This window comes from Tubulanus polymorphus, chromosome 4 (assembly GCF_964204645.1).
Source record: "Tubulanus polymorphus chromosome 4, tnTubPoly1.2, whole genome shotgun sequence".
In the NCBI taxonomy this organism is placed as follows: Eukaryota; Metazoa; Nemertea; class Palaeonemertea; order Tubulaniformes; family Tubulanidae; genus Tubulanus; species Tubulanus polymorphus.
The window spans coordinates 3,745,174-3,816,475 of record NC_134028.1 but is presented as its reverse complement, the minus strand read 5'-3'; the positions used below and the strand labels follow the sequence as shown (position 1 = coordinate 3,816,475).

General features: G+C 39.1%; 7 protein-coding genes across 9 annotated transcripts; 3 read left to right on the top strand and 4 right to left on the bottom strand.

Annotated features, from left to right (window-relative positions):
• Positions 1 to 9,972: 9,972 nt before the first annotated feature.
• Positions 9,973 to 22,655, top strand: LOC141904533 (dexamethasone-induced Ras-related protein 1-like). Its single transcript, XM_074793125.1, has 2 exons — positions 9,973 to 10,231; positions 21,670 to 22,655. The coding sequence occupies exons 1-2, from the start codon at positions 9,973 to 9,975 to the stop codon at positions 22,215 to 22,217; spliced, it is 807 nt and encodes a 268-aa protein (XP_074649226.1). The 3' UTR covers positions 22,218 to 22,655.
• A 2,414-nt stretch (positions 22,656 to 25,069) lies between these two features.
• Positions 25,070 to 36,455, bottom strand: LOC141903399 (uncharacterized). The gene is made up of 18 exons (XM_074791509.1): positions 36,039 to 36,455; positions 34,872 to 34,951; positions 34,370 to 34,487; positions 33,751 to 33,825; positions 33,412 to 33,500; positions 33,163 to 33,236; positions 33,001 to 33,077; positions 32,310 to 32,393; positions 32,148 to 32,218; positions 31,971 to 32,048; positions 31,810 to 31,870; positions 30,607 to 30,694; positions 30,191 to 30,300; positions 29,834 to 30,064; positions 29,298 to 29,397; positions 28,925 to 29,178; positions 26,339 to 26,473; positions 25,070 to 25,645 (listed from the first exon to the last, which is right to left on the bottom strand). Exons 1-18 carry the CDS (start codon positions 36,453 to 36,455, stop codon positions 25,466 to 25,468), a joined length of 2,322 nt encoding a protein of 773 aa, XP_074647610.1. The 3' UTR covers positions 25,070 to 25,465.
• Positions 36,456 to 39,142: 2,687 nt separating this feature from the next.
• Positions 39,143 to 40,884, bottom strand: LOC141903396 (uncharacterized). The gene is made up of 3 exons (XM_074791506.1): positions 40,871 to 40,884; positions 40,524 to 40,714; positions 39,143 to 40,434 (listed from the first exon to the last, which is right to left on the bottom strand). Exons 1-3 carry the CDS (start codon positions 40,882 to 40,884, stop codon positions 39,617 to 39,619), a joined length of 1,023 nt encoding a protein of 340 aa, XP_074647607.1. The 3' UTR covers positions 39,143 to 39,616.
• Positions 40,885 to 42,120: 1,236 nt separating this feature from the next.
• LOC141903394 (QRFP-like peptide receptor) lies at positions 42,121 to 43,930 on the top strand. The gene is made up of 2 exons (XM_074791505.1): positions 42,121 to 42,506; positions 43,249 to 43,930. The coding sequence occupies exons 1-2, from the start codon at positions 42,121 to 42,123 to the stop codon at positions 43,928 to 43,930; spliced, it is 1,068 nt and encodes a 355-aa protein (XP_074647606.1).
• Positions 43,931 to 45,873: 1,943 nt separating this feature from the next.
• Positions 45,874 to 49,359, bottom strand: LOC141903946 (uncharacterized). Its single transcript, XM_074792350.1, has 4 exons — positions 49,274 to 49,359; positions 47,957 to 48,100; positions 47,289 to 47,456; positions 45,874 to 47,211 (listed from the first exon to the last, which is right to left on the bottom strand). The coding sequence occupies exons 1-4, from the start codon at positions 49,338 to 49,340 to the stop codon at positions 47,054 to 47,056; spliced, it is 537 nt and encodes a 178-aa protein (XP_074648451.1). The 5' UTR covers positions 49,341 to 49,359; the 3' UTR covers positions 45,874 to 47,053.
• A 537-nt stretch (positions 49,360 to 49,896) lies between these two features.
• On the top strand, positions 49,897 to 53,714 carry LOC141903607 (uncharacterized). Of its 3 annotated transcripts, XM_074791799.1 has the most exons (9): positions 49,898 to 50,080; positions 50,240 to 50,361; positions 50,576 to 50,746; positions 50,922 to 51,085; positions 51,222 to 51,323; positions 51,705 to 51,950; positions 52,318 to 52,524; positions 52,974 to 53,121; positions 53,203 to 53,709. In XM_074791799.1, exons 1-9 carry the CDS (start codon positions 50,046 to 50,048, stop codon positions 53,364 to 53,366), a joined length of 1,359 nt encoding a protein of 452 aa, XP_074647900.1. In that variant the 5' UTR covers positions 49,898 to 50,045; the 3' UTR covers positions 53,367 to 53,709. The 3 variants fall into 3 exon arrangements, with proteins under 3 accessions (XP_074647901.1, XP_074647900.1, XP_074647903.1); XM_074791800.1 differs by lacking the exon at positions 52,318 to 52,524 and having other exon boundaries at positions 49,897 to 50,080; positions 53,203 to 53,714; XM_074791802.1 differs by lacking the exon at positions 51,705 to 51,950.
• Positions 53,715 to 54,958: 1,244 nt separating this feature from the next.
• Positions 54,959 to 58,774, bottom strand: LOC141904257 (outer dynein arm-docking complex subunit 3-like). Its single transcript, XM_074792826.1, has 3 exons — positions 58,464 to 58,774; positions 55,949 to 58,320; positions 54,959 to 55,853 (listed from the first exon to the last, which is right to left on the bottom strand). Exons 2-3 carry the CDS (start codon positions 56,915 to 56,917, stop codon positions 55,167 to 55,169), a joined length of 1,656 nt encoding a protein of 551 aa, XP_074648927.1. The 5' UTR covers positions 56,918 to 58,320; positions 58,464 to 58,774; the 3' UTR covers positions 54,959 to 55,166.
• Between the last annotated feature and the right edge of the window lie 12,528 nt (positions 58,775 to 71,302).

Below are 71,302 nucleotides of genomic sequence, written 5' to 3'. Positions count from 1 at the left end.
TCGACTATTGCGGTATCGATCTGTCACAATGTGAAACCCGGAGGGAAATATCTAAGGATATATATCATTATACTGCCGATAAAATCTTTTTTTTGGATATTGATACATAGCACGATCAATGTATTGTTAACAAATAGATCTAACTTTCGTTGCTTGATTATAAATGATTAGAAGAGCTTTGATTCGTGGTTCTTCCTGAGATTAACTCATTACACCCACCATCTATACCATATGTAGCAGAAGTAAATACTTAACTGATTGAAAATGCCAAATATAGCAGGAAGGTCAAGAAATTTTTGAATCAGTTTATTATAATTCAATCCCCCATATCGAGTGAATCAACTAAAGCCAATAATATCAAGATATATAGATTTTAATTATATCGATGGACAGCAATATAAAACTTCCGTCGATAACTTGATTTTCTTTAGACATTTCTAACAAGTATCAGCGAGAAATAAACACACCCGCCGTATACATAAACCTTCGAACTACGAGTAATTAACTAAGAGACGCGTAAATAGATCCAAGTCGAATATAAACGAGTGTTTCATTGAGGTTGAAGATGTCGTCGCTCGGGACCTGAACGCGGGATAAAAGATAAGGAGAAAAAGAAATACGTTTCGTTTGAATGTTGTGTACGAATCACGTCAAAGATGAATGTAGTTAGTAAAGAAAAGACCGCGGTGTCCGTTCTTGCAGAACCTGCGAGTCTTTAGAAAAACGTCGTATATGCGCATTGGTACAACAAAACGGTCGAATGGCATCAAAAGCGTAACGAGATGACGTCATCGTCGAAATAAATTGCAAACTGTTGTAAACATGACAAACGCTAATACAGCATCGGTCGCTTACAGATGAGCTTCGATGAAAACCGTGTCGTCGTCGTCGTCGTCGTCGTCGTGAAAATGTCGATATCGACGATGCACCTAAATCGGTTATGAGAACCTCAGAAAATCATAACTCAGCCGCCAATATATCGAGAACTGCTCCAACAATTCCTATCGGTATCGTAAATTTTTAGTAGACGTCTTACGAATAATTGATTGGCGGTAAAAATGCGCGCAACCATCTGCACCAAACAGGACGCAATTTCCAAGCGATTTCGCTTGTCGTATCTACTAATATAACCTGTATCTAAATTTCGAGCTTGACGACATAAGTAGTTAGGGAACCCCTAACGCCCACCGAATCATTTTCAAAAAATCAACTGAAGATGCATTTTTGATAGAACACGTATCACGAAACAGTTGAATACCTGATGATGGTTGTTAGTCAACAGCCGAAACGTTGTGGTTTCGTAATAATAAATTTGATAGTATAATTTCAAATTCGAAGTGTGGGATTTCTTCATTTATTTAGTTGAATACCTGTGCCCAATGTTACATGTTCTATCAAATATATCATCTGACATATGACATTGATTCAGATACATTTGCACTTCTTTCCAAGAAAAAAGCGATCAATTCGTCGAATCATTCTTGTTGCGACATGTAGCTATTCGGTAATTAGATTTCCATTTTTCAATCATTTTTGGTGATCTAAAAACCGCCGTCGAATAGAACTCCTCGATACTGGGCGAAGTTCGAGACAGATTCGATTTTCGTTTCGATCGTGATGAATGTTCTCGATTGGCGCGCGATCGGTGTCCCCTCACTGTCGCCGATATTGACAGTAATTGTCGGTTTAACTACCTTCGACACCGTTCGATCTCAATCGAAAACGTATCGGTTTCGATTCGTCCATTTTTCGGCATCTTGCACCGTTTTTGTCACGGGATGAATGCGAAGACGATTAATAAAACACGGCGAGCTTCGATTAACAGCTATTCGCTCAGGCTAAGTTCCGTGTAATTCGCAGTTTACCCAACCGAACTGATTTCATTAGGGACAACCACTGACAATCTCACACCACTGATTAATACGCGAATGATATGAAGTGGTAAATTACATTCGGCCATAAAAATCTGCCTTTACTCGGCAATATTTCACGCTTGTAACCGAATTAGATAAAGCCACGTCTTACGTCTATTAAATTAGTAAGTTATACCTCGCTGTAATAATAACAAGCGTGCGCTCACATACACAATTATATTACAGGATACTAACTTTCCAGAGTTTCCAGTTTTACGAATGATATACTGAACTACGAATTCCACAACAAAACACTCCAAAAAACTGAGTGATATTTAAACTTACTAATGACTTCATCAGAGATTTTAATTCAATATACTGAAAGAGTGTTTGGTATGCATTTTCTCGGAGGGCCAGTTGCACAGTGATGGCTAAGATTTAAGACCACTATTAGACCATCTTAGTTCTGTAGTCAATCAAGCAACTTATATTTAAGAATTGAAGTTACGACTCTGCAACTGGGCCCTTGTGTTTAGTAAACCTAGAATATTCAAGTTAGGATCTGAGAATTGTAATTATTCGTCTGCAACTCGGAGATTATCTTATGTTTGACGTGTGATATCTGCTCCAAGGTTAAAAGAAGATACCGTTTCCATCGCTTAATCCTTACAAATGTCTTCAAGCCGCGAGTTATTTGAACGAGGAATTAAGCAAGCGACGAGATAAGTCAGTTTGTCTCGTGTGCGTCAGATTCAACCGCGTATCGAAGTCATGTTCCATCGCGATTCGATAAGCGCAATAATACACGGACACCGACGAAACGTGTTTTACCAGAGAAAATCAAATCAAGCAAACACAAAAGACAATCCTTCCCTGAATGGCACCTGGATATACGGGCTGATTGATTTGCATCTTATCGCTGGTTCACTATTGCCGTAAATATTCCCATGTTGATTGTCGTAGCTCGCATTAACTAATAATAAATCATTCAATCAGTAACGGACAGCAATAAAGTAACGACCACAGAAACTGTCGCAGGAATTATCATATTCATTGAAGGGTGTGTTGATTGACGCGTGTTTGATGAAGTTTCAACTTTCGGCGCCAGCCAATGCGGGTCCAGGCTCGCGCCTCGCTGGGCCGTAAAATACGACACCGTCGGAATTTCCTGGCCAAAACGGGGGTATAAAGGAGGCAGGCGTGTTCGTGGTCGTTACAGTTTCTGTCGGTTTTACCTGCTGCAGGCTGCCTCACGCTGTTTAGATGTTGCCGTCTGCTCGATTGGATGCGTCGTCTCGCGCACGTTGTCTGGTGACAACAAACGTATACGACGGAACAACATCAAGGCGACAATCGATGCAGCTTCTCGCAGAGCACGAATGCAACACCAACTTCACGTGGAACTACTACGATAGGAGTCGTCTACCGGTACTGCTGGTGTTGACCGAATACTTCATTTCGGGTCAGCAACTTCAGCCGCTGGATATTTCGTGAGAAAAGAACAGGTAAGTTGAGAGACGCGGGTGTCGTAGTGTTGATAAGTCATTGAAGGACACGAAACTAGAGTATTTTATCTTAGATGTCAAAATTTTCAAAAATCTCAAAATTCAACAATCCATCGAATGTTTATGACTTTGAGTAAGTGCTTAGTTTAAATCAACATGTACTACTTCTACATTTCAAAAATATGCATACAAAAGATATGTGAGGTGATATTTCATCCGATGATGCATTTAGATAAGAAAAACGATTACGACATTTAATTATCGACTTTGATCTGCCTATCCCAAATTCTACCGATCGATTAGTACTGGGTGACCCCCTCGTGACACTATAACTTACCGTACGTTATGATAAACTATCAACCATCACAGAGATGATGAACGCTTGGCATTGTTCCTGTTCGGCAAATTACACGAAATACGTAAACAGTTGCATCGATTTATTTACTGGGTTCCATTTGTGACACGAGATACTTGCCTAAAGCGTTCTAGTCGCTTTATATAGATATTTGTAGTACCTTATATTTCCTGCGAAAGATTTAGATGGAAGTTTATTGTAGTAATATGTATAGCTAGAGGTAGTGCATTGGTTTCCGTTTCAACAGGCCTTCCAATATAGCATGCATAGTTCAATCAAGTAAAGCTAGTGTTAACCGAATTCACACGTCAAAATTTTATCTGCATTCAACCAAATTTGAATTACGATACACTAGAATGGATGGTTCTTCCGAAGTACGTTTAGGTGACGAGATGATGATGGCTAACAGTTGTTAGCCGAAACGTCGCTCTTCAATACAATCATTCTGATATAGAATTTTTCAATCTTGGCTTCGTTATTGTGGGATTTCTCTCGTCATCATCATACACGGATATATTGTGTATCTTCTCGTCTACGTTTAGGTGTTCTTCGGCTTGTCTCATGGAGGAATCTCCTGGAGGTTCTGGAGATACGAATAGCACTGCTCAATATGTCAATGAAAGCTTCAAAAAGCGAATGTTTTAAAGCGCACTGATAAATGTAAACTGTACTATATCTACCTTTTGCTTCGAAATAATCACCGAAGCCGTTGAAGAAATTGATGAGTCTCGATACTCGACAAACGTGCGGCTTCAGTTATAAGTGCCATCAAGGCCATCAGAAATCATTAGCACAGCGATCGATGCCTGCCATAAACGAAATAGAGCTACGGATTAGAGCCGACTGTGAAAGTAAGCTCTTTAAATGTTATATTTGAAAAAAAAGAAAATGATATACCGGTGTGAGACCGATAGACCCAATAGATCGATGGTCGATCAGTATGTCGTGCACGAAAGCCGGAAGAGTAGCGATGAAAGCAGATTCTGACAAATATTTGATCGGTTTTAATGGTCGATATTCACAGTCTCTCGATAACTGGATCAAACGCGCTGGGAGAACGCATTATTGATTACCATCAGATTTCGAGGCGTACGACTTTTAAATCAAAGATAACATGTTTTTCTATCATAATCGTTCGCTTGTATATTGCACTCATCTAAAGCGATGGCTAGAGAGTGTTTCGATGTAAGAAGTGCATAAGAAGTACGGGGAAAATAGGCGCAAGGGTTCAATAGCGAAGGAGGAGTATTCCTCGGGTAACGCAGCCACACGCAGGCTTTAGAGGATTTCTAAAGAAATATCTGCGATCTGTAATTTGTAGAAATTAAGTGTGTAAAATCAAGAGTGTAAAATTTGCAGGTTTTGTCAGTTACGACGATCCCTGCCTTGAAAGGAACCTCAATAGAGACCCTGCCCTTACTAGATCTCGAGGAAGCCCTGAACATTCCAAAACCTAATGAATATCGATCTCCTAATATGATACAAACATAATTAGGATAAAGATGAATTTATTTCGAATTTCTTTTCATCGTATCATCTATCTTACTGTATCTGAATTGTAAACAATATTCAAGCGATGATATTCGATAATTCCCTTCCTTATCAATTGCCCACTCGCCTCTTAACTCAATTCCGGTGTTGACTATATTTATACGCGATTTCGTATAGACGCCTCGTCGATATTTAACGCCTTTATCCTTCGTGTATATATATTTCTTTTTCCATCTTTTCTGTTCAATGTATAATTCAGGATCGTTTGTCTGAAATAGGACTCGCGAAACGGTTATGAATATTTCCAGCCGCGCATAATATACGAACGATACATTTTATCTATATTTCATCTGAGACTTATTCGATATTTCACGAACACAAATGAAAAATAGGTACGCGTACGTCTGATAATGGCTATTCGTCTATAGCCGAAACGTTGCTCAAATATATAGGGCGGATGAAAAGGGACGCGTCTCTGGAAGAAATTTAGGGTATTTTTTCTGAAAAATGTCGCAATTTCGTTGTTTACATAGACGATGATGGTTTAGATCTTCTAGAGTTTGTAAAACAGCTAATCAATCGCCAAAATTTTGGTATTTTTCAGTTGTTCAACCTTGATTTTGACCTTTCTTCAGAATACATTCAGTCCGGAATATTTGAGGATGGAATTTTAAGGGACCTCAACATTTTAGGCGTGGGGGGGGGGTGTCCGGACGCCCACGAGCACCCCTGGATCCGCCACTGACTCTTTGGCCGAAATAATTGTGGAATTTCTTTCGTACACGTATATAAATCTTATGCCCGATTAGTCCGTCGTATTACCATTAAAGCGCTCTGCTGGTCTGACTATTGATCGCACTTGTCGATCGACGGAACGAACACCGCTATTTTTTCCCCTTAAAAACGCGCAGAATTAATTACACGTTGACGCCGCGGTTTAAACTAATTATCGAACGAAACCGACGTAGCTCGCAGCGATTGTTTAGCGTAACGATTCTGTCGCGTTCTCGATTAAAAGGAAATGTAAAAAGAGGTGGTGTAAATATCAATTAATTGAAACAAGATGCCGAACAATGAACAGTATAAGCGATCATTGCGGTTATTTAATCTTTTTACCATTCAGGAGAATGTCCTAGGATAGGCAGCCTCTATGCAATATTGCACTTCACGTTTTCATATTGCTGTGTCTGAATAGACCTAACGTATTCCGTGTTTAATACATTAGATTCAATTTCACATGGGGCTTTCGAGTGATTTGATGATTTTCAATTTCACTAATGACTCGCATTAATGAATTACATGACTAATAACTATGACTATGACCACGGACCATTGCCTCATATGGTCTGACCATCGACTAACATCTCAGTTTTCGATTTGAAATCGATATGGTTATTATGATCTGCCATTTCCGGGTATCATTAACACTTATCGACGAGTCGATATTGTAAGGATACGTTATAATACTCGACTCGTGTAAACCAATTTGTTATTAATCCTTCTATAATTGTCACCGCACCATTCATCATAACCGCATACATGGAATATGTTATTGTAACATGATATTCTTTCGATTTGCCTTGGCTATATGTAATACCCGCAACTTATCCACCCTGGTGCCGTTTAAAACTTATTGTCGCGTTGAAGTACCCGTCGTTTGTAGGTCTTGAAGAACTTGAGCGAAATTTTGTAAACAAAAGAAACATATTTCGGTTAAATGGCTCGAATTACGTTTAATCATTACTTATCATTAGACTTCTTAAGGGACCCGAACCTCCAAGTTATCGTAAGCCTTTATGGCTCTATCATCAAATTTGATGATTATATCGTGTTCCATTTTAATCGATGAAGGAACAAATATTATTATTATTATTATTATTATTATTATTATTATTATTATCATTATTATTATTATTATTATTATTATTATTATTATTATTATCATTATTATTATTATTATTATTATTATTATTATTATTATTATTATTATTATATCACGACGTGTTGAAACAGTTTTGGTGTAATGAATACTTTGCACGCACATTACTTTACAAAATACTCATTGGTCGCGCAAGATTTGGGTTTTATTGCCTTTTACTTCGGGCTGCACCGTAATAAATCAGCCGCCTGTCCCTGTCATTAATCAGCACAAGTCAGTTCAGGTAGTCGTGTCCACGCGGAGTCGTTCTCTCACACACGAGCGCCTTAAAGCACAAGCATAGTACGGATCCTTGCTTCTTTGGATTCTTCAATAATTGGACGCTGCCAACTCAGATCTGCCGCTACACTGAAAATAAGCCACGGTGGTTGGCCACATTGGCGTGATTGTTTTCTGGCATGACTTGTTTCGGTTTATATCTCACGGCGATACAGCGTCAGTCATTGCTGCTGCAGCGTATTTCATTGGCAACGTAATTATCAGAGATTCCTTTTACGAATAGCGCGAAGTATTTCTAACGTTACCTTTTAGAGAAAAATTCCTACAAAGACAGACAACATGCCCGGAGGGTGAGATAGAAAACCTAAATAGTCTCAGGGGTTTTGATATTTTTTTGCTTGCATTGGCAGTAATGGTTCCGTAGAACGAAACATCGACGTCGTTGATTTCGTTCGAGGTTTCCATCACCGCATCGATATAAGATCATCGATGGAATAAAGATATGACGTCAGATATATTACAAGAAGATAACGTAAGAAGCATTTATCGATCAGGTTCGAGTCCTGAAAATATAACCGTATATACATTATATATATTCACAGGATTGCTGAAAATTAGTTCAGTACTCTCAAACAATGTGGTATTATACTAAGTGTAAGGTGCGGTTATAAACTAGTTGTTGCCAGCGCAACTGTTGATTCACCTGGAATACTGGTCGATTTTCGTAATTATCTTTTTTTCACTTTGAACACAAACTCGTGCACGACATTCGACTGTCACCGGCTTCCGAGCTCTATTTGCCTTTTGATCATGCAAACAAGAATCCATCGATGTGCCTCCCTTTTCCGCAAACATGTTACAAAAGGTGTTTCGGCCAAGGCCTTCATAACGGCTATCGACAAATTACATAAGCTTTAAACAATCAATTTAAAACACAAACTTGCAACTAAAAACAATGCTACTCAAGCTAGCTAGCATTGCATCGATCCCTTCGATTTGAATGTTAGTTATTTCTACAAAATTATGCTTCCATAAACCCCGAGACTTGCAATGAAGTATGAAGCTGACCTCGCCTGATTTGCTGATAATGCACCAGATAGATAGATCTACGCATAATTTTACGCGAATCACCGCGGCATGATTCTTCTGCCAGATTTACGACGACGAGAAGTGAAGAAACCCGTCGCACGTCGCATTCACCTCGAGAATTAATGATGGCGGATATGAGGTTTTTGTAGCCATTTTATTTGACAAATAGGCGAGACTACGAACGCAGGGGCAGCTCGTTATTAAATCGTAGGAAATAATGGTCGCATTAAATACACGCCCATGAAACAAGTGAAAGTGCAAATCATTTCAAGCAACCGGCAATTGATTTAACACGCGTTAATGAGAATCTGTTTTATTGCTACCGAATCGAAAATTCATAGATCGTCACCGCGAAAAACTGTTAATCTTTCGTGAATGATAAGTACTCTTGACTGCATCAGCGTTGACAATCATCACGGCGTAACTGCAATTAATGAACGGATAAACATAGGTTTTTGTGTGCTATACGCGGAAATGTTGTTCAGCATCACTCAAAACTATAGCGGTGCATTGAATTGAATTCTACCGGTTGTTGAGATGGTCGTGTGACGGAAAGGAAATGTCAGTTGTCTTGTCGTGCCAACGTTCTCCTCGCTCCAGTATGTACATATTAAATCAACTGGAACGAAAAGAACGCTGATTCGATTCACAACGCATCGTCGAATTCTCTCGAAATGAGGACCGGGGGAGGGGTAGAAACCGCACCGAAAAACACCGCAGCCATTTTGAAAAACGAGTTAAACCGTCTGAACGTGAACTTGATAAAATTTCGAGTTTGATAGTTCCGCTGAACGAATCATTGGGAAACGTGAGGAAATCTTTAAAGCGAATCTTACATTCTGAGAATTAACCTTAACCAAATCGTCGACAACGAATACAAATATATTATACATGTTATCTTTAGAGTTACATTTGACGCGCGATCTAAGATCAGTCACGACTTTAATATTTGTAACGTGAATGGCACATTTTGTATCGATAATAGTATATTTAATATCGAAGATGTCGTTATGTGATTAGCCTCAAGAAGTTGCGAGAGACGTCAATTTTAGCCAAGGGCTTTTTTCTATTACTATTGTCAGCTATAGATCACGATTCGGAAAAGTGTTACGTGGGAGTCCGCAAATGGTATTTCATTCGCCTACTAACTGACTTGGCTGCGGTACAAATCTATGATAAAATCTGTCTATGTCTAATTTGCCGAGCGGATTTGAACAGACTACAGGTGGGTAGTTACTGAAGAGATGGGAAAGCTTTTCTCGCAGTCACACGGAGGCGTCCGATACAATGAGCTATTTTTTTCGTGTTTCCAGCGGTAATGATCCGTACTCCGCGGGGGATTTCATGAGTCGGAGAGTACGATCGTCATTTTACATGGTAGCAATTCATGAAAAAAAAGTTAATCACCATCTTTATTCTACTTTTTCAGGGATGATATGAAGTTGAACGTGTCATAACTGGTATAAACATCCAGTCGCTTTATCACGCGTGAATCCCACATAAACCAACCAGATGGGAAAGATGGCACTTGTGAACGAAGCCGAAAATGCCCCGCCAAAAAACTGTCACAGACTGGTAATCGTCGGCTCGGCAAAGGTCGGTAAAACGTCGATCGTTCAGCGCTTTTTGTACAACCGATACGACGAGAAATACACGCCAACAATCGAAGACTTCCACCGTAAGGTTTATCGTATTCGAGGGGAACCGTACCGACTTGACATTCTGGATACATCCGGAAACCATCCATTCCCGGCTATGCGTCGATTGTCATTGCTAACTGGTAAGTGTTTACGGGTATGTGAACTGCGACAACTTGAAATGTAAACTGCAGGCTTAAAGTTTGAAACTTGAGAGTGGGTATACATTGATACCGCTCGAGAATAACATTTTCCACGCAACGTCATCTAATGAAGAATTTCTTGATTAGTCGCATCGTAGTTACCTTGAAGACCATTTTACTGAACTCTGGTCTTTTAGACGTCTGGAAAAATGAGAATAGATTGAAACACAGGTTTAAAGTAAAGCCTCGACGTTTACTCTGTGCGCATCTCAAAGAAATGAGCTTCAGGCACTACAACTAATTCTGGCAATGAAAGCGATTATCTAAAGGCTTGGTTTTTTATCATTCTTAATTTCTACATGCCTGGTAGACTTGCATACGTCATTCGTATACGGTAATAGGTGCATTTACTGAAGTACGGTATACAAGTCAGTTTTTGCCGAAAGCCCAACCTGAACTCGCCAGTTGTTTGTCTGCAAAGAAAAGGTGACGACCTTCGTATTTATAAAAGGGATACGGGGTCAGCTGATTCTGACACCCAATTTACGTTCGTTCTATTGAAAATGTCTGGTGATAAAATTGCCTGAGATAACTAGTCAATGATATACCAATTACGAATCTAAGATAGTCGTTTTGACATTTCGTGACCTTTTCGTCGTCTATCCGATGATGATATACGCCGAGAGAAAACGTATCTTATGTTCATGTCAGCATCTCGACTGTAGAACTATGCACATTTAAAACCTGGTTCACAGTCATAGACAAAATGTATGGACAAAAATGGCTGTTTTTTACGAGCGGTTTTCAGCTAGTTTTCTCTTGACGCCTCGTTTGCCTGCTCGGAGTAGACATTTTGGCGTTTTTGAGGGCGGTATCCTATGAGAGCAGGAAAAATCTGGCCGGCGACCACTCGCAAAAACCAGCCTTAACATCCCCATTATATCGCGTAAACCTGCTTTAGTAGCACATCGGAAATTGTAAAAATGCCTTGGCGAAGTGGCCATGAGAACGTACACCATCGATCAGAGTGCGCAAAAATCTGCACGTAAGGATGATCAATTATTACGACGATCTCTGCGTATAGTTATCGATCATTGTAAATCGGTCTGATAATTATTGGAAACGTATATGACTAGCATCGTACTAAATGCTTATAGGGGATGGTCGGGTATCGGGCGTAATCCTATCGCGGTATAGTTATAAATCGGAACGCCCATTTATACCGGTGAACATCTCTTCGAAATCCGATTCGGAAAATAAGATATTCAAAACATTTTCAAATACTGTCGGCCCTGGAGACAGGTAACCCGTAGGTGACCGTAATTACTTCATCTATATACAGTGCCATGACTGCAAAATATTCACGCTCTGAGTCAATGTTCGGTCAGAATGAAACATATTTCCGCCAAGGAACGATTCCAAAGTCTTCTAATGACATCAATCAGCGCGTAAAAATTTTTTCAGACACCTTCAATCCATAAGATAGTACAGTATTGTCAAACAGTCAATTACTTGCCCTTTAAGGTAATTTCATTAATGGAGATAATGTTTTTACGTCGAAGTACTCGGTTCTTATTAGTTTTCTTCATTACCACGATAGAAATCAAAATAAATCATACGAAATCCTTCTGAGTCTTCTTCATTTATTTAAAGAAATAACTTAACACTTTCCTCAGTATGCCTATAAGCATAATGTTAATTGAAATGGCGTGAAATGTGCCGAATAATGTCATAGTTTTCACCCAGCGAGTGACCTGTCAATTCTAGGAATTACCCTGGGAATGAAAATGTTAATGACGGAAGCCATTGAGGTTGTCTTTCATCATGGAAATTGAGCGCTGACTTCGTGACCATACCGATCGCTTATAATGACATTTCGCTGACGAGTATAATTGGAATTATTTTCATCGTGAAATATGAGCCTTTCAAACGTGCCATACGTAATCGGTGGAAGGCAAATCTTAAAAGTAAAACGATAGGCATCTACATGCGACTGATTTCCATCCACTGCGTCGTACGGAAATTCGAGAAGACGAACACATAATTTCGTCGAAGATAAGACACTCGTGATTCTAATCCGATCATTAGAGTACTTGCGAACTGTAACAATTCTGTGGGAAAATCAACGTTTCATTACCAGACATCGACTTCAACGTGATACGTGATTTGGATACGAGTTCAATTTCAACGGATTAAATCGATTAGGAGATTCGAAAGTAAAGCTCATCGCTTATCGATAGTGTAAACCTAACCATATCCTAGTCGTTACGGTATTTTAACCCAACTCGTATATCACAGAACGGAGTTTGTGGGTTTTAATGTTGGTATTAGGTCGCAATTCCCACACCAATGCGATCGTGAAAATGGATCGCCTCGAATACAAATGATCAATCACTGAAATTTATGTTTTCAGGCATGCAATCTCTCCGCAACCGAACGAATATCCCAGTTGAATATCCCTCGTTTCAACCGATCGTGTTTAACCGTTATTAAACTGAATGAACTTTTGATGAATTTTAAATGATCAATGATATATCATTTTCTTTGCGCGAGTCATTTTTCAAATAGCGCTAGCGTTTTACGATATACACACAACTTCTCACTGCGTCTGGTATGACGTCACGAGTAACTGGTCGCATATTTAGTCGTTATGCTCACAGCGGGGCGTTTGGCTGAGCGTTTAGGGTCTTCGGCTTTTCTTTGGTTGGGTCAGGTTAGGTTTCGCATCCCGGGTACACGCACGCGCGCGCATCTATACAAATATCAATCAACAAACCGCATCGCTCAGCATTTTTTCTAACATTTTTTTTTCATATGAATATTTTCATTTTTCGTCAATATAAATTAATTCATCTTTCTTGTTTTCTTTTTGTTGTCAACCCATTACGCTTCGGTAATGTTGTGTGTTTGTTCACTAAGCTTCAGTGTCACGCAATGGTCTTCTCTATACAGTAGGAAACGTTCACTCTCTCAACAAAAGATACTAGATGATTTCTTGATTTTGGTGATCTATCATGTCAGGGTGATGGATGTGAATGGTTACGGGTTATGGATTTCTTCCACCTCCCTGGCCATGTAAAACCCTCATTTTAGATGGAACCGAGCACAGTCGAGCTACACGGCTACATGAACTCTGGTTCACGTCCATACACAAGGTGCTTAAAAGTACCAATATTAATCGCACCCGAAGTTTCTGATCCCTGCAATGAAAGCCAATCAATAGTTTCCTGACTGTTTATGTTATCAGCACACAGGTAGGCCCGTATATCTACATAGAAGTTGTTGATCCTTAAACACTGCTGTGCGTTATATGATTAATTACATGACGTGACGTACGTCTGGTCTCCAGATTAATTAAACCAAGACGAATATTAACGTGTAAACTCGGTTGATGTCGTCGTGTCTCGTGACACACGAAGCAGAAATTCGGCCGGAAATAACGACGTTTACTGAAATACTATATAGCCGTATATAGATCGAACGTGTTCACGTATAGTCTAAACGTGTCATTCCTGATACCACGGCAGCCGAGTACCACTTCGACACGCCGATGCAAAGCTCCGACAGCTCAGGTTCCATTGCTGGTTACATTTAATCTCAAATCACAATTACTGATGGAGAATCATACGCGATGTTTTCGATATGAACTAAGTAGACAAGAGGTTAAAGTCAGTCGATGTAGGATTTTCTCTTCCTTGGGATTTATGACGACCGTGGAGCAAAATGACATTCTATCGATTTCTATCGGTTTGGCCATGACTTTTGGCACGAAGCCGGATGTGTTCGCTTCCTAATAGCGCAACATAGGAAGAAAAAGCCCCGTTAAGGTAAAAACCAGTACCAAAGCAACAACACGACTTGTTTGTTTTCCCGGTACTTAAGCATTCTCCGTATATGTTTCGGTTTGATGCGATAAGTAGGTTTGGCAAGTCTTACCCATTCCGACATTTGTTTTATTCATTGCGCATTGGTTACCGCCGAGCTTCTTTTTACAGCGATAAAAAGTGACAGAAAAACAACGTCCTTCTAATCAAGTAGTCGAGCCGTTCTTCGACGAAATTAGTTTAGTCGTTATCTTTATCAAAAACAACTCATTCGATCAGCGGTCGCAACGGAAACACAGCTGCACCTGACATAACCGTTACACGTTTGCGCTCAGTCATTGACCATCGTTACGAAATATCAACCTTGTATAATTCCCTCTGATTACGTCGACTAAATGATAGTAATTAGGCGTGTTCGTTCTGGTTTAGAGTTCACCGAGCTGGTATAGACCTACACATCGTAGATGGATAATAGAGGTTTCAGCGTATAGAAGGAATGATTCGCTATGATGACTATAATCCTCTTTAGTTTTGTTGGATTTTCAAGTCCAACTGAGACTTCGTAATGAGCTTACCTCGTCGCCTCTTACCACGTGGTGAGATGATTTTCGGGTACAATGTTTCGTTTTCAAATTTTCGACGCGTTGAAGGAGGAATTTGACGTCGAAAATGACGTAAGCGTTCGAATTTACAACGATTCCGAGAAGCGTTGACGAATAGCCTCTTGATATTCACGATATTGACGTCTTCGTAAAGGTCAATTAGTGATTTCGCATCAGCTAAAAGAGTTTCATTTATACCCGTTAATAGTTTTCATCCGACGGAAGTAACTTGTAATGAGGGTTCCACTATTTAAGCGCATAACATTTAAAAGCAGTAAGATCTACGGATTCGTAGACGAAAGTGCACTGTCTGCATTAAGCGAAATGTCATTAACAGTAGACATTCTCTGATTGCATATCGCTTCGTTCATCAGCAAGGGGCGAACATTCCATAATTATGTTTACACCGCGAAATATTTGTCATTTCCAGTACGCACGTCATAATGTGTTTCCGCACGCTATTTCGAAAACAAAATAGTTTTTTATAGTGTATACAAACAAATCCACGCCGATTCTTCTACCGGCCTATATCCAGGACTGTAGTCGCCATTTCAAATCAATGACCTCCCTACCTAACCTCTTACTACGGTCCTCTAACTCGTAAGCGAATATCGTACAAAAGTATTATAAAACATCATCATTTTAATTCATTACTTCTAGGTAGAGTTGTATAATATGTATAATCTAACTGACATCTTCCTTTCTAATAATTGTAACTCAAAATCCGACAAACTGTAGCCGGTCACAAAACATCGAGACTGTCCCCGCTACAGAGAAAACAGGAGATGCAGATAACAGTAATTATGTGTTATTATATTGCATGTGTTTCTTGTATCCCCCGATCGTATGAAATGCATGATCTCTTCCACTTCTGTTGAATATATTTTCGAGATTCGTAGCTCGTCATTGCAGCTAGCTATGATGGAAGAAAAAAAAATTGCGAACCGCAGCCTGGGTAAATGATCTAGTGGCACAATCTCGTGGTATGATACCAGTCCTAGTAATTAGCTTATCAGATAACCAGACTTTTCCTAGAATACGTCAGGTTATTTCTTTTATGCCGAGAATCGATGGGTTTCGTTAATACGGTGTCGGGATGGAGCTTATTGCGTCCGTTTTATTGCATTTCATACCAGCACCTGAGTCCACCACTGCGCTGGACGCGGTACTCGGTTTTGGTATTGCGCATTATTTCGAAATCATTCCCATTAGTAGCGACGAAATCATCACACGGAATATGGCTCTCGGGTCTTCGTGTCGTCGGTACTAAACTAACGACATGGTAGTTATATAGGAATTGCCGACGTATCCGCGGTGAAACAGGCAAGCATACGAATCAACACTGGTTCACTAGTAACTGCTGCTGCTATCGCAAAAATCATCATTTCAATCCGCAATGAAAATATTATGACGCGGGAAACATTTGTTTGTTACGTTGGTTATATCGGACCAGGCTTCATTATTTGAGTGTATCGTAACACGCAAGCTACGTGGTCTTAAAATACGGTAAACCAGTGTATTACGCGGCCATCATTTATTCACGAACAGCCTAATGAGAAACGATGGCCATTGTCTAGACATTTATGCCGTTTTCCAGAAGATATTCGACCATTGCGTGTGACGAAACGATGAAGTCGTGTTCGTTTATATCGGTGGAAAAGAAATACGAAAAACGCGTTGCTTTAGAGGCCTTCAGTTGAAGTCTGTCGCGTGTATGTATCCCCGAAAACCAGTAACCACAAGAAAACCTGGTTAGATTCGTTCATTCATTCAATCGTTTATTGAAATTTGAGTTGCCGTATTTTTAGTCCACGTGTATTTTCTTCCGAGCAAATCATCAAAAATAGGATTGATTTATATTTTCACACTTACGAGTAGAGATGTTATTTTAGATTACGATAAGATTGCAGCCATTAATAAATGAACTATTCAGCCCCCGTATCCATTGTATGTATCATATTTGTCTATTTTTTCTGACATCATCTACTTAGTCTGACGTAGAAAGCTCACCCCCGCTGCAACATGGCCGTACCTTTTGTAATTTCCTGTCCATATAAGGTGGTGACATTGAGAAAAAAATACCATTCGTCACAACAGAAAAAAAAATGGTTTTAAAATCAATGTCACCTGAATCACTACAAACGCCCACTGTCGAAGTGTGAAGCGGAAATCAAAAGAGTGAATGCAGGGGGCGCTTTATGACATTGTCGTTGTTACGATGGGTCCAATGGGTACTCTAATGACTGACGATATCGTTTCATCCTGATAGGTTTGAAGCGTAAATCTGTTCGTTGGCAGCTTGCTGGCGTGGGAGTGATACAATACAGAGGTTTTACTGATCCATCGACGTTCTCCGGTGATAGGGGAATAACTTTCCAAGATATTGACGTCGTTATGTTTCATCGTTGTTGTATCGAGGTTTTCTACATGGCGAAATCCCTTAATGGTATAATATGATGCCAATAGGCAAACATATTCCAGATTACCAGATCATACTTAAGCCCTGCGGGTAAGGTGGTCTAACAAGACGAAATCAAACGAACCGATCTATATTCAAATACATAAATATATCGACTAAACGCTTATCAAATTAAGCGAAATTTCAATTTTCGGCGAATGCTCAGACGTTCAATATGCACAGTATACAAAAGAGGTCGGAAAAACAAAAACAAAAATACATGTAGTTGGTATTCTTTTTTAAACTGTAGATGATTACATCATATTTTCTTATATATTTTGTGGACAAAGAAATCTAATTTAAAGTTCAATAGAATATGCGTTCAATACTTTCTGAGCAACCATCAAAGATATCTATATACCAGTTCAATACCAAGCTTCAAAGCACTGTTTCTATCGAAATGGGCATCGACTTAATTTGTTCAGACTATTATCGAGCCTACCCCGATGCACGCTAACGTTTCTAAATAGATATGATAACGATTTTAAAGTCATTTTCTGCACATCTAACTAGTCTTTATCGAACACCTTCGACTCCATATATGGGATCGGATTAGATGTGTTTACGTGTGTGAGTGTATCGCCAAGATACATTCGATTCAATTCGTCATTAGTGCAACATTACACCGTATCAGTCTATCGGTGAAATGCCTGCAGGTATAATAATGGTGAATCCTAGTTTTCTGATGATGTCCATATCAACAAGTACAGCTCACCTTCACATTAATTACGATCACTTGTACAAACACACGTGATCGCTTTGCATTTCGTACTTTTCTGGATTCCTCGATAAAATCTGGTCACGTGTCATTATTAGTGGCGAGTAAAAGGAATATTCCGACTTGTAAGATAAACAAAACAGTCTTCTTTCCGTATTGTAACGAAGATCACACCACTTATATGAAAAAAGAATCCGAAAATGTTTTTTTCAGCTAGAATTTGTATTATCTCTAGTTTGAATATATCATAAACCTATGAGTCTCTGTTATGGATTGTGTATATATAGATTTGATTATTATGTTGTAACTTCGTAGTGTTGCTGAAGGTGACTATTAGTCAAAATATCGAATAAAACATTTGCCAAAGGAAACTTTTCGGGCTCATATTTCTTCCGTATTGGAGGATTTTATCTTATAGATTCCGGCTATTGTGCGCCCGGTAAACTATAAAGTCACTCTACGATCGTGTTTTTCCGTCACGTAAAGCCAATACGACTTTGAATGCTGCAGTAGATGACGTGAACCATTCGAGTTTCCTTTCACGTCCAATATATCAATTCATCGCCTTTGATTTATATCCCTCGAACAATTGGCGACATTCCGAGAATTGGCCGTGAAAGAAAATACTATATCGGAGCTGCTGGCGCGCTGGTACTGCGACAGGGTCGTGGCAAGCAAATAAAACGAGAACGTGTCGCAATGCGATATTCCTTCGTTCGCACCGAATGATTTGGGTAAATAAATCAGAATTATGGAATTTATTTGGGCTACATATTGAAGTTTGCTTTGTCATGTGGAAAATCAGCTAATTTGTTGATTGCCGTGATTAATATCCGGTGATATCGTAGCGCCATATATAACACTTAGATCGGATTTCATGGCGTTAATAACGGGTAATAAACGAAGAAGACATTGTCATATATTTGCTCGTTTTTCGACCGGCAAATACCGATGAAATAAGTAATAAATGTAATAACTGCTAATGACTGATGATTTAGAATAGAAATTAAAAAATCCCAACGTTTCTGTAAAATGCTAAAATGGCGATGCCTGTCGACTTGTACTGAAATCAGTAACACCTACAAAAAATTTGGCATTGATGAGATGGACTTTCATCATATTGTGTTTTTACTTATTCTTCCAGAGATTAATAGTTATCAGCGAAAGAATCTTGTATTATGATATGGTTTATTTATGCCGAGGGAATAATTTCGTAAGGGTGATAGTGAACGAGTCTTTTCATACGAGAGAAAATTGGCAGTATCCTGTGAGTGTAGAATTGAAATAGTCGGGGTACGCGGTCGTCAAAGGAGCCGAAACGATGGAACTATAATTATAACCTCCGGTGAATCAAGGGTTTGAAATTCATGGCATAAAATCAAACAGCGTCTCTGTCGACTCCACGTTTCTACACGGCACTCCTTTCATTTGAAAAGTCAGTATATGATAAGAAATTTCGATTAGATAATAACTGCTGGTACGTTACATTCAGTCGAGTTTCATTCGTCTCCTGAGTGGAATAAAGTTACTTTTCTATTATCTAAATCGCAGTTGAATGCTGTTAATCCCCGAGAACCTGCTGTTTCTGGATTTTAGGGGATACGATCAGCCTCGCCAAAGCAATATTTGCATAATCTACTGCCCAAAGGAAGTGCGAATACATCTAGAGACAAGGTCAAGACTGAACGGATGTCTGAGGCGATAAACAACTTCTTGCTTCCGTTTGGCGAGAAATTTCCCTTTTCCCCGATGTGAACTCGGTGTCAATGTTTGCCATCGTTATCACTCATAAATCTGGTGTTTCGTTGTTCTAAGGGAAACTCAGACCACAGCGTTTTTATCCCTGTGTGTACGCGGGTTGCAGTCCTAAACCAGGAATTCATCATTTATCAGACATTACTGAAAATATGGTCGAATATGGTATCTCGATGGATCTACAAGCGATTTCTACGTAATGTTACTCACAGTGTAACGTTGAGCTATCGCATCAGCGACAAAACAAGCCCTCTACGCATTCATGCAGGCATGCAATATTGTTACTGATGCCAAGCCGTTGACAAACACCGACTGATCCGCTTTACCGGATCCACGATTCGTTGTCTTTATTGCTATCGATAAAAATTAAGTGGCGTTTACTGCTGGCGATTGATTTAGGAGTCCATTTTCTCGTCTGCGATCATAGGCCACGTATCTTCATGTCTGAATACAAAGCCCTCGCAAAAAGGTTTTATGTCGTCGTAAATATCAAAGATGTCTGTGGTGCTGATTTACGCGATTCTGGCTCGAGACATGTGACATTTTCAGAGTGATGACATTGCGGCTAAATGGCGACCAGGTCGTGTTTATATAACGCAATTATTAGAGATTTATTAACACTCATGTGTGAACTTTAAGATCAACAAACGGGCGATTAGATAACATTCAACAATTACCATTCCTGAAATGGCTATTTGAATATAGTCGAAACGTCGAATAAACTACTAGCTCAAGGAAACATTATTTTCGGACTTTATTTGTTTGTTATTCTTGATATCTTTGTTTGATATCTTATCATTATTTTTCAGCTCTCTTCACAGAGCTTTTCAAGAGTACGATAACGCCATATTTGGATGCATGTAACTTACTAAAAGTCACAGATTATCAAAGGCGAATATTGTGACCAACACAACGGAGAATTTGAAATTTTTGAAATCTATCAAAGTTTTTCTTCAACATTAGAATATTGAAATTATTCGTTTGGAAATCAAATTCGGGGGACTTTTACCATGGGGCATTCTTGCTGCCATGTGGGATTTTTAGCGGGGGGATTATTACCTGTTACCTCCTAGTCAGGCCCGCGTATAACACGATTCCTTTTTCCCTCTCATTTGAATGCAGCTTCATTGCGAGGGAGAGAGAGCTTTCACTTTGAAAATAACTCACGTTTTCGTGACCAGTCAAGGGTTGTACGGTCCGCTGCAGCGTCACGGCGCTACCAGGCTATCTACTGAATAGCTGATTCCAATTAGCATCAACTGCAATTTCCGTGACTAGAAAGTTTTTTGATCGCTTTTTATTCCGTTCGAAACGTTAATGGTAGAAGTGGTGCATTGCTTTGGTCCGTCGATTTCAATCTCCGAAGCTGTCGCGCCGCAATCAATTAGCCACATTCAATTTATCATGCCATATAACCAGGGCGAACGATTTTATCTGGAAAACATATCATTAGCAACGAAATCGAAGGTGACGCATCAGTTATCGATTTCCACAATCGTTGTGTCTTTTGAACAAGATTATTGAGCTATATTCTTGACATTTATCCGATCAAACTGAAATGGTTAAAAACATGGTCGGTCACGAACCTCCAAACGCAATTAGTTCAAACATTACGCTCTACTAAAAGTGATTTCAATGAATATTGCGCTGCAGGCTCACTATATATGCGCCTGATATGACTACGTCTCATATCGGACGATGATAAGTTTAAAACTCACTGTATGCAAAGTTTAAGAGAATAAAAGCAAATTTTATTTTTAAAAAATTCAGAAATCACCTCTCGTTTCATGTTATTCCATTACACCTGACGATGATCCCTATTGAGTTCGCTGCCAGTCCTTTACACCTTGTTAAAAGTGGGTTTTATCGAAGTTATTCAAGTCGGGGTTTCTCGTTAATTATCTAAGCTATGTGCTCCTGTACGATATATCAGATGGAAATTACTTTACATTTTATCGCTGTTCTGTACCGTTATCTCGGTATTATATATGCATCTAGTAGCGTTCATTCTTTTCACGCCGACGTCAACCTGAAAATGATGTCTCACGATCGTATTACACGCATTCCCTTTATCTTTTCAGGTGATCTTTTTATCCTGGTGTTTGCCGTCGACAGCCAAGAGAGCTACGAAGAGGTTCTACGTCTCCGGGAGCAAATCTGTGAAAGCAAAGGACAAACACAAGTGGGCAAGGTAAAAGGCGAGAAGAAAAAAGTGCCGATGGTTATCGTCGGCAACAAAATGGACAAAGATCGCGACAAGGTCGTCGACACCGAGGAGGTGCAAACGATCGCCGAGAGCGACCCCTGTTGTGCCTTTTTGGAAACATCGGCGAAAAAGAATGTAAACATCAATGAAATATTCGTGAAACTGTTCATGTTGGCGAGTTTACCGACGGAGATGAGCCCGTCGCTTCATCGTAAAGTACAGCCGAATTACGTGTCTAGTAGCGGCTCGTCCGGTTCGACGAGACGCGTAACGATCAGACGGCGTTTGAGTGACGCATGCGGCGCCGTCGCGCCTAACGTCAGACGTCCCAGTATACGAACAGATCTGAAATCGTTGGAAGATAAAGATAACATTTCACAAACGAGTGAAATTAAAAGTGATTCGAGATGTGTGATTCAATAGTCAGCTAGCTGCTAAAAGTTAGTGTATTTGATGTTATATTATGATATTTCATCGTTGATATGAGTGGAACAAGTCTTATGAACGACGTAATGACGCGTTGTAAAGTGACGGACGTTCTAAAGCCTGATATATTAAAACCTAATACACGAAAAAGCACCACGGAAAATGCCTGCCAATTTGTGTCGACGTAGAACGATTTATAGGGCTTATTTCAGGCCTGCGAGTGAGTAAGTAAGCCTAGGCTTTTTCCCTCACGTACCCGAGTTTGTTGAAAATTGTTCTTCGGAAACAGTTGATAATTCTCAAACATTACGAGAATCGATTATTTACGTATTATACATAATACCAAAATGTGATCGCTCCCGACATCGATATTCCAAATATACGAACCATTCCTAGTACCACGGATCATGGTGTGCGCGTGTGCGTGTGTTTAAGTAGCCCCTCAATCGCGAACGTTGTAAGATAGATTTCAAGATGGTTATCTCGTGTGCAGTGTGTCTACGTCACAACCTAATAGATTTGTATATAATACCGCGTGAGAATAATGTACATACGCGCAATTTTGATAGTTTGACGTCGTCGTTAGAACAATAGAGAACGAATAGGAGTTTTCCGTAGATTTATTATTTAGAACTCCCGATCTTTTATTACTCGAGAAAAAGAAAAGTAAGTGAAATACGGAAGAAATCGATTATAGCGCGTACTAGCGAAACTGGCGGATGCCTCCACGAGCTTCAAGTCTTCGATTGCCAGAGTTCCGTTCATACCAGAGCCTAAATCGCTTTTGGTGGCGTATACGAAAATAATCAATATCCCAAAAACGAATTTGCTCGTTTGAGCAAATCGGTTCAGAAGCAGGACTATTAAACGAATTTGGTTTTTCAGTAAACTTATTCGGACTAAACAATTGCACCGAGGTGTTGATTCCCTGTCGCCATCCACAAGGTGGTGAATCATCTCGATAGATGGCGTTGTTATTATAGTTAACGCATCATCGAAACATATCGAGGTATCGCTGTTGACTAAACGAATCGTTTAATGTTTCTTTTGAAAGCTCGATGCTCTGTTTAATTGGGTAAAAAATTCTCCCTTAAAGCAATTAGCGCCTCTTTGATGGGATCCGGAATCTTTTTCCGTTCAATTAACGCTGAGAACTTAATATTTTTCGAAATTTCCACTAATATATCGCACTACGAAGTGCCTTCATAAAACAGATCAATGTTGCCAACGGTAGATTTAGATTTTCAGTAAAGCATGATTAACTAAAACCTTTTTGATGTTTATTGCCAGATTTTAAGAGAAATTATATGGTGGCGTTGAATTTTGATAATGGTTCTTTTATTCGAAATATGTCGATTTTAGTTTAGTACGATATCGGTGATATATATCTACACCCTCCTAGAACTAAAATTTTCACGAACTCTTTGGCGTAATTATCATCTTAGCTATTTGAACAATCATTCGTAGAAATCAGCATTAAATGAACTTTATACTTAAGTTCAACTCAAATAATGCGAATAACTGCATAGTGCAAGCCTCACCAAGTAGAATTAGTTCGCACAAATTTATACACGATCTCAGGTTAATGTGAATCACGGAAAGCAGGAAACTCGACGTGCATTAGTTAAAATTATTAGTCAGGTCAATATCACCCGGAGTTCGAGGTTGTAGTGTCTCTCATTTCCTAGAATAATTTAACTATTTATAGGTCCTGGATTGGTTTGTTTTGAAAACGCTGTGACCAAATGTATCCTGCTGGTTCATGTATATGTCAATAGAAACTAGGCATGTGCTTATTATAGTAGCCTAAACCATAGGAGGAGTATCGATAATCGAAGAAGTCCCACAATTAAAATTTTTATATGATATAATTTATTGAAACGGTTGTTGACTAACAGCCATCATCAGTTGGAATGAAAGAGTTTTGTGAAGGTTATATATAAGGGCTGAATGACAAACGGGTTTCCTGCCGGCCGCTTACAGTGTGAGTGCGGGCAACACTTCAAAATACCTTCTTGGGAAACCAAGATCTAAACGACGTGAAGCAAGATAAACGATTGAAAATAAAGTGTCCAATATATCGGAGGAAAACCTATCGCTTATACAATACTACATAGGACCAAGAATGTGTTCCAATGGATGTTTTTCAATTTCAACCACAAAAACCAAAAACCTCGATGACAATCTTGATCATTGAAGATCGCTGTGTATCAGATATCACATCACATGTTCTTCGAAATGTATTTATATTGTTAAATTTATTTCGTATGAAGTATGTTGTTGTTTTTCCATTAGGTCCTCATAATCAACTATATTTTGTTACTTATAGCAGAGGTTTGTGAACACTCGGTATAACTTTATAGGAAATCTACGTTGTGATGATTTCGTAGCTTACCTCGTGATAAAAATAAGTAATATAAATGTTGAATGGCGTGTTTGAAATATATATTATCATAATCAGTACTGTCAATAATATAATTCTAATGATTGTATGAATTAATTAGGATCTGTTGAGAATTGTTTACCCATGATCTGTTAACTGTTTTCCACGAAACCATTGGACAAAAATAAAATATTTTCGAGAAAAAGCTCGACGCTGCCCTTTTTACTTATCTCTCACGTAGGCAATCGTAGAATCCCAATACAAAGAGCAGCCACTTGAAATACGGTTCGTTAAAGTGCGAGGTCTTGTATAAAATGTCGCGGAGACATCTCATCTAGCGGATCGCGCGAGTTCGGCGCCGATTCCCCGCTGAACTCGAAACAAAAATTCGAATGATGATAAGAAACCCGGATACAAAACGAGCGAATCAAAGAAATAAAACGCAGTAGTAATCATATAGCTTAGTTTAATACGAACAAACGTCTTTTGAAGACTTATTTATATTCTTATTTTACAACGCTGAATGTCAAGGTAGAATCTATTCATCTTGTTCAGTTCGGGTAGTGGAACTCATACTTCCCTGGTCTCTCTTTTCTACAATGCGTTCGTTTGAGAGAAAAAAACTGTCCCGGCTTCTCCTCGATTTGATTGGTATGGGCTTTTACAGCATATATGTTGGCAGAATTACTGGGAACGGGAATAAAAAAAGGAATTCTCCTGAGCTGAGAGTGCCGCCGAGTCCCTCGTATCAAAAGAACTTCAACAAACCATATCACGTACATACAATAAACATTTCCAGTGAGTATGAAATAAGGAAGCTGGGTTTTATAATAACGATATTTTCATCGTAGATTTTCCATTATTATATCGGTCCCGTCCTGAAGTTATATTCCCTCAGATCGCTGGGCCATTCTTTCTTCTTAGTGCGTTTCCTATTGAGCGTGTGCACTATGGATCGATACGTTCGGGCTCGATGCTGTTTCCAATTGACGAAATCTTGCAGGCTTTCTTGCATCTCGTCATCGCAAGGATAAGGTATTTCCTGAAAAGATAATAAGAATACATAAAAGTTGACTTCCTCGCGACGAGCGTCAAATATAATGCAAAGTGTATCGGAGCTTCCATCGATAATGCAGTTCGAATTAATCAGCGTTTGAAGTGTCGTTCCGACGAAGGCAAGATAATAATGCAATTATTTCTATCTTGTGCGCGTTTTTGAGCCGAGAACGTCTTAGAATTTGGAACTTTCGTGAAGAGCCTGTGGAATTAATGCAATCATCGCATCGATGTCCCTTTGATTTTATTAATTAGCGCCGCTTAAAGCTGTTCACTGAATTGAAGGAAGAACGATGTGCAAGAAGTGCACTCTATGTTTACGAACTAATGAACGTAAAACCTCGGTACCAATTAATTTCACATTCACTGTGAGATATAATTAGGTGATCAGTCGCGTTATTCACGTAATTTACCAAATTTCATGTCCGCGATTGGAGTAATATGAATTATGAACGTGAATAGTGGCTTTATACTAATTTCGTATTTCAACCCTTTTCATGTCTTAGAGCTTAGAGGCTTCCATCTGAATGACATAAACTGTTCATTATTCTGATCACGGATTCTAAAATGTTTAGTCAAACACAAAGACTGGTTGCCCGCATCGTTGAGTTGAAAATCGTCCATATCTGAAGGACGTTGACAAGTTGTACTTTCATTGAGACCTGATATAGGCACGTACCTGTTTACGAATTCGCATCAAAGAATCTCGATCGGTATGCTGAAGAAAGTACTTTTTCGATATCATAATGCATTCGGCTCCGTTACTGACTAAACTCACACTAGGCTGCTCTTCGAATAACATGTGCGCAACTCCCTAATAGAAATAATAGAAACCAAATAATAAACAATATCGACGGTAAACAAGGGTAGTTTTTAAAAGATAATTCCTACGACAAATCGATTTGCTTACGAATGATTTGTCAAATACAAAATTAAGATTCGTGTAATTCTATATCTTTGAAGTCGTTTTGTAATGGAGAGATTTCAAATAGTATCGATCATTCGGGAAAGACGTCGTTTCGGTAATTGATTCTTTTATTCAGTCAATCAACCCGCCAGGTGGTGGCGTTGATCAGGACCACAAGTCTTTTCCATCCTGATATGCTCCAGCGCCGTGATGCTGCGGTGATAAATGTCGTCGGTTTGAATGCGTATTTCGTGAGTGTAAATTAATTTTTTGGTAAGAAAGCGTGTTCGCGTTATAAATGGATTGGGAAGACTCGACTTTCTAATGGTCAAAGTTCGTGATTAACGTTCCAGAAAAGAAACGTTTTGCGAACGGAAATCACGAAGTTAACAGCTCCACTGCAAAGTGTTTCCGTACGTAAAGGTTAATGTCAGTAATTACGGCGAGGCATGATCCAACATAAAAGCTGCAATTTATACCCCAGTCATTCCACCGTGCTTAGACTCTTGATCAAAGAGCCAGTCAGTCACATCATAGACGTCGTCCATGTAAAGTGTCTAGTTTATTTGCATACATACGCGTTTATCATTATCATCGCAGAAACCTAGCAATAGCAGCGCAAGAGAACCTACTTGAAAACCGTCGCTACATTTTCCCCCATTAAATATGTACGTAGGCGACCTTTTTGTGTTGTGCGTCATTCACAAAGGTATTTCGTCGGCAACAGGGATTAAGACGCTTTCATATAAAGAACGAAAACCTGATGAGAGTTTGTCTATAAATGCAGTTTTGAAAGCAGCTCACCAGATAGCATCAGCCATACATGCCACCGAGATGTAACAGGTACACCGCGGGATAATAACCCCGATACTCGTCCTTGATGCACTTGCAGTCGCGCAATCTTGTCTCTGTATTGGTCGTATAAAGCACATTAACTAGCGATACGCCATCAAAGAACCGGTAGAAGTCTCCATAAAATACCGAGTCTATTACGATACGTCCTGTGTTACATTAATCAGACTGGTGTACAGGTATCTCGCCATCATTTCGAAATAAATACTCGAGGGAAAATCAGATTCATTATCATGGTACAAATTTTAGAGCCTCTTTACCACGATCCTGCGTATTCATATTTTCCAATATACATCGAGTCTAGTAAAGTTATCGAAAGCGCATAAATCACCTTACAATGCACATGATATAAACTGTTTTTTCTATGTTTTATTTTTATAATGTTTTTTCTTCTCATGTCCAATAAGATTTCATTGAATTTATTTAATTGAATATTTTGATAATCTAATGCGTAGATATGTTTATCAACATATCTTTATCAATGGAAAGCAATGAATGCATTTAAATATCCGATTCGTGCCAACTGATCTGCAAACATCCAGTGACCAGATAGTCAGATTCAACGATTCCGTCATTGCTATTCTAGGAAATCCATCGGAGTCGGCGAGAATACGAAACATTCCTTTCAAGACGGGATCAATGGAATTTGATAATTCGCTAGGGTAAGATGCGCACGTCATGAAATACGTTCGTGAAAAATTGTCTTTTTCTATCACGAGATATGTAGGAATAATGTAAAAATAGAAGAGCGACATTTTTAGAAAACGCGCGCCAAGGTTGATTAAAAGAACTGTCGATCGATACGAAGGCAATTACACCATTAAGGATGATTTCCAAGACATTCCGATTAACAAAATAAATCAATGAACGTCAGTTTCCGTTACGGGACAATTTCCTTCAGTGTCGACTGAAAAACGAAAGACGTTCCGTCGCCAATCATCCGAAACGTCAAAAGGGGGATTTTCGAGATGCGGATTACCAGCCAGATGTAAACGCAGCTCATTCGATATCAACCTTTCATCAGCGCCCACCGAAAATTGTCATTTCCTCTTTCCTCGGAAAATAGATCTTTTCATCTCTCGGCTGCTAATGTTTGTCGTTTTTACTCAATCCACTCTCCATTTGTTCGTGTCCAGAGATCAAGGTGATTGATTGCCACCGGCGAACGTCATCATAGGATATCGATCTAGATCTATATATCTCAGTCGGTCCTATACCATCGAGTCATTAGGTGGTTAGCCGGTTGAATGGCTGTCACGAGCATTACGTGCGTGGACGCTGGATCATCCATTCGAAGGGGCAAAGCCAGTGCAAGGGGCTACTAATGAGATTTTAATGCGGAGTGGACCACTGAAACCTTAAACTTAGTCATCGGTCGATATGGGGCCCCTGGTCAGCAGATCAGAATCCGATGAGCGCCATGTTTATATCAACTACATTATGCTCCTTCAATAAATTATTTGGTTCGTCTCCGTTACCACTGCCAGTTACGATCAAGATACTTACAAAATACTGTCCTCGTTCGAGAATTCTCAATACTATGAAGGCAGGATCGACATCAGATTCCGTTGGTACGTGAGCTTCTGATGGCCAGCCGTCCAAATTATCAGCCATGGTCTTACGACCGAGTAGATTTTGCTGTTTGTTTTTGTTAATTGGAGGAAGACGAGGTGTTGTTGTTAACGCGCTATCGGATCCAAAATCACTTTCATTCATATCCGTTGAAGCGTCTTTACTCGTAGATGTTGTCGACGCATCGTCTGAAAAAAAGATTTTCGGTGCAACTAGATAATGCTGGCTGGTATTCTTGGATATTGTATATTTTCTATTGGGAAGGGATTTCTTTGACAAATGGTAACCCTGAACATTTTCTACTTACCCGAATCGTGTTCAGAAATACGATCTATCGAACTAACAGCTAAGTTGTGAGAGATCCTGTTGAAGTAACGTCGACTTCGTTTCCTTCGCGAGGAAACTCCCTAAAAAAATACCAATATACAAATGAAGCGATATCTTTTTACAAGTATAAATGGAGGACTCGAAGGAATCGAATGGCAAATAATCTTGAAATGAATTGTCGTTTTAGCTGAGATAGTAACTGTTTTAATTCACTCGGAAATAAATGTATTGCAGGTAAGATTACAGTTGGAAAATGCTGAACAACAAGGTGATAGATAGTGCTGGCGGCTCTGATGTGAAGAGTATTCTAGGGAATTTCCAATTGGAATAATTGTATCGTGCGGAAGATAAGACGCATCGCCATTAATATAAATTGCAGTGGGGAATGATTGAGTTAGGAACAACCGGGAATATAATAGCAAACTCCCCGCAAAAGGGAACCGCGCGTGATCGTTAGAAAAGAACCGAGAAAGTTGATAAAACAATCCTCCGGGAAACAATTTCAATAGGATTTACCCGAGCATTTTTAGTGATGTCAGTAGCAGGTTCACCGCTGTCAATTGGGAATTGTTGATCGCTGTCGGGTGATTTTTTAAGCTGCTCTGATGAGCTGTCACCGTCGATGCGCCGTATGTGTCGCGTTTGCGAACGCGATCGGTTCCGTGCGTTAATTAGTGCGTCGTAGTCTAATACACCCAACCGATGCGATTCATTATTTTCGGTTATACCTGGCAATTCTAGATTTCCCTGAAATCGTTCAATCTCAAACAATTCGAATATATCGAGTATCAAGCATCAAATCCAATGTAGGTATCAGAGTAAATTATAATGTTCAAAGTAGCTTTGACTTTTGAATATTTGATGAGATTGTACCGTTGAATTTAGATCCGTAGATTTGTCTTTATCGCGGTGTTTCTTTTTTCGTTTGGTGTGGGCTTTCCTGCACCGTGAGCCTTTCAAATCGGATCCATTTTGACTGGTATCTAAAAACCCAAAGCGTGTGTTTTAGTAACAGGATTATAGAAGATCTTGATCCTCCTAATATGTCAAGTAGGTTGCCAGAAATCTTCGTATAAGGCAAGTGTAATTTTCTTTAATGGGGCAAGTTCGAATATCATAAAAAGACTCCTGTTTCAAGGGAAAATAGCATAATGTAAGATCTAGTTGCCTGGATGATCTAGTTTATGGTTTGAAATGCGATCCGTTTGTTCTCGACACTAAAATGAAGTCATTGGAGATGGTTTGGTATTTAAGTGGTTAGGCGTTTAGGCGTTAGCTCCGGTACTAACCTGATAGCGAGCTGTCGCCTGATGCCGCTGCTGTGGGTTTCTTGCTCGGTTGTACGTTCTTCAATTTCTTGATTACCGACAGACTTCCCTGAGAAAAAGCACGAGTGAATAGAAAACTGCGTTCATTTTCTGAGAAATGTTGAAAGTAATGATGACGATGACAGTGAACAAACGAACGAATGAATAATGTTCAATCTCTGCTGAGCCCCGTTGTTGTTTTTTTTTTCATTCTGTCAGGAGAATTAGTGTTGTTAGGTGTTTAATCACGAAGAGCGAGTATTCCCTGCTTGATTTCTTTCATATCTCTTACTGAGATAAAGCCATAAACTACTTATCCTAATCGATACTATTCTCTTATCATATTGCTACGTAATTAGTTTACAGTTTAAGAGTTTTGATTTTACCAGCTCGAGATGAATTATCGCCTTGAAATACTCGTAAAAAGTTCAAATTGGAAGGGTTTCATTAACTCTGATAGAATGGGGTACCGGCCAGATGGCGCAATTTGATGACTTGTTTGACAAACTCTGCCTTTGGAAGCCTAAAAATCCAGTTCATCTCATATTGGCATCCCCAATGAGTGTATGGCATTGTTTAATTGAAAAAAAGATTTGCCGATGAGGAATGTTGATTCGAATTTAATTGTAGAAGAAATTGAAGCGCGGTAACCGAGTAACCACTAGCGAACCTGGCGGATCATCACCTGGAATCCTCGGTTGCCACAGTAGCGTTGCGGGTTTCCCACTAGGATTCGGGAATTAGATACATCCAAAACCACGTGCAAATGACTAGGCGGAATTAGCCGCAAATTATGTCGACGGGAAGCAATCGCGGGTAGCCAAGAACGATGCGGAATTGGAGATGTGCCGACCGTACGTGATAATGACGTAGATAACGACTCGCTAGCGAACATAAGTTACCGCTTAGGGGAAATGAGTTTTGTCCTATCGCAAAAACTACACGATTCGTCGTTCGCGACATCTCTGAATCATTCATGAACGTACAGCCCTAGAAACCTCGGTGCATCGGTGTCGGGGGCGGTGGTACAAAAACTCACTATTCAAACACTCGGGACATTAACGAATTTGCGAAAGGTCGACTGCACTTTTTTCTTCGGTGTAAATATCGTCTGGGTGCTGACTACACAGCTGCCGAGAAATGGTGGATGTTTTCAAAAGGAGGTAACGTATTTGCCACACTTACCGATTTTACGATGTATATCCAATCTGAGTGGTTGCTATCTCTCACCAACACTTGTCCGCGGCTGAAAGAAAACAAGAATTAACAAAATAAAAACGTCTTTCAGGAAATACTTTATTGTAGGTATTTCGTAGACATCCGAATAAATATTTGGTTTTACTTACTTGAAAAAATGGAACAAACAATTTTCTTTGTCTTGTACTAATTTCTCTAAAGGCCAATGTCGTAGGAATGTGATGTTTCTACAGTAAGTACAGAATTCATGTCTGAATTCATGAACCAATGATTTGTGTAACTACCGCATAACTCGGAGATGTTGTTAAAGATACAATTTTTCATACCTAATGAACGCGTTATGGTCCGGGTCCATAACGTTTTTGATTCCACCAGACATGAATATCTCTTCAAAATCCTGCAATAAAGATGTTGCTTTACGTATAATGCAGTAATTTGAGACCAGTAAAATTACGTTTCTCGATGAAACGAGTCGACTGATTATTCACCTCTTTCGAAACGCACAAAAGCTCAACCGAGGTTTTTGTGATAACAGTGGCTTGGCGTATACTTCTCGTAGCGAGGGCCAATTCCTGAGAAATTTGAAAAACAAACGATATACAGTTAAAATCAATCAAAATAGCTTCAACTGATCAACGTTTTGCAAGAATTTAATTACTTTACATATCTTATAATCAACACTAAACATTATCTATATTATATTATATTATATATGTATTCTGCATAAGAATTTGGAGTTGTGTCTGGAGTTGTAACTATTTTTCCCAATCGCACGAGGCGCATAATCTTAAAATGAGTGAAAATCCCATTTCATCAGTTTGGAAACATAATTACACAGAAGACAGAAACGCGATGTCGGTCGGTGTGTGAATCGCAAACTTCAATGACGCGTATTCATCTATCATTCACCAGGCGTAAAATTAACTTCATAATGGCTTTTAGAATTGACGCCGGGCGTCGGAGGAAAAATATGGTCGTGTTAGTGGCGTCGGTGTTGGTGGTGAGGAAGTAATTAGATCTACTGAACATAGTTTTTTGGAAATAACGTCTATGATAGTTACTGCCATGTGCTTACATATTCCATCGTCGCAAGTAAGGTCGGCCATTAGTATGTATCTCGCAGCTCTCTTCAAAACGAAGAGAAAACTCTTCCATTTTATCGATTAGGTTTATATTTACCCCAAACTCCATGCCACGGTGAAGAAAACAGACTGTTTTAGAGAAATCGCTTTTCGGCTCTTTGACAGTGACCACAACTAAAAAAGGACAGGTGATACTGTAGATATAGATCTACAACATATCGAAATAGAGATCAATTTCCAGTGTTTAAACCGGTTTTACCTGTTCCCGATAGGATGAAATAAAATGCAGATGGAAGATGGCCTTGTCGAATGATAGCCCGACGCGGCTCATATCTAAAAATAAAGAATAAACATTTATATCAATATTTATTGAAGTGAAACCCCTACGATATGTAGTTCAAATAAATCTATTCGATCCATCCATTTCGATGAAACTTTAAAAGCTGTTACAATTCAACATGCAGGCATATATAACAACATTGTTCCGAGGGATTTCAGCTTAACATACGTTTCATACCAACCCACGCTACACAACTGTTTCTGCATACGCGTCGGATATTCGGCGAATGCCTTGATATTTCTTAGCGCAATTAACAGCTGAAATAAGAAATACGAAAGAACGTCTTCATGAGTAAGTCTTTGAAACTTTGTACAACAACAACAACAACGACGAAGTCACCGAAAATATTCCCGTGGATAAAACCGGCTATTTTCAGCCAGAACTTCTCTAGCGATTACGTATTTCTTCTAGTTCAATGATGGCTGTCTCGCATGTTTTAGCATGTGTTTTTGGATGATTTCAGCATTAATAGACAAGCTTGTTTTAAATGCCAATCATTGTACGTACGTATTTAGTTTCTTTGGCTGATCGTTCGCTGGGTGACTGAGACAGGATACGTATGGCTTCTTGTGATACGGTATCCTGCAGATTAACAAGAAAACCAGCATTTTAAAGACTTCTTTAATTCTTCTACGTTCAAAAATGAAATGTCACGTTGCAAATGACGAACAAATGAACTGCTTGAAAAGAAAAACCATTATAAAGAAAAGTAGGTACATTTGTATTATAGAGTACATGATTTTCACTTTGCCGTTGTTACATACAACTGATCAAATATCCTTCTGATTGATTTTTCAGGAGAACAACCCGTATACTGCCACGTGATGAAAAGATGATATCTTAGAAACCCACTATGTATGATTCAAAATATGAAATGGAAATTCATTTATCAAGAATTATTGAAGACACGACGTTTCCAATATCTGCCTCCCTCGTCCATGTTGACATCTGACAATGGTCCTGCGAAATTTTGTGTCTTAAAACTTTTGATTTTAATTCTTGATATTAAATGAATTTTGATTTCATGTTCTTAAATTCCTAGAGATATTTTGACCGATGGCCCTTTTACAGCTGAGAAAAAAACGTTTGTTGATATTGGATTTTGTCTTCTGCCTGTCGGCCTTACCTCTCGCTTTGCTCGGAAATGAGAGACATCAAACACCAAATTATCGGCTGCCATTTGTAGCGGTTGTCCGTATGATATTTGAGCAATGGACAGAAGTTGATCCCTCATCTCAAGGGCTCTGAAATAACGAGCGACATTGTTTCGGTACTTGTTGTAATTTGCTAGTAATTATATACGGCGCTATTGGTAAAACGTGCGATAAGATAAACTCGGTTTGACCACGCGTAATCTAAACAGGGAACTATTCAAAGTCGGATAAGAAGGTAAGTTAAAGTCAAAGTGACGCCGCCGCCAATTATTGGAAACGACGTGCTCGGCGTCGAGCAAATAAACCGATACTTGTCTTTCTTATTGAGTCAAGAGCGTAAGAAAATATCGTTATCACAAGTTCACAAATTGGTATTTAAGAAGAACACTAAGAAATTGATGATGTACATGTTTAATCGCGTAGAAGCAGCAATGATAATGATGTGATTCGATCTGACGCCAGAAAATTACTTACTTCTGAAAAATGTCGCGGAACCACGACACGCATAACAGCACAAAACGAGCTTTCCGTTGGAAAATGTTCAGCAAATTTCTCTAAAAAAACGAAATAGAATTACGACTCAGAAAACGTATGAACTGAATATGATACAACAGGCCAAATATCCATACACTGTTTTGTAAACTTATATGGTCGAATTTTCGTTTTATGGAGATCTTGAATACGCCGTTGATGAGCTACAGTTCGGGAACTCAATCATTTTCTAACGGAAAGTGTATTTAGCGTGCATACGAGCATGCGTTCATTGGCAACCACTAGAATATACTAGAATACTAGAATATATTCAATTATTTATTACATTACGACCATTGATTCGTATAAACAGTCCAATATACGATAACACGAACAGCCCTCAAGTAGATAAATTGATAAATATGCAGTAGATATACATGAGAAAAACCTACCTAACGCTTTCCGCCTCCCGTTAACTAATTTATCCGAGGTTTCCTGATATACATTAAGTAATTCCTATCTGAGTCAACGTGTTCGGGGATGTCGAAATGTTATTCCCAAGTACCTACCCTCAGGCTAGACCATTCAAATATACGCTTCTCAATACGATAATCATGATTATGCATTGTCGTGATTGGAACGATTAAAGGATTTGTGTTATTAGTATTTATAATCAACTTCGAAACCATTCGTAATCTCGCGTGACCGACCGCCTGGCATTCGAATCAGTAAATATAGTGACCCGACTCCCTGTTGGGTATATATTCATCCGAAATTCAAAACAAGTGGAGGTAATTCAACGCATTTCAGATTATTAGTGCTAAGCGGTGTTAATGAGTGAATACCTTGATCGGCGTAATTTGGGGTTCTAATTCCACGATCAAACCAGAGACGAAACGAACGGGCAGAAAACCTTAATTATTTTCAAATATCACTTCAACTGCAGACCCTAGTAAAAATCCAGTGTATATAAGAGTTTCCTTTCATATATATGTGGTATATCTGGATATTGATGTAGCAAAAGTTTGTTGAGATAACATTTTACCGTCAAGAATATTTACAAGCTTACAATCTCATAGTTCGTGGACCGAAGTGCAATAGTTTCGATAGATGAGGGTTAAGATATGAAATTCTCAACGGCTATGTCTAAAACAAACAATGTTGGTGTACCTTTTTCGTTTTAATAGAATCGATTCTCAGCGCAGTTTGAGCTGTGATATAGACGCGACTGTCGGCTTTCTCCCGACGGAATCTGCTCGAATTATCAATATTACTCGCAGAAATAGTACCGGTATTCTGCGGTGCAAGGGCAATCACCGTCGCCGCCTCGAGCCGCCTGCGACTGAGAACTGATTCGAGCGACTTGCTTCTCTCGCGGTTCAATTGATCCACCGATCTGGTAAAAAAATCACCATTCCTGTCAGAAGCGCTGATGGATGGCAGTAGAATACGTCGCTGAAACCTTAAACCCCGAGCGATCGACCGTTTATCGTTTCCAGTAAGGTCAAGGACTGATTGATAACCGTCTCGTCTGCTGTCAGACATAGATACTAGACTACTATTGAGCGCGCTTTCCGTTAGATCCATCTTTCCCGAGCTACACTATTTCACTATTTTGAGTTTGTAAAGAAAGTTAATCACGCCGTATCTTCTAGAATCATTCTCATGAAAGCCGAACGTGTAATCCTATGAAATCATAGTCGAATGCGATCGCTGGTAGCTTTCAGTCGAATCGAATGACGACAATGTGATTAAACCAACCTAATTCTGGGAAGAGCATTCTTTTCATCTGCCTTTAATGTTTAGTATATAGATTCTATTTCATGTTGATCTTACGTCAATAATGGTAACAAAATGAATGTATATTCACGGCACATTTCGGGGACCGGCAAAAGGTGTCTTGATCAAATATTTTCCTATAAACAAACATCAACTAGGTATTGAAAGTTAGTCGAGTGATAATTTACTGCGTATGGCGTAGTTTCCCACTGTATTGTGACAAATTCCGACCATGCTTTTAGTGAAATATGATTCCATCAATTCGTGGATTGCGTAAAAGTATAATCAACGCAGGTTTTCATCTAAAAATACCTGTTTAACTTTCTGCTGGGCTCTGCTGTGCCATTTCGCCAGTTTCATCATCTGGGACGGATTCAGACTTTTTCTATAGAACTGAATTTTGAATAGAAAAAAACGTTAGGAATATATCAAATAAAAGAAAATGTCTTACAATCGTTTTTCTCTGATACCCAACTAGATCCTATGTACCTTTCAAATTATATACCCGAATTTTGGGGGCCACAAAGTGTTTTCTAATGACACAAAGAGCAAGAGTAAAATTAGAATAAATCTTCCATTTCGGCGATGTCAAGTGGTTCGATTCAATGGGTCGTTCAAAAACGAATATTCGAATTTTAAAATGCTTTCGACTTTTTCTCCGCCCAATTATGAGGAGCCATTATATTACGTTCCGCGTATAATTTACCATTGAACGATTGTAGTGTGATTTAATAGCTTTTTTTAAATACACCATAAACCAGTCACTTTAGCGTCGTTGAGTTGTTTTGTTGAATTATTCTAACGCGGTAGCAATCAGTCCAGGAAAATTTCAAATATGTACTCAGTTTGTTGTCAGTAAGATTAGCGCCGATATGCAAATAAATTCCTAATTTAACCGAATAGTCGCGATTTACGGAAATTCGAATTTTCAAAATACGATTTCAAATAGATAATACGCCATCCCGAAGTGATATTGCATAGTCAATAATTGTTGTAGAATCTCTACAGAGTGTTTCAGAAAATGTATTACCGAAGCTTCATTTCATCAACTATAACTCATGTAATTGATTAAAGTTTTTTAGGGGATGTAGGGTTCGTAGACTTAGTTGGTTGCTTGAGGATCAGGTATTGAGATGCAATAATAAGCTGTGTATGGCTGAGCACTAGCGTATTTTTGAATACAAAATGAAAATGGAGACGAAATAAAACAGATTTCTCCTTAATAAAATTTTTGGTCCTCTTTACGAATTAAGCTGCTTCAGAACTTTTTCAATGACATAAACATTTTTGCATTTCAGAGTTCAGCTCGACGTCTCATTTTCCTCACAGAATGTTTGACTCATCAAATTTAGTATTTCTAAAAACTGTTCCTTTCCAAACACATAGTCCTTTGCTGGTTTTTACGATTCTCCACAGGAATATAACTTATTATTGCATTTTATTGTCATATCAATATTCCATCTTTGAGCAAACAAAGTCTACCAACTTTACCACCGCCGACTCACCCCCGAAAAATAAATCACAATTTTAGTTAATGAATGATTAATTTTAAAGCTTCCGTATCACATCATTGCATTTAGTTAGTTAGTTGTATTGACTACGTTTAACCTACCTCTTGTTTGGCAATTTCTAACTGTGAGTATCTCCTTGAAATACGCCTTATTCTACGCGTTGAATACATCTGAGGAATAGATGCCCGGTCGCGAGTTTTCATCGACAAATTATCCATACCTCTGAAAATTCTTGAGCAACGAACGAATAACTCGATGGCGTGCAGATGAGGTTTTGGGATGTGTTTTGTATATATCTAAGAAAGATCCTATCACGTACGGCCCTGTTGGAGCTATATATACTATTCGTAGCCTAATTTCCCGTGTGAGAATATAATCGACGAAATCAATCATTATCGACGATATAGACAAGATAAAATTGAAGTATTATGATTGATTGGTAGATATGTCAAAGGAACCGATGAAGTATTGTCATTGCGATACGCATATACACAATTGGTCAAGCAACGTATTGATAGTTCAATGTATGGTAATTCAGACATATTAATTTACATTAATGAAATAGTCAATTTTGATCCAGCCGTTTAATTTTTGGATCCCAACCTTTTCTTTAGGAATAGCAAGAGAGAAAAATCCCGGCTATTTGATAAGCGAAAATTAAAAGAATTACTAAGATCATTTGGCTTCCCTTCATTTTACAAATGTTTTTTCGATTCACTCACCCTCTGCATTCCTTTTCAGTCTACAAATTGAAACCTCGCTGTTACAAAATCACCGCAGTTTATACGTAGAACCGTGAGTTATTGCCATTAAGTATCAGATCCACGAGGCGTCCCGGGATTTACGCATTAAAATTTGATGAAATAAAAAACAAGCTAAAGAACGCAGTTTATTCTAGTGAATTGGTTATATTCCAATAAATCATCGTGAATTATCGATTCTCAATTAAACTCAACAAAAGATTCAGAAATATACTTTCCGCTCGAAAACATAAACATGAATAGCTCCGTCAACTGTTCAATTATTTGTACCGTATACAGGAGCAGTCATTTGCGAAAGTGGAAAAATGCTAAATTCAATTATAGATAGTGTCGTTCGCCTATAGAAAATAAACGTAATTTCATATTTTCAGGCAGATATTGCAATATGCTACTTTTAGTATTTCGTAAAATGTAATAGTGTCTATAACCGTACAAATCTGTCTGATTCCGTTCTAAATGAAAAGAAATATTTACGTAAGGGACTCGATCGACGCTAATTTTTTTCACATTACATGAACAGCTGTTGATATAACGATTAAGTCTCTACGTTTCACTTTTCATTTTGATCAGAATCAGACGCGCGCGCTCTTGTTCATTTCCAGCGTTCTGCACTGTTTTATCCTCCAGCCTGAAGGTCACTTTCTACACGATATCCGAAAAGCACACAAAACTAACCACCCATCGGACCATGAAATTATCAGTGATGTGATACTTTTCCGTTTGTCTCGAAAGTAAACGGATTGAGGGGAATATTTTCCTTTAATTCGTCGACTTCCTTCACTTGCAAAACCCGATCGTTCAACTTAAGAGTTTCGATCATTTTGCCGTTTTTCAATTCCCTGTACACAAACGGTAAATATGGCTTCATGTTTTTACACTCCGTGAATCTCGAATACGTTTTACACAGACTCGTCGAACCGTATTTATTTATAAGTATCTGCACTGGGTCTCTCGGGGCCGGCAGCATGAACGTCTCCAGAGGGCGCTTGTGCAGCGGAAACACGTCGCTCTTTTTGAGTATATGCCTTTTCGAATTCGAAGAACTGAAAATGTGCGTTGCGTTTTGTTTGTAAAAGAAAATGTCTAAAGAGGGCGTGTACCATCGTCCAACATTTTTGTAAAATGCGCTTCCACGAATATATTCAGCATCGTGGAGGCGAATTTTGTCATACAACATTTGTTTCGGAATATATCGCGCCTGTACTTCCATTGTGTTTAAAAGGTCCCGTCTATCTTCATAATCCATCATCAAATCAGTATCAGCGTCAGATGGCACAAGTGCGTGATGTCGCCATGAACCGACTAGAGTGCCAAAAATCATGAAATACGTCCAATTTCTTTGAGTGGCCAAATCGTCCAGATATTTCAATTGCCGCATGTAAGCCTGCCTATAGGACTCACTTACTGTTCCCTGCAATAACCGGCATGCGCCATAGTCAACCGATTTATTCACTCTCGGGTTGCATTTCGGAATATCGTATGCCCTTTTTGGAAACTCAAAACGCGGTTCAGAACCTGAAATAAATGTGAATATTTTCATAGTAAAATTTTAGAAATGGATTGTTTTGAATCCTGAGTTTTGTTTAGTGTGCCGCTATTCTCACCGGGTTTCGCTTTGTTCGGATTGATGACCAGTTCCGGCTCTTTTACAACATCGACTTCCTTTTCAGGCGATATGAACGTCACAATACGTCTGGGGATATCACTTGTTATCGAAGTTTGCATCGTAGAGTAAAACAGCAAACAAACACCGCTGGTCACTAAAATTGCGCAGAGAACGCGATTCGACGGACAACTTCATAACAAAAAAAGACAAACATTATCAAATAGTATATAACGTAGTTTAAAGCGTTTTAGTCTGTGCTTCGATGAATAAATCCTTTGATAATCGCCTGATTAGAAATTGCGCAATGACATTTCTCTGGACGCATTCGCTAAGAGGAGTACTAACCTGATAAACGCCATCCTAATCCGGTGTTTTTAGACTGTTGAGACTCTAACTTGTGTCACAACTATAACTAATGGCACAGCTGCGGCCTGCAGATTTCTGCAACGGCTGTCGATGGTAGTGCTCCTAATACACAATACACGGAGCCCCCTACGAGGCGTTTTGGTTTTCTTTTTCGTATTATGTCTTAAGCATGTGGCGCATAAGTTTTTGATTGGCAGATGTTGGCAACATCATCATACGAGGCAGATACGTAATATAAAACTTGCAATATTGCAAAGGTACAATTTCAGGGGGGAATAAAAGGCTATAAAACAGCTATATCAAATTGGAATTTAAGATATCACAACACCTCATGCTGAATAATCATCTGTTGCACTACAAACAGGTCATCGTGTCGTATGGTGTCTGTTATGTCGGAAAGGGTTTCATATTTCTGCGCAAGTGTTTCTGTTTTAGGGCCTTGTTGTAGGGTTTAGAACTGCAAAATCAATTATCCTATAGCATCACAGAAAATCAAGGATTGGGTAATGGAAAACGAATTCAATAAATGATATTACAGCAAGGATTGGGTAATAGAAAACGAATTCAATATATAACAGCAAGGATTGGGCAATAGAAAACGAACTCAATAGATGATATAACAGCACATAAACGCGAATAATCAATAACCACATATAGTCTTTTAGGTATATCTATATAAATTCGGTTTTATTCCGATCTAATTTAGAGTATAGAGATAAGATTGATAGGTGGACAAATTGCAATTAAGATATTGAATGCTTATGTGGAGTGATTGTCACGTCGCACGAGCTTACCAACTTCCACCGTTCGTTACATAAACTGTTTGCTGTTATTAAAAGGTTTGTATTTGAGGGTTATATTTGTACACTTCAGAAACGTCAGCGGTTCTATTATTTACTTGACGGTAGGGCTGATTGATATTAATAATCATTATAATTGACGCGATTAAGGAAGCTCCTAAGGTAGTGCAACTGTGTGGTCGGTCTGTCGTCTTTGAAGCATTCTTTCATAAACTCAACGCAGTCAATTCCCATCTGTGCGGTGATTTGCATTACTAACGCACTAACGATAGGCGAGTTATAACTTTCATGACTATACTGATGTTGTTATCTTAATGGACTGGAATCTATCAATTCAGTTGATGAACTGAGATAACTCGAATGCGAATACGAAATAAACAATTCGTTCGGCGAATCGGGCGCTGAATTAGTTTGAAAACAATTATGGAAATGTTTTTCGAAGGAAAAAATAGTTCGCACATCGATTGGAACGACATTTTGGAGTCGTTGAATATCCCAGCTCCGTTGCCCGAATGGTCCGAGACTCTGTTTCTTACGGTTTACGTTGTGGTTATAGTAATTGCTGCGTTTGGAAATGTAGCAGTTTTGATCGTTCTCGGTAAGAATCTGTCCGAACGAACAGTTACCGATATATTCTTAATGTCGTTAGCAGTCAGTGACCTGACGATCGCACTTGTGAATATGCCGTTTCATATTTACTATATTTTGACGAACACATGGACTCTTGGAATTCACATGTGCCGTTTTGTGAACTATACGCAAGCGGTGACGATCATTTCCAGCATTTTTACGTTGACAACGGTAGCTTTAGACAGGTAAGATCACTTCATGATTATAAAAACGAAATAATGTACCCAAATTAGATACTCTACAGGGCGCCTCAGATCGGAGCTGGAGCTTTATTCATCAACTATATTGGTATGAAACTTTTTTTTTGGGGGGGGGGGTTAAGGTTCGTAACCTAGATGTCTGCTTTGAGAATTGATGATAATAAGCCATGCATGGGTGATCGCGTCTTTTGAATACACAATGATGAAAATGTCGAACCAAAACGAGAAATAAGGATTGTTCCAATGTGTTTGTTTATTGATGCGTGACAAGCTGCCGTTTGAGACATGACAATTAAATCAACTGAGACAGTCTTAAACTGACAGTTCTCTTTACTAATTGGGCTGCTACAGAACTTGCTCAATATCATTAACATTTTTGCAATGCACAGTTCAGCTCGACGTATCATTTCCATCACAGAATCTGGACACATCAAATTAAGAATTTCGAAAAACTGTTACTATCCCAAAATAAAGTCCTCAATTTTGGTGGTTTTTACAATTTTCCACAGGAAAATATCAATAGTAGTGAGATCCAGTGATCCAATAACACCATTTTAATGGAAATTCCGTTGAACATTTTAACACTGCGAAAAGGGCGTTTTAGAAATTAAATTTTCTGCTATTACAATCCTTATTTCTTGTTTTGTTTCGACTCCATTTTGATGGCCATGTCCAAAAGAGGAACTGAACCGAGTGTATGTGCTTGAATTGGTAAAATCTTTTGTAGGTACATCTTAATCTGTCATCTGCCGAAGTGGCGATTCTTGAAAAGAAAGAAAAGAGCAATCGTAACAGTCAGCGTAATATGGCTGCTATCTCTAGTGTTGATGATACCTCAAGCTGTAATTATGACCGTTCTTCCATCAATCGGGATTGTTCCAGGAAGTTCATTACCCAGAATCATTTACAAGTGTCAAGAAACGTTCATCAACGATACTTGGATGACGGCGTATGAAATCTATATTTACACGGTTTTCTACGTCATACCGACTTTGATAATGATCGTGTCGTACGCCGCCATAGGTCATAAGTTGTGGTTGCGTCCGGCTGTTGGAGATATCCGCAACTCGGCGCTTCTAGCTCGTCAAGAACGACACAAGAAAAAAGTGATTAAAATGATGTTAGCCGTGGTCATCGCATTCATATTATGCTGGTTTCCTTTTTTCACGTTTCAACTGTGCGCGCGGTTTCTGACGACCAAACGCGAATATTACACCCTCGCAAAAATATTATTCCAGTTATTTGGCTATCTAAATACGTGTATCAACCCGATTTTGTACACGTTTTTGCATAGCCATTTCTTAGATTCCCTAACGAACATATTGTGCTGTAGAATAGAGGCGCTACCGACCAGCTTCGCGACAGGAGGTACATCAGCGGGAAATACGTTACCGGTATCCCTGAAATGAATTGCGCCTTGAAAGAGGTTTAAGTACTTTTCATTAACTCGACGATTCCTCCTGATATGGGCGTTGGTTAAGATATGGCTGTAGGTTGACTGGGACGCGATTGCCATCGATGGTGCGCGACAGACGGTTAAGACTGGGAGAGACGACGCGTCGCTGAGAGTAGAACATGTACGACTTATTGCCGTGGCAGTAGCTGAGAATCGAGTTGTCGGCAGTGTTGCAGTCGCCTACACCCGCCTTCAGTCTATTTTACCACATATTCATCCTAGATTCTGCTAGTTTAACGTATATTATACTCACTGAGTTTAAATCTATCCACATCATCTTTTCAGTACTTTCATTAAATTACTATTTTCCAAACCTGATATTTATGCCATTTTCCTTATATCGTTAACATATACTTCCTACCTCTTTTTCCTTGAAAACTATTTCAAACTTCAGGGACGTAAACGCTATTTTTGAGCAATACTTGGCAATACTTTTAACACTTACCGATTTTTGTTTTATTGCAAGCTAGATAGGCCTGTTTTGAACCGATGTCCGTTAGAAAATCGTCGTACATGTAACATGTACTCGACGGCATATCAAACCAACAGCCGATACACTCGGGCTCTTTCATGCATTCGTCTTTACAGCTCTGTTCATCTTTTAAGCCCTTTACGTGATTTTCATGAGCGAGGTCGACAGATCCCCGAACTGCTATCCACTGCTGTCCGAAGGAACAATTCATGGATGCCCTGATCGGTGCTGAGAATGGAAGTGAATCAATATTCAGTCGATGTGCTTCGAGTATTGTATAGCAAAATGGAAAGATGAAATTGAATTCGCTAAATGAAAATTATACGAAAACCTACCGTAATAATACAAGGCAAGAATATTCCAGAAAAGAAGCATCGTGGACTATCCAAAAAAACCGGAGTGTCAGTGTGTTGGGTGCACTAGGATCGTAGAGCGTCGGAAAGCACTATTGATAATTTCTAGTTAAATGAGTTCACAAGGCGCGCGTTATCCCGGTATAAATCGGCCGCAATTTGTTTCATCCGTATAAATCATCGCAGACAATACAAATCGACACGACCCGCGGATTGTATGCAAATCTCTTCAATAAATCCTCGCACGATTCGATCATTCGCTCGCAAAGAACTGGGTATAGGTATAAAATGTCTACCACAGGACGATGCGAATATTACTGGATATTTTTATCACCTGATATCAGACGCAAACACGTAATAGGCAAAATAAATGGTATTTGACCATGTTCAGAGTTAATCAATCATTTTCAGCGTGCAGAGTCCTAAGTAATCTCTGAAATGCATTATTTGATAAAATATTCAGGTGTATCACGGGACATTTATCCAGTTAGACTTATGGCTTATGTCTCCTGCTACAGAAAATCCTGTTTGAATAACAAATCGGTTACGGAAATAATTCATCTAGTTGTGCTTCGATTTCTCCGTAGATTTGTTTTCCTAATTCAGGACAAATCGAGGCGTCTGAATATTTTATGATGTTTCCCGGTGTTGTTCAAATAGAGATGCGTCGTTTTTTAAGTCACGCGCAAATACGAATGTAAGCGTACCTAGTAATCCAACTCCAACGAGAAACAAATAGTAAAATTCAAGTAATCTTAAAACACCCTGTCCGAGTAGTAACGATAGGTCCGAACGCGTCCGAAAATTTTCTTGAGCTAAAGTTTAATAATGAATTACTGGAATGCGGCCTATTCTTAAAGACGACAATTATGATATATAGTTGAAAGTAGCCAGTACCTGCTCAGGGAAATCATTTGCACTCGTCTTACTTATGTGTTGTGGAGTTTTATCGTATATAGAAAAATCATTACTTTTATCTTTGATAAGATCACTTTTCCCGTAGAATTTCTCCCGGCTACGAATTCTTGTCATCGATGCAAAAGCATGTTCAAATTGTTCAAAGGTTGCTTGATAAGTTAATTTATTCAAGAAATATATACATATTGCACATGAATAAATGAGATACAAAACTGTGAGGTAATACAGTGTAATTATCAAAATGATTGACTTGATTTAGAAATGTCGTCTGAGGGTATCACACGTATTCGTTAATATGTCACAGCAAATGTGCATGAAATTTGTTTTAATTTGTTCGTGGGCACAGTACGAGAATTGGACACGAAATAGAAAAGTGTCGTTCAATATGGTGCATATTCAGCAATATGTCGTAATAATAGTTCCATATGTGATAGACCACCAGCTAGTAGTCAATGCCCTGAAAGCTGATGGCCATGGCGCATTGAGACTTCCGAGACGGCGTGACTGTTCGAACATATCATATAATGATACATGATTATTCAGCATACAGAATATCTAAAACGATAAACTAATAATGAAAGCACAAGTAAAAACAACAGCTTTAAGGGTAGAGATAAACCTGCGCTTCTGCCAGTATTCTGGTCATTACAAAGCTGTAAAACGTAAATGAAATTCACTCGATGCAAAGAATACATCAAAGGACTGCGCAGTCTTTACTTGAGATTTGTAGAGATATCATTCCTTATATACAAAAAAAATAAATATCCTTAACATAAAACATCACATTGTAGCCGGTAGAATTCAGAAACATTCCGATTTAACACAAATATATCTACAACAAAACTACTAATGTCTACATAGTAGACACGTTCGCAGGTCAGTGACGCATCAAAATACCAATGCCGCACTCCATTTTAGAAATTTTGGCGTTACACATTAAGAGTGAATGAATTAATAATGATTGATAAGATTATTTACACAGTTCATTGCACAATCGTTATTATACTGGAGTTTGCTTCACTACATTTATGATTTTTTCTATGTAAAGTATTTTGCCAGCTGATATAATGCGGAAGCATCTGCGGACGACGAACACGATGTGTGTATTATGCATTAATGGCGTGATTCATATTTTCGAAAAAGATGAGAATTATCGGTTGGTGGTTTCGCAGTAGAACTATGCATACTCTGTTATTCCACTAAATATTACTGCTACACGCTGCTTTATAGTGTGGTAACAGATTTCACATCCGCAAATTAAGTTTCGTCAACCTCATACGGTGGTAAATATTGCTGTTTATGAAATAACTGCATAACACAACAGCTGCGGTAATTAGTCAACATCCCCGAATGGATCTGGTCTGTCGGATAGAATAACCGTTACTGTATCCAGCTGTTTTAATTGTTCGTAAACTTCGTTGAATAATGGATTTTCTCTCAGATTTATTTCCTCAAGCGAGTCCATATCTTCCAACTTATCGATGTCGACATCTGCGCGAGAAATTTTCAGTCGTATTAAAAACAGCCAGAGTATTGATTCATGTAAAAGGAGCATTCGCTTTCTATACCTGTAATGATGTTCTCTTCGGCATTAAAAAGCCGCAGTTTAGAGAGTTTGTATACGACGTCAGGAAGCACGGCGAAGTTATTTACTGAAATATCTAACTTTCGCAGATTCGTCACCTCTTCCAGCTCTTGCGGTAGAGACACGAGTTGATTGTTGCTTAGATCCAAAACTAAATAGTAAAAAGATAAAGCAAAACATGTTACATGATGACGTATAAACTGATGTATTCGCGGAGTAGATGACAATGAATAACGACTCCACAAGATGATATCTAAAATAACATCTAATATCTATATAGATATATGTATCATCATCGAGGGAAACAGACGTTCGCTGTAACGTTATTGTTTCTCTGAAGATCAGATTTAGATACATCTCAAAAACGTTAAAAACGAGCGATAAACAGATAATCTGGTCGGTTCGATGATTGAAATATATTACTATAGATGGCGGTGGAAAATTATCGAATTACATGCAGATTTAGATAAACTTTATATGTATAAAGAAGATGTGGGATCGTTGATTAAAACTTGAGATCGTGGTGAAAATTAGTGCGTACGTAATTAATTGATAATAGAATCTTGTAAAAGGATTGGTGTTTATGACATACATAACGAGATACTTATACTTGTAAGTTCGTTTGCAACTTTCAAAGGCTTCAATTCGTACCCGATAAATTCGTGAACAGTTTTCCAAGTTTCGGTGGCACTTTTCGAATGGTATTGCGAGCCAACGAGCAACCAATCACGTTTGTTTGTCTCAGCATAAGAAAGATGGCGTCTGGCACGGATTGCAGGTAACAATCAGAAAGATCTGCAACAAGAATCCCTGAATTTTGAAGTTTCAGAGATAGAGGTGAATCATACGGTAAATTAGGTTTACTTCTCCGTGAATATATCAGATTCGTTTTAGCCTATAAGACGAACCAATCTGATATATTTGTGGAGCGATTTCTAAGACGGTAAACGATTTGGCTACGAATGGAATCGTCTGTGATAGATTGATAGTATTTCTTGGAAGTTTTTCTCTATATTCTGTACGTTCCGAATTCAGATTGCAAATTAAGAAAAGAATTCTATAGACAGTGAAGCTGTCGTTGAGTGAATAATCGCTTCCTACGTTCACCGGTCGTTTCTTTCCATAGAAGAAAACACGCGCCGTGCTAAAACTATTCAGTTCATTCGTTTGAAACACAGTCGGTTCGTAATTCACGAAAATAGATTTTCCTTCTCGTATCGGAAGCAATGAGGCATAGTCTAATGCGCAATAAGTCATAAGGTAAATATTTTCTACCTGGCTTTGCACAAAGCCATGAACCGTTTTGGCGTCTATCCAGGCCTGCTGCCTTTCCCACTAGATACGTACAGCTAAGATCTAATCTAAATATACCTGAAGTGCAAACTGCAGGCAATCATCTGACTTGAGGAAACGTGATATATCAAATTGCGTCTTAGAAATAAAACTGATGTCTTCCTTTTCCAGATTGCCCCTAATACATTTAGTTGCCTAAAACCCTCACTACATATTGCAAAATTCACAAAAGATACGTAATTTACCCATTTCAAAAAGTCCGTCGTGAAAGGGAAAATTCATCACCACCTTAGTGACCGATCAACCCAGGGGTTCGTTTTCAGAATTTCAAAGTTTCGGCACGAACCGTCCGCTACCAGAGCCCTGATTTTGGGCCCCAAAATCACGAATCCCCTGTAATTACCTAGATCGTTTGCGGTAAGCGTTGTAATCGGATTCGACCGTATTGGCGTGATCCAATCGCGAGACTAGTGATAATTCGTAATAAAACCACTAGACAGTGACTTTTTATTCTATTATTGCCAAGTCAATATTGGTTTTTCTTCAACCACTTGAATTTCGAAAAAACGTTATCCTCATTCATCGAATTCTAAAAATAATCCTACAATTAATAGAATTGTGTGAGGATTCACCTAATATTAATTGTAATCGGTATCGACTTCGAAGTATACTTACCGAGTTTCTTTTCTTCTTTCGCCTCTTCGACTCTCCAAACGACCCGTATCACATCTCTTCCCGCCATATCGTCTTTACAGTTCGAAAGTTTTAGCGCTATAAAGAAAAGTCTGCGGAAAACACATGTGACTTTGTTTACGCTTTGTTTTGGTTGTGGTCGCTTACGGCATAAAAGTAAATAGACACAATCTACGTCATTGCGCAATTACATCGAAATACGAATAACGAATATAAGATTCGTGTGCATACAATTCTACAGATGAAAACAGTGGCATAAGAGGAGACCACGGGTCGAATCAAAATTCACAAAATGAAAAATTATTAGACGTAAAATTTTTATTTGGTATAAGCAGCGGCGCAAGATTGAAAACTTTTTGACGGAACATGCGTTTGCGTGGGTCACCAGATCCGCATTAAGAGATAATCAAACCTATCTTAATTCAGAGACACAATTTATTTCAATATTGTACAATCGTTCTATAGAAATAAGTTTTGAAAGTTTTATTGTCGCCTCGAAATAGTTTTCAATGTTTCAGTTCAGTAATCTTGTGTAGACAGAGGCGTTCAGGTTCTTGCTGAGTCTAACGTACACGAGAACTCGGCGCGCTGTGCAGATTATGAAATTCAATTATTTTATTGAGTTTTTTAAGTTTATCTTGATACGTTTTTTGACCTAAAACTTGGTTTGCCAGTTCATGAAACTTGATATGACTGTTAGCTTGAATGATTCATGTCGCAATTTTTCCTCTGTCGTATTTGATTGATTGAAGAAATGGAGATATGCCGCATCGAAGAAGAATCTGAAAGGTAAAAGTTGTCAATTCAATTCATCCTTTATTGTACCATTAGGTGACTACGATTTGATACATTGAAAATCATTGAAGATTTATTCCTAGATTGGTGTCAAGAATTTTGACCAGGTTGCAGCACATCGAGATTAACAGGAAAATTGATAATCTATTTCAGATGCAATCCACAGGCACAGCTGCAGCTGCCAATGGGTAAATCACAATATATGGTTATACAGGACTTACTAAAAGCGAGACGAATTGTAGTTTCTCCTGGTGTTCATAAACCAGTCTATATCGGTAAATAGCATTTAGACAGTAACTGAACTAGTCTATGAACCAGCGCAAAATATGTGTAAACATTCGTTTTTTGAGACCATATACGGAGAATAAGAAATCTTTTGAAGGTGGTTAAACAAACGTGCAATGGAACTTCTGTTCTTCTTCAAAATGAACTAGGCTATTATTATTCAAGGCGTTGACTGATGATGGAATAGATGTTGCTCTTTTTCAGGTATCAATGCTAAAAATGAAGCTTTCGTCATTTCTGAGGAGGATGCTGGCACAGACGCATTGTTCGGTATCAATTTACTTCTGGAGGGTGGAGGAACATGGTTGATTCCCTCCACTTTGCCGTGTATTATGGATGGCAAAGAGCTTTCGGGACCGAGCATGTTGACGAATGGTTAGATTTTGAGATAATTTTCGAAGATAATTAAATTTTTCTATTGAATTTCTAGAAATGCTTTAATTTCGTTAAAAAAAAGCCTCAAAATTTTATAACTTGTTACGTTCAATATCTATGAGAGGAATTTCAGAAAGATCTACATGTATGTTTCTTATATCATTGACTTTCAAAGGTGCGACAATCATAATCAAGAATCGTTATTTTCGATACATCGTCACTGACCCGAGGAAAGAGACTTCAGCGCAAAAGAGGCGCCAGTTGCCCTCGACACCCGGTTTGTTTACTAAAGCTCTACCACCCCAAAAACCGGTCAGATCAAGCTCAACCAGCAGTCAGGTAGTGTTTAAATCTTAGTATAAAATTAAGATTTGAGGAGTGTAATGTATAACGCTTAAAAATGCATACACAGTAAGATAAGGTTGAATTTTGTATTAACACCCTATTTGATTGTTCGTGATGAATTTGTTTTCAGCCTGAAGATACATCAGCGACGAAGCCAGTTGCAGAAGGGAGCACTGCATTGATACCCAGTTACGGGGATGAATTACTGAATCATTTGAATTCTCCTAAAGAGGTACTAGAAGATGAAGACACTTTTGGTCGATTGATTTAATGCTTAATTTACATGTCTTTCATTATTAGTGTTACGATATTCAACTCCATGAATCTAGAATAGTCACTTTGAAAAAGTGGTATAAAAAAGCTTATATAACGAACTAAAGATTGAAGGCTCTATTCTGTAAAGTGAAGTCAACGAGAAAAAAAAACAAGCTCAAAATGTTTCCTCGAGCTGATATTCAATTTGACTTTTCGACTAACCTAATATCCTTATATTCAGTATTCCTGAAGATGATTATTAGAATATAGTTGAAACGTCATAATACAAATATTATCAACTCTATCGTTACAATCGGTACGGCGAGTGTTTCATCGAAGGTTTGCGATGTATTTATAGGTCGTTGGTGCCGCTTGCGAATTCATCAGTCGGCAAGTCATGTGTAAAACCGACCTGATGTTGTCCTCAGATGACCTTGACTCGCTGTTTCGATTCATACATGACGTGTCGGAAAACAATGGAGTGAAAATATTCTTCGATTTCGTGCGCGATTACAACAATCAACAGAAGAAACTTGAAAATGCTGAGGCTGCTAATCATGCACCTGTTATCTGGTTGATGACTGAACTGTTGAAAGTTTCCCTCGTAAGGCTAAACAAAAATGATACCTTGTTTCTCCGCAGCGGCCAGGTCATTTTTGTAAAATATGATAAAATTTGTAAACAGTTCATTTCTATAGCGGCCGGGTCTGTTATGGTAAAATTGATCACGATTTCAAAAAAAGTTATATATAGGGTAGATAGGCGGCCGGCCGGGTCAACATTTAAGCTCAACAGAGTGGAGAAACAATGTATCAATTTTTTTTAGCCTAAGTTTCAAACTTTTAGTACATTGGAACCTTAACAGATTTTCGTTGTTACATCTTCAATATCGCAGATCTTTTATATGCGCTTCATACTGCAACAAATCTTAATCGACTGCGTCTCGATGTATCTTGCGTTTGTAATTCTAGGATCCAGAGGAGCACCATGTAATGTGGCTTCGCCTGTTAAATACATTTAGTCACTTCGTCCAGAATATTCCGACATTCGTTGAATACCAGACGATCGTTGTGATTCTCGGCTCAATGACCGCTCATCCTAGTTGCTCTAAGATTCATCAGTTTGCCTGTTGTATCATGGCTCAGTTAGCCCAATACATTCCTAAACCTGGACAAATGGTAATTAATTGTGTTGAAATATTTGTTACCTTTGGTAAAGCTATAGTTTAACGTGTACGTATACACATGTATTGGTTCCATAAAGTAGTGCATTCCCAAACATTTGCTAATTTTAAATCCTTTGACTACCCTAAGGCTAAACAAAAATGATACCTTGTTTCTCCGCAGCGGCCGGGTCATTTTTGTAAAGTATGATAAAATTTATAAACAGTTCATTTCTATAGCGGCCGGGTCTGTTATGGTGAAATTGATCACGATTTTTAAAAAAGTAATGTATAGGGTAGATAGGCGGCCGGCCGGGTCAACATTTAAGCTCAGCAGAGCGGAGAAACAAGGTATCAATTTTTTTTGGCCTAAGTAAGCGATTTTGTTCGTCCCCATGGTTGTTAACCGTAAGTACTGGATAAAACCCATGGATATATTTTGTTGTTTTATGTTGTTATTTTCAGGTTCAACTAAAATGTAGTGGAATTGAATTGGTACTGAGAACAATGGCTTTGTATCCTAACGACCCAGTGATCGTGCGTCCTGCCTGTCGTACTCTATCCTACGCGGTGACTACCCTGCAAACACTGTTATCAGACGCTTCTACGAAAGGTATCTTGACATTGAAACAAAGGCATTCTGAAAAAATGTTGAAATTTTCATTGAGCCTTGACTGGTTTCGTATATTTTCAGAAAGTGTTACAGATGTTTTCAAACTATACGAGTCAACGTTCGAATTCATGCGTGAAAAATGTCCGAAGCCTGTCAAAAAAATTGGCAAGAGACACCCGAACGATCGTATACTTCAAATAGACATTAAACGCATCTTGAATGCTCTTAGTGCTAGAACTAGCTAGTAAACTCTACACTGAAGTGGTGGCAATGAAATATATATTTGGTCTTCATCACTCATGTGATGAAGACCAAATCACTCAGACCATCACTCATGTAAAGAAGATTTTGTGATAAAATAACTTCTACTGAAAAGTATAAGAAAATTATGTGCCTGATAATCAATGTTTCCTATCGTACATATCGAAATTAAGTACATGTACAGCTATTGTCATTTTAATCCGATCTATTTTGAAATCGACTTCGTTACAATATACACTTGAATTATCGCTTTTATACGTTCATATTGATACATTTATTTACTAATATTTGAATGATGCTTTATAGATTTTTACATAATGATTTATGACAGTTCAAATAAATGTTTTTTATTTATACATAACAGTTTAGGATTCTTGGAATGATTTCAGGGCAACGTCGTCTAAATGTATGTCACTTCTTGAAGTTTGGCATCTTCTTCTATGAGGGCATTTTCTTATGTTTGACAGTAGTCATTCGATAAGCAGCAGGTGAATCGAGGTAACACAGTAAGCACGCTTGTCCTATCGAGAAAATCAATTCGAGTATGGCTGCAGTTATCACTAACGCATCAATAGCTGCGAAAGTTGTCCCGATTGACGATAAAAGCTGAACATTGTGTACAATGCCTCCGATACCGAAACCACAAACCACTAACGCCGCGGCACAGGCTATCAGACTCGCCAACATGCAGTAAACTGAACTAAGTTGAGTACGCTTATGGCTGATTGATATTCCCATCGCGCCAGCAATAGACGACAGGATTCCACCCCAAATTCCGTAAGATATATACGACCCAATCGAAGCGTATACGATCTGTATCACGTTCAAAATAAGCATGAAAAGACCGGAAAAAATCTGACCACTGCCCAGTACCTTCAGCGCCGTAGAGACCCGTGTTTTATTCGAGGGTCTATTCTCGTAGACGTCAATATCCAAACGAAGAACGGAACCGTTTAAATCACTTCTCGGTGGATCATCATTTTCCAACGAGTGTTCGCCAAAGTCGGGAAGCTCGCCTTTTCGAACCGGATTAATACTTACTTTCATATCACCCATTTTAATTTTAACTTATTGAACGTACAACTTTATCTAGCCCCGAAAAATCATCGATAATTATGTTCTATTGTCACTACATAGGTCAGTGTAATGTATAGATATGTCATGCTGCTAAAGTTCATTGGCAAAACTTTGACCACCGCCTTATGATGTCTCATACCAGAAGTCTCAAACTGTCTTTAGCCACTTGTGATCAATCTATAGCGCTCGCTATGAGTTTATGAGTTTAGGCTAAACAAAAATGATACCTTGTTTCTCCGCAGCGGCCGGGTCATTTTTGTAAAATATGATAAAATTTATAAACAGTTCATTTCTATACCGGCTGGGTCTGTTATGGTAAAATTGATCACGATTTTAAAAAAAGTAATGTATAGGGTAGATAGGCGGCCGACCGGGTCAACATTTAAGCTCAGCAGAGCGGAGAAACAAGGTATCAATTTTTTCTAGCCTTATCGGGTCAATGTTGCATTTTATCATTCCTCGCCAAGACTATATTCGAAGGAATCGTTTGTAATAATAATGATATTGATAATTTTTATTTTGTCACAAGTGTTTACACTTGCATCACGGAAAATAAAACACAATATATAAATGTAAATTCACAGTTAAGCATCAAGAGAAAAAAATTTTCACATCACGTGACAATGACAAAATAAGCAGACAAAATGGATAATTAATTACATAATAGATTGATCAGATTTCATGATTTTCACGATGAAGAGCAGCGTCTATCTTCGCTTCCCCCCTCGCTTCTTCGTTTTTGACTTCGCATCGACGAGCGCCTGTCCTGCTCGTTTGATGTCCTCTCTAGTAAGTATATTCTCATCCTCTTGACCTGTGAAGCTATAATCTTCGAAAGACGTTTTCGACTCTGTCAAATCGATTCTACAATTCTGCGACGATAAAGATCTCTCGACGAATAACTGGAAATCGGAAGACTGAATGATGACCTGTAAGTCTTCGACTGCGTGTCGGTGGAAGCCGTTTTCGTATATGAAAACTTCCAGTTTCTTATTGAGTAGATCGAGATCTCGTATGACGTCACCAGTCGGTGTGCTACGACGCGGAGGACGCAGACGAACATGTTTCAATAGTTCCACGATTGTATTCACCCCGCTCTTCACCTTCACTAATAACTGTCCTTGCACCTCAATTTCTAGCCTTAGTTTCGAAGATTTGCAAACGTGTTCGTTAATCGCCGCTTGTTTCTCGTCCAGATTGGCCTGCATGTTGGACATTCGTTTGTCTCCGGAATACCGAGCGTCGTGATATTGTTTTTGCAGTTGTTGTTTTTCATCCAACAGTCTATTTCTCAACGATTCCGAGTCTCGACGTTGTTTCGTCAGTTCGGCTTGTTTTTCTTTTTGCATGTTATATCGATCGACGAACTGTGAAATATCACTAATCGAAGTTGCCTGGAAGATAATTTTGAATAATTTTCAAGTCCATCTCATGAATAGATAGATACATATTACAAGGTATTCTCAAGATGCATGATGTTTTAAGTTACCTGCATCATTCGTGCAATGGTCGATTCTAAGTTGAGAATTTGCTTGTCCCGTTCACTTTTCTGTTGTTTTTCTTTGGCGATACGTTGGTCGCGGTTACTGTCGACGACCCAGTAAGCTCTGTTCGCTTGACGCTGCACTCGCTCCACTTCCTCACGCCGAGACTCGATTTCCTTCTTCGTGGCTGTCAGCACGGTTTCACGAGCCTTTCTATCGTCGTAGTAAAGTTGTTCGACGACGGCCATCTCGAGCTTCATGCGATCTCTGGCTTCTTTCGACTCCTTTTTCGTCACTTTCAACTTGACCAGTTCGGCGCGTAACTGAATCAAAGCAGATCCCGTCGATTCGAGTTTCGACGGAAATGCCATACTCTGTATTTTCATACGGCTTACGATGCACTCATATTTTCCGCTGATATTCTCCGCAGTTTGTAGTTTCGTTTCGGCTTTATCTAACGCATTTTCCAGGATTCGAATTCTCTGCTCGGACTCGAGCTGCTCTGGTGTTTTTGTCTCGTTGATATGTATCACTTTCTGTAGAGACATTTGCAATTCCTTGAGCTTGTTTTCTCTTCGTACTCTTGAATACTGCAGCGCGTTCAACTTGTTGACATTCTCGCATAACTTTTGGTCCATGATTTTTACGGCGTTCGGCGCTTTATTTCGTTGCAGCGATAATCTTTCGCGCTTTCTATTTTCGAATACAGCGTGGATAATCTTCGTGTCAGCGCGGATGCTGTCAGCAAGTAGAGATCTGTTCGTCTTGTTCTTACCACGAAGTTGTTGAATAGTCAACTCGTTCTGTTCAATATTTAGCCGAGACCACTCGAAATATGCTTTTCGGTTTTGTTCTTTCAAGTGAATATGGCAGTTCAGATGCTCTATTTGATCAGGTAACGACCATTTCTCTTTTTCATTTACGATTTGTGACTGTGCAGTCGCCATCGTCTTCGAAATAGGTGAAAGATGCATGTTAACAGTGTACCTGCTGCCCGCTCACTGTAGGAAGCGATTTGTTATGGATATCCAATTGGCTTGGATACGCACGTGGTAACGGCGTTACTATAGCGAACCTCGTGGCATTGCATAGAAACGGGCTTACATTTTTTGTTGAACCACAATTTCGCGAGATATTCGGTCATATTTCACTTCTTAGATGAAACACGTAAATAATTAACACATACGGATTCACATACACTGCATTTCCATTTATACGAAGAACTAAATTAACCGATCAATGCAAGGCGTAATGCTAAGCGACTAAATGATGAGTAAAGTTTGAAGAATCAATTTGCCATATTTTTTCGCTAGTCCAGTTTTCTGTACGACTTGGCGTAAATCGAGAACCTATTCGTCCGGGATGTATAAGTCAATTTATCACCAGTTTTGCTTGCGCCAAATAATGCATCGTCCAGTTGTCGCAGTGGTAATTTCCACAGCCCGGCGTACAGAGCAAACAGCCATTCGTTGGAATCATCAGCCCAGTCCGCTGCTATACATATAGGGGGTGTTATCTGAAATGGTGGCAACTCGAGATTTAATGGGCGGAATCGAAAACTGGCTGTCGATTGCAATTCCTGGTTTTCGCGTGTGGTAGGCCAAGTCGTGGCAATAAGAAATGAACTTCCACTATTTGACAAGTGTTCGAGAACTCTCATAGCATCCGCTATTGATAGATGTTGAAGCATATGTCTACAAAGCACGAGATCATAAGACTTATTCACAGCCTGTTTCACCACATCTACGTGACCAAACGACCAGTTTTTTTGCTTTTCTTTGAATCGAACTTGGTGGCTTTTCACCAACTGAGGTACTATATCCCAGCCAGTGTATATAATATCATCCCTTCCGGCTAAAAATTCCTGCATCCAAACCATGTCACCACACGCCACGTCCAACAGGCTTATCGATTGCTTACCAGTTATCTTTTTGATTCTGTTTATAGATTTGGACAAAAGTTTCATGAAACGCCGAGCGAAGTGACTGGACGAACCTTCTCCAGAACCCTGCATGCCTTTATATTGACGATCCGTATAGCCCCATATGTGCTTTTTGTATATATTCTCAAAGGACGCCATTCGCTGGGCGTTAGATTCCACATTTGCCGACAGAGGCGTGGCGCTGGTGAAGGGTTTATCTATGAGATTAGGAATAACCTTGAATAGAACTTCACCGCTTAAGCAATCGGTCAGCGTTGAGGTTATCGATGAATCTCTACCAGTTGTTAAAGCTAAACTAGTGTCGAGTTCGTGTGCGCCGATATCTGGTAGTTCCTTGTACGCGGATGTGTAATAATACATAATGCCGATAAACCCGGCACTGGTGCAGCAGAGCAGCAGTATTACAAGATACTGACGCTTTTGGTGTATTCTATTCTGTAAGAGTGAAAAGGAACATATGAATAGGCGCTATAACGCAACTGCCATCAGAGATTGTTAGCCGTTATGATTACGTCATCGTTTATCTAGATAATTATTTCAGCTCGTTCGCTATCATTAAAAATCGTCACATACCGTACCTTGTACAACATACTGGCTGGTCCAACCTACAAGCAAATCGATCGTAGATCCAACATAAACTGAATGACGGTTTTCCTCTTTCTTGTATCAGGAATATGATCCCGTTTTACGTATAATTATACAGACGTGCTGCTGACGCGTATCCGGAGACATGCATCATGTAATGTCGTGTGAGCATATGGCCAACGAACTAGGTCAATAAGGCCATTTAAAATGATTTACCTGATTCTCGTCAGCGCCATCTGCGCCGAATTTAGCAACCGCCTGGAGTTGTTTTGAATATTTTAGAATAAGATTATAAAACTACCGCTTCGGATAAGAAAACACACTAACAATATACACTTAAATAATCTAATCCACTGCCAAACGTGTCAACACACGAAATTCTATAAACAATCGCTATATATAGATATTACAGATACGCAATGCGAAACGAGCTCTCACTATAATTGAAAGCTATGTTCCGACACACGTTGACCCATTTCCGTTCGGTTATAAAACATCGATGGGTCTATTGTAGATTCGGTTTTACGTGAGTGTGGAGTCCATTTTTACGAACGAGGCATTCACTATAACCACACAAAAAAGCCTCTGGTGTCACTGTGTATGACACTGGTATGATGACAAATATGTGGGTTGATTCCAATCGACTTTGAATGCCGGACTTGAACGTCTATCTGAAAATATGGTGGTCCATGGTGATAAAACCAGTTCATCAATCAATAACACGTTTATATTTTTAGGTCGACAGAAAATTCAACGGTAGACGTTGCACAGTCGTGTCTGATAGTTCAAATGTCTTCCGATCGCGTGATAATAATAATGGAGAATTGCTATTTCTAAAAAAAGTTGCGATACCAAATTTTAGCCGCAACAGGCTCTCGGGTCAATGATGGTTGTTTAAGGTCTGCACGTGTGGCCGGATAATTTCGGTCAGTCGATTTATTGTGTCCACCGTCGACCTTCCCTAATTTCCTCTGGCGTCTGTTTAGACCGATCAACATCTGATGCCGGTAAATCCTTTCTTAACGTTAATCGATATAAAGTCCACGAACCACCCGGGGTTTATTGTCCATCGGTTTTTACAAGGATTTTCGAACATCTCTCGACTTATCGTTTTTCGACGGACAACTGGAAAGGAGGACAAAACAGCAAAAACAATCACAGATGTCGACGTCCCAATATGTGAACGGATATCTTATGACGTAAAATAATTCACGAATCAACAATGTTTTACCAATAACGTAGTCAGTTAACTGGATTGAGATCGGGGATGAATCTTTGGAGACTCGTGCTTTCCAACGTCACGAGTCCCCTTTGTATCGGCCATTGACCTCGCAAACACTAATCACATATTTCAGCCTGATGCTACTAATTATTGGGACAACAATCGAGGGACAGATTCATTGAACTTATAACTGAATCGCGATAAAAGTTGAATCGATAATGCGACTACGGCCGCATCTTCATTCCATGTCGACTTAGTTAGATTATCAACACGTGACAATATTGCGGGTACAACGTTTGCAAGGTCATTAGCGACGGAGAACTTTACGGCGGAAGTGGCGTCCCGGCGTTCAGTATACGTCGATTATACAGCAACAACGCCGCCGCCGCCGACTACACGAAACGCCGTGAACTCGTACGTCAGCCGCCGCGCGCTGCCACGAACGGACTTTTCCGCATGGCAGAAACCTGGTGAAAAATTCGTAATCTTGATTTTTGTTTTGTTGAGTAACCGTCTGGATATTACGGGCTGTTAGGATTTCTTTATTAAAGATTACGCCACGGGATTATCGATCATCATGTGGATTATGTATTTTGTATTAATATCTACGACTGTTTTTCTTTTTACTGGTAAGTGTCTGGACATTTTGAAATCTTTTTCAGTTGACACTATTTTCTGTAAGTGTGACAAGTATATTGGAAAACGCGTAAGATTAAATGCAGACAATCCAAGCAGCGAGGAATATAGAGAAAAGACGCATCTCCTTTTGTTCACTTCGCCCTTACGTTGAAAAATGCACTAGCAAAAAAGTCGAATTGGAAAACGTCTGGTTTAAAACTTCAATCGTGATAGAAAGAACTCGCTCTTATCTCAGTCGATGTTCATTTAAATGTCAATGCATTCATGCGAACAAATCCAGCCACATTTTATCAGAAAAGTTGCCATTTCTGTTTCAAGGGCGTAAGTAGAAAAACCTGTAGCGCTTCTGTGTCAATCATTTTGCATCGTCTATTGGTAGATGGTCTAAAAATCCATGACGTAGCTGACACCGTGTAATCGCAGTTCTTGTGACTATATTTGAAAGACTTAAGCTTTGGATAAGCTTTTCCATTCTATGACTTAACTTTAAATTTCCACGGCCCTGAAATAATTGAACTATTCTCTAGCGAGCAATTTCAGAAACCTCTGATGTTGAGACCTATTTCATCACAAGGATGTCTAATTGAATGTTGGCTTATTCAACTTCAAGGTTTCTTCTATAGACTTCAACTTCGGGGAACATCATGTATTTAAAAATCTACTTAAAGCATGGTATCCACTGTGGTTCAGGAGCCCATAGAATGAGTTAACATTCAATTACAGTTCTATCAGTATTGTGATATTATTACTCATGAAGTTTTTGCGAAACGAGCCCCAGATTTCTAAAATACGACGGCATAACAAAGAATCATAGGTATAAGGGTTTATATAAAATCACTATCGTGTTTGGTTATCAATAAGGACTAAAGCATGTGGCTGGACCTGAATAAATATCTATATATGAAAAATAGACATATTTCATTGAATTAATTAATTCGCAGAACAAACAAAAGATACGAATGGCAATAATGCCATGTACCGACCGTTTATATTCATTTTATCTCATATCGAGAACAAACGGAACATAACCTACCGATCGCGTTGCGTAAATCAAATTGCGGCTTTATTAGTTTCTTCGATGAAAAACCCGGATAGAATATGGAACTCAGTTCCGTACACGTGGTGATGTTCAGTAGTTATCACGACGTATGATTGGAACTGATATTTGTCTCTATCGGGCGAAGGTGAACCCGCAATGTCAAATACGACCAGGCCCTTTTTTCAATACCCTCAACCAACCACGCAGGGTATTATTAACGAGTTCGGAGTTTCTCTTTTTCCAAGTGGGAGAGACCAGAGAACTTCGCCCAAGAAACTCTGTCGCGACTAGCATTCGAACCTATGAACCATGCATTGACGTGACCATGACCAGAACTGTGCCCACCAATTAGGAATATTCGCTCGGACGAAATGTTTTTATTCTGTAGCCCGTCGAATCACTAGTACAAAAAAGCCACGCTTCGTACAGAAAATTAATGAATAGAATCAATTCAGGATGAATTAAACTTCTGGCCTTATTTCCTCAGGGTAACAAACAGGTAACAGATTACATCGAATATTTAACACCCTGAACTGAAAACGCTGCCGACCAAGCGCCGCTGGAATAAAACGACTGCAATCAAAATTTATTATTTTCGAAACTTCACAGCGGCAATCAAAATGAGAATCAAATTACGCCAATAAAACACCACAGGGATGATACAAAATGGAAATTGGTAGTTTTACATTTGCACATCTTTCTATCCGTAATATTTCATGCTCTTCTTTTAAAGAAAATGCTAACTTGATTCGCGCCCCTTATATGCATCGATAGATACGATAGCGAATTTGGGATTGATGGATCCTGACTCCTAGTTTGATTAGTATCACTCATAATGTTGACTTAGAATCAATTATCGTCTATTTGACGAGTGTGGTGTTCTGTTGTGTGCGTGGACCCGCTCAAATATTTAAACTTGTATGACGTATCTGCCGTTAATTAAGGTGTGTTGCTTGTTAGAAACCCCTCGTTCTTATCTGACCTAGCTCATCGAGGTAACGGTAGGTGACGAGACACCCAGGGAATTCCAACGCGAAAAGCTAAGAACCAGAACCTTTCATGCACGGCATCTGAGCAAACATTATGTCGTATACTTCATTTACAGCAAAATCAGTCTAAATATTTGAAATATTCGTCCGTGTCCTATGATCTTTATATCAAACCCGTGGAAAAGCGCAGGAAATAGTGGCACTCATTAGCTTTGTAAGATAAACGACCCAGTTCCACAGTTGTGAGTTAGAGTTAACTCTGAGTTAAAGTTAGTTCATTTTCAATGTTTTAACCCAGAGTCAAATCTTAACTCAGAACTGTGGAACTGGGCCCCTGGTCACGCTATAACCCGCCGAGCTCATATTCAATCGCATTTTTCTCACCCGGGTTTTTCTTTTTCTCCTCTGATCCTGTTGTCCATCTAGATCCGCACTCGGGATAACAATCTCGATGACAAAGTGGTTCTAACCCGATAAGAACACTGGATGTCTGAGCCAATCGTATTACGGGTCGCAATTTTTCGTCGTTGACGCGTAACTTTTGTGGTGCCGGTCTGTGTCTGTTAGCGCTGCGGGGACTGAAAGCGAAATCGTGTTTCATCCGTTGATGAATGGATTTCGAATGGTTGCCGCGGTCGAGTTGTGTCTATACGATTAAGAACTAACGTAAAAACCTACGGTTTCTGCTGCTAAAACCTTTCGTGTGGTAGATTTCATTATGCGTACTTCGACAAGACACATTAAGTAAACAGAGCAGGCTTTACAATTTTGTACCGCGTTGTTTGCTTGTTAAGCGAAGAATTGCTCATTTTATCTCGCAAACAGTTCTGGAACTTTAGACACGCAAAATTGCAACATAAAACACAATGATTTCATTTTCTTGTCCGCATAATTTCACATTCCCGAACGCGAACTGGTGTAATTTCTAATTCACACAATCGTCAAAAAATTAATGCATTAAGGATGTGCAGAGATAGAAGCAACCAAATTCAACCCTTCGCGAAGAACATGACGTCTTTGAGTGTCTGCGTGCATTCCTGAAACGAATAGATCTCAAAATAAATTTGATACATTCAGCGATTACAGTCAAAAGCCACTGTAAGCAACTATAAAATGGAAAACATGACGTGACACATTCGCGCAATCTGTACCTCAGGAGATGTATCAATATACGGCAATAAAGTATCTATCGTTAGGAATCAGTAATTGATTGACCTGTGATCAATCGGTCAACAGTCGGTCAATGATATCCATAGAGACTCCACCACCGTCAGACTTAATCAATTTACCAGTGTACCTAAATTTCAGCAAGAAGTGAAGTCAGAAATCACCGGCCGTAAGTAATTTTCTGCGCCGATGGTTTTGTAAGGCACACCGACTGAGAGATCGTTATTAGAATGAAACAGTTTTAATTACCCCCAACCCGTTATTTCGCTACCGAGCGCAACGTCGGGAATACAACAAAAGAAAACAGACGAAATTTACGTTTCCCCAGCAGTAAACGTCGATAGCATCGAAGAACATGTTTACGATATTAGAGTTTTTCGATTTCAGGTAGAATTGTATCTGGTGTATTATTCTTTTCCATTAGAGTGCCGGCTGAGACGACACAGTTCCCGTAATGAAAGCGGCCTGTCTATTCACAAAATACAATTCCCTTCGTTTATCGAACTGTTTGAGGATTTAAACTCGTGCGAAATGGTCCACGCTTTATTTCAAGACCCGAACATAAAATATCACTTCGTAATCATTGATACTTAAAGGCGGGCGTAGGCTTGCGACTGCCAGTGACGGGTTGCGACTGCCAGCGACGCCAGTCGCAATGAGTCGCACATGTTCTACTTTCTGCGACGCGATGCGACCGTCGATGCGTCGCGTCGCAAGGCCGACCTACGCCCGCCTTAACGCCGAATTTAAATGTATCGCATCTCTTCTTATCAACTGTCATATTTGATAATCGTACGTATTTGTACTTTTCTTACAGACGCAATTACGGGCAAAAGCGATAAACTGAACGAAACGAGATTGCACGATGATTTGTTTCGACATTATGACCGTCGTTTCGGACCGAGTAATCGAAGCCATTCGTTGAATCCGCGAGTTGAATTCAGTATCATCCTTCTAATGGATCTCGTAAGTAGACAGACTTAGGTATTAGTACCGGTACCTGCGTTACTTATACGTGCATTGATCGTTTCAACGCTGCTTAACGTCAACAGAATCAGAAAAGTGAAAGAAAAATGATAATATTATCATGAATGTTGTATTTGATCATAATGCCCATCTTTCTCGATTCGTCATCTCTGATGAACGTTATATAGTAGCAAATATTGACAAAAGTCCAGGGATTGGTTTTAAAGACCAGTGTTAACATTTTGACCATGGGTTTAACTCAATTCATTTTCAACTGAGTTTTAACCTCCGGGTTAGACAAACACTAAAATTTAGTCAGAACCTTTATAGAACCACTTTGTAAAATTGTTCAGAAAATGCTATCCATAAACCCGTGAATTAGTGTCACACGCAGGCCAACAATGTTTCGTTTTCTTAAGCCGGGCGTAGGTCGGCCTTGCGATCGTCGCGTTGCGTCACAAGTGGCCGCGCAAGTCGGTTGCGATGCGGTTGTCAGCGACTGTGTGCGACTAGTTGCTGTCAGTCGCAACAGCACGCAGGTCGGTTGCGACGGTCGCATCGCGTCGCAGAAAGTAGAACATGTGCGACTTATTGCGACTGGCGTCGCTGGCAGTCGCAACCCGTCACTGGCAGTCGCAAGGTAGCGTAGGTCGGTGAGTCGTTGCGACGCGATCGTCGCGGGCGGTCGCAGTGAGTAGCGTCGCAGTGAGTCGCAAGCCGTTGCAAGGCCGACCTACGCCCGCCTTTTAATTCACTGGTATAGCATCGACCAAGAAATTCCGATGGCCACCGAAATACTTAAACAGAAAGCGAACGTCTCAAAATCCCTATTCACCCCGTCACAATTGAAAATTATCGCCGCCATACCATCGGAAATCATCGAACATAGCAAACATCTCAACCGAGCTATCACACAGCGTGGAGTAGTACCGAATGAATATTGATGAGGGTCATGAGAGCCAAATGAATTATTTAAGAATATTTTGTTTAACCAAGACCTTTTATGCGCAAGAGTAAGAGAATTCCTACATCTTAATCCCCATAATCAATACCCCAGAGATGTTACTTAATCGTTTGGATATGGACTCCATTTGACCTTTTATTTTCACGTTACAAATCCGAACTTAACTTAGGAAGAAACTTTCGCGCCAAACTAGCGACGACAAAGTCATACTATTCAAAAATAAGATGGATAAATCTGTCCTTTTCCTGCGTTCTACGTATAGTTCAAGTTCATCAAATTTATTTCCCGTTTATTTACCGTGTTTCGAATTCGCTTTCTATCACTAGTTTTAAGGATGAATGTCAGTTCTGGCGCTGATTGATATAAATAGGTGTTTAGACATGACTTTCATATAACGCAACAAGTCGTCATTTCAATTCAGATTCTCTTCAGTTCCCGGTCTCAGTAATGGCTCACTTCAAACATAAAATTCTCGTAAATATAGCTTATGATTGCATGCTGTAAAATGACGCGCACGACGGCGGCGGGTCCCTCACGGCCGGTACTGCGGTCGTGTCGAATGACCTGTTGCAATATTGAAGCTCACGTGAAATGCGTATCGTCACCAAACTGCACATAAAGAAGCATTATTGACAAAGTGACGTTTGTAAGAGACTGCCGTGTACGGAAATATAAATCAGTTCGGCATAATGACAGAATGGTAAAAATTCCCTTTGGGAAAGTCTGTTTAGTGTAGGCAAACGTTATTCGGTTACTTCGTACGTTCAAGACGTAACCGCTGACTGGCCTAGAAGGCGTAATAGAAAGTTCCCCGTACAGATTGAGACATAACTCAACACATTTCAAGACCATTTCGTTCGTTTCCCTTCGGCTGTTCGGTCAGTCTCGAAGCTCCATTTAATTAATCTTAGTCGCATTGAATAATATTGAACTTTCACACACGACTAATCAACACGTTTAACACGTTTAAGCCGAGCGTGAACCACGCCACGGAGTCCTCGATAGATTAACCTTACACAAGCCGCAGATACCGGTCATATTTCACGCTTGTAAATACGGATTAGGCGTTAATCCGGCGGCGAAGGACCCGATGGACAGTAGCCGTGTTTCCTGCGTACGTTTATTCGCGTGGTTCAGCGGGTTTACTAATTAGAATTTAAGTAGTAAGCCCATAAGTCAACTCATCAATAAATAAAATCCGAAGAAGACACGCGGATAAGACAAAGTCAGTTGATCGAATAGATTTGATGTTGTACATGGATTAGGTTTGTGTATGTTCCGATGATTTTGTCCTTGTTGTCGGTTACTGTTTCTACTTCAAATGATTCTGCTTAGATTCAAAACACGCGTGTATACGGCCTACTTACGTAATATTACCTTGGAGTTCGACAACATTACTCCAAGCTCCAAGATATTACATACGCCCCATGCTCGATTTATGGACCAGGCATTTTGACAAATACGTAAGACAATCAGCTGATGCGAAATCGCTTTGATGAACTTGTTAAGTTCATTCGGAAGCGAAATCCATTAGAATCTAATTCAATACTTGTCCCGCTCTGATTGAAAGCGACTTGATGCCGTCATCAATGCAATGTAGACACACTTGTTACGTCTGACTCGAGACGACTGATGAGAATCAAAAGGCCGAAAACGTCTTACAGTTTTCGAACGGAGGTCGTTTTATCCCTGCATAAAACACCATAGGCTCAGATGAACGAATTGCCAGCAGTAAAATCTCGACCTTCCGCCTACGTTAGTTTTTACTTGTTTCTTTTCACACGAAAAAATCAATTGAAGAGACTGTGTCTGACGGAACCCAATATCCGGTGTGAAGTTGCACTTAGCCGTGAAATTAAAATTTATCAAGCATCGTCAACCGACAGATTTTCTATGTTTTTTTTCTGTTTTTTGGAAAACCCTCGTAACAAACAAGAACCGATTTCATCGCCCTCCTGCGCGTGGCGATTCGAGTTATTTAGTACAACAACCTCGAATGCCGCCACGAAATCAGCGCATCCTGAGAGTAAAATGATGATTATACCGAGCGACAGTTTACGGTTACCGTGTTCCCCGTCCAATATATAAATGTCAAGGAAATTTTATATCTGAGCGAGTTGGTACGAATTGCCTTAATGACCGCACAGCGGTTGGACATCGCTGACGGTGAACAGCGAGCCAACCTCAAAGCGCTACATTTTTAACTTCGCCAGCTAACTTATACATCTAAGGTGTAGTATCTGTGACTGGTGACTTTTTTCCGGACATTTCTGGAAGTTTCCAGAAGAATATTTTTATTCGGATAAATCAATGTAGCTGAGGTATATCGAAATTCCGGAAAATTAATTCGGGAAAATATTTCAGTTCATGGGAGCCGGTATGTATTCTTTTCCGTTTAATGGGAAATGAATCGGAAAAATCGGGAAAAAAAACTCTCGAAAAATCGGATGTCAAACCCTTTTTGCTTCAACCGTTGTTAGCCTCAAAAAGATTCCAGACTGCGGAAACCCTGCAGGCCGACCGGATGGGAAACTTTTAATTCTGAAATACATAACCATTTTCATTGTTTGATTCATAATTCAACCAGTTATGATTAAACTATCAATATGTATGTATGGTAAGTGAATTCACAGTCACATTAATGAATAATTTGTTTCACATTGTCTATTCGCGCGGTCGAAACACGATAATCTATTCGATGACGACGATCTTATAACGTGTCGAGGGTAAAACCAACGCGTTATCCATCCTTAATCGAGTTTACCTTGGCTCACATTTCAGACATCGATCCTCGAAGAAAGTCCCGCGACACTTAAAAATATAATTTGAAATAGATATCGCAATAGCGGACAGATGAAAATGATCGTGCCACAACTGACTCCCTGCGGAGTCTTCTCTCATAAGACATTCGACTGTGTTATTGTTATTATTGATATCTCTGTGGATTATGCGCCGAATTATGCTGAAATTTGTTTCCATAGTGAAAAGAATTACGTGTACGTGTTTTGTATGGCGAATAATAATGAACGAATGTCGTGTCTCGGTTTCTGAAAACGAGCTTATATCGGCGAGAATTCTATTGTTATTAAATGCGTGTGTTTTTTGAGGTGTAGCCACAGGTAGCACATGATTGATCGAGCGTTCATTATAATATCGTCAATTAGATACGAATCAGAAAGATTTACAAAAATAACAGACACTTGCATTTATTGATTGGAAAAACAGAGAGAAACTTTCGCAATTCTAGACAGAATTTCATGAACAGTAAATTTCGAATCCATATTTCTAACGAAAGATTGAGATAGAATGGAAATAGGCATTTTGGAAAATGTTTCAAGTTGGGATGTGCATTCATAAAATATCGTCAGTGAAATATGAATTAGAAACATTTTTGCAAAAAAATCGAAAACTCGCATTCGTTGATAGGAAAAAGACTTTTGGGATTTTAGACTCAATCTCATTAACGAACTGTAAATAAAAACAACTGCATATTCTCGTTTTATCAAATCGTTGAGCGAGTATGGGCAAACGTTTCCGAGTTGAGCAGTGGATTGGGCACTTATAGTTTATTCGTTTTCGGAAGACATTTAGAAGAAATGGAATTTCAATTTATTTTGAAAATTAAATTCACATAATTCCACTTCTAAGACCAGACGATGACATTTACGGCCAGCGACATCAGCGTCTTGTGTCCATTAAGTCCGCCGTATAACTGGATTTCATTAATGGCCCGTTGCGACGGATGGGAAGTAACAGGACGTTAATTCGCCGAGCAACTCCCGGCGTGAAAGCGATCGTTACTGTCTCGATAAATGATATTTACCCGAAGTTCAGATGAAATGAAGAAACGTCAAATCGTCAAGATTTAATGGTAAGGTACACTTTTGAAAAACGTGCACTGCCATTCGTCGAGATTTGAGCAACGCGAGTTTTTGATTGAATGATTGAAGTACCGAATGGGAACGACATGGCTACCGGAAATAGTATTCCCGCGGTACCGAGAAATCGAATAGATTTAATGCAACTCTTTGGGTGTTTTTTTTTTAATATTTTCGCGTCGTATTTCTGTTCGATTTTGATGTAGAACTGATAGTTTACCACCGAAAACTGTCGCTGAAAGCTTCGTGCGATTTGATTTATATGACATGTGTGTCACGGGTTTTATAACGGTGAAATCCGAGCGTGATAAGAATTAAACCCGCTATATATAAATTCGAAAGATGAAAAACGAAATATGCTCATCAAGAATCAAAATCGAAAATTAAAAGACGCGTCATTTAGGACTCTCGCTGGAGTGCATGCATCGTTAGGCGTGTGTGTGTTTAGGTGTGTGTGTGTGTGGACTCTAAGAGAGAGTCCGAAACGATGTATCTTAAACTTTAGATTCTAGTTTTTGATTGAAAATTTCATTTTTACTCATCTGAATTTGTTTTTAATGGGATTACTGTTATATATTATCGATCTATTCTCACGTCTGAGTGTCGGCTACGATACTTTGATGAAGATAAGCTATTCTCACGGTGGTGTCTTTATTGAATATTTATGCTATCCACGCTTGACTGATATGATGCTTGACCTAAATCTAGGTGTCGTGTCCTGGAACTATTAATCCAATATCGGCGCAGGATGACTGAGTTATTCAACATCAAATATTTTCCTTCATTTAGAATTCTATACACCCGATAAGCATAAGGCGTATGTAAATATATGCATTAAAAGCGCGATGATATCATGTATTGTATTCATCGCTAATTTCTTGACAATGTTTACTGATTTTTCTCGAGCAAGGTTTTCCTATGTTTTCTTATCTTCTGTTCGGTGCCAGCACGCTTACCTTTCCCTTCGCGTTATCCCGCGCCCCTGTTAATCTCTGTTCACCAGACAATCACGTTTCTAAGAAGTGGATTGGTTCGACTGATTTTAGAATTACATTAAGCAGATTACATAAAATAGAACACCTGTCTCGGTGTGTTCTAGTTCCCGCTCCACACCGTAGACTTTTGAAATCATCATTTCCTCGTGAAGAACTATCTTCGGAAAAACATTATCGTTTACAAAAAAATGCAAGGCAGAAACGAACGGCGTTCGGAGATCTTGTTTGTTTTTTCAAGAGTCTTCATTGGCACAGATATTCTAGAGATAATACATTAAAAGACGATTCTCTGAACGAGAAGACTCGTGTGAGGTGTTTAATGAAAAACGTATGAGCGAATGATCAAAAGCTCATCACCAAACAAAGCATAGAAAAGCATCGTTCATAGCACTTCGAAATTATTGAGCTAACAATTACTCGGGTGATGCTAAATTTTCATACCCAGCTGTGAGCAGCAGAACGTGTTTACCGAGGGCAAGATTGAAAATCGCGTATAAAAAGCTTATTTGGATAATTTCATTTTTCGTCTTTACCCGACATTCCCACAGTCGTAGCTTAGATTTAAGACCAGCAGCTCTATAGTCAGTGCAACAACTTAAGACCAGTCATAAGGTTTAAGACCACATTTGGACTTACGTCACTACTGTACAACTTGGCCCTGGTACTGACATCAATTTCAGTTTCAATTTATTTCATAAAAAAGCTAATGGACCTGGTTTAGAATATTTACGAAAAAAACAAAAATAAAATTTAGAAGGCCTTTTGATGAGGGCCGAGCAAAAACCAAAACGCCACGACAGCAAGCACCCATGGAAGAAAAAGAGAGAGCACTTTCCAAATATCAGACCAAATGTATTTCACTGCTAACTGGGTTCAAAAGTTTTGATTAACGTTTATCGATATAAGATTGACCACAAACTTCATAATCATGATTAAAAACCAGTAGAATTATTTGATTAATATTCACTGAAAC

What these genes read in the sequence shown, in the direction of transcription:
- LOC141904533 (XM_074793125.1), top strand. Translation starts at nt 9,973, where the DNA reads ATGGCACTTGTGAACGAAGCCGAAAATGCCCCGCCAAAAAACTGTCAC. An exon ending in TCGATTGTCATTGCTAACTG is followed by an intron (nt 10,232 to 21,669) that starts GTAAGTGTTTAC and finishes TTATCTTTTCAG; the next exon opens with GTGATCTTTTTATCCTGGTG.
- LOC141903399 (XM_074791509.1), bottom strand. Translation starts at nt 36,455, where the DNA reads ATGGATCTAACGGAAAGCGCGCTCAATAGTAGTCTAGTATCTATGTCT. An exon ending in TGTTTGTTCCATTTTTTCAA is followed by an intron (nt 31,871 to 31,970) that starts GTAAGTAAAACC and finishes GTTTTCTTTCAG; the next exon opens with CCGCGGACAAGTGTTGGTGA. An exon ending in ACATCACTAAAAATGCTCGG is followed by an intron (nt 29,398 to 29,833) that starts GTAAATCCTATT and finishes GTATTTTTTTAG; the next exon opens with GGAGTTTCCTCGCGAAGGAA.
- LOC141903396 (XM_074791506.1), bottom strand. An exon ending in TCCGAACAAAGCGAAACCCG is followed by an intron (nt 40,435 to 40,523) that starts GTGAGAATAGCG and finishes CATTTATTTCAG; the next exon opens with GTTCTGAACCGCGTTTTGAG.
- LOC141903394 (XM_074791505.1), top strand. Translation starts at nt 42,121, where the DNA reads ATGTTTTTCGAAGGAAAAAATAGTTCGCACATCGATTGGAACGACATT. An exon ending in ACAACGGTAGCTTTAGACAG is followed by an intron (nt 42,507 to 43,248) that starts GTAAGATCACTT and finishes AATCTTTTGTAG; the next exon opens with GTACATCTTAATCTGTCATC.
- LOC141903946 (XM_074792350.1), bottom strand. Translation starts at nt 49,340, where the DNA reads ATGGCGGGAAGAGATGTGATACGGGTCGTTTGGAGAGTCGAAGAGGCG. An exon ending in GAAAGAAGAAAAGAAACTCG is followed by an intron (nt 48,101 to 49,273) that starts GTAAGTATACTT and finishes TTCTTGTTGCAG; the next exon opens with ATCTTTCTGATTGTTACCTG. An exon ending in CGAAGAGAACATCATTACAG is followed by an intron (nt 47,212 to 47,288) that starts GTATAGAAAGCG and finishes TTTCTCGCGCAG; the next exon opens with ATGTCGACATCGATAAGTTG.
- LOC141903607 (XM_074791799.1), top strand. Translation starts at nt 50,046, where the DNA reads ATGGAGATATGCCGCATCGAAGAAGAATCTGAAAG. An exon ending in TCATAAACCAGTCTATATCG is followed by an intron (nt 50,362 to 50,575) that starts GTAAATAGCATT and finishes GCTCTTTTTCAG; the next exon opens with GTATCAATGCTAAAAATGAA. An exon ending in ACCGAGCATGTTGACGAATG is followed by an intron (nt 50,747 to 50,921) that starts GTTAGATTTTGA and finishes TGACTTTCAAAG; the next exon opens with GTGCGACAATCATAATCAAG.
- LOC141904257 (XM_074792826.1), bottom strand. Translation starts at nt 56,917, where the DNA reads ATGCATCTTTCACCTATTTCGAAGACGATGGCGACTGCACAGTCACAA. An exon ending in CCATTGCACGAATGATGCAG is followed by an intron (nt 55,854 to 55,948) that starts GTAACTTAAAAC and finishes ATTATCTTCCAG; the next exon opens with GCAACTTCGATTAGTGATAT.